Below are 72,089 nucleotides of genomic sequence, written 5' to 3'. Positions count from 1 at the left end.
ACTTATATGATATTATCGTCTCACGATCACTCGAGATAAATTTCATGAAGTGATTCCAGTGAGCGTGGGTTGAGTCCAATGCTCAGAACTTATGAGCACTCATGAGTGTTGTAGCCATGTCCAACAACTTAGACCTCTGCAACCAATCATGACAGTCTTGATTCATACCTACTTCCGACATATGACCGACTGTGGAGGTTCGAATAATATGATATACCAAACATAATTATTCTAGAAGTCAAAACATGCAAAAGAAATATAGTAAACGATCGACAAGAGATAGCAACACTTTACTCATAAATAAAACACCTTTTATTCATCATCTAATGTCAATTACACTTTACAAATTTCAAGGTTATCTAACTACTAAATCTAATATCATCCTTCAGCCCTATGCTCCGAGCATGCTGGAGATGCTTAACCCGAGTCAGTCCCTTCGTGAGGGGATCTACTGGATTCTCATCCGATGATACCCTCTTTGCCACGAGGAGTCCTTCTTCTATTCGATGTCTGATGAAATGGTATTTTCTGTCGATGTGTCTGGATCTCCCCTGATCCCTTGGTTCCTTGGCTAAGGCAACTGCACTTTCACTATCACAGAAAATTTCCATTGGCTCTTTAATAGCTGGTACAACTCCAAGGTCTCCAATGAAGTTCTTCAGCCATATCGCCTCCTTTGCTGCCTCGCTAGCTGCTATATACTCTGATTCGCAAGTTGAATCAGCCACTGTCTCTTGCTTGGAACTCTTCCAAGAAATTGCTCCTCCATTTAAGGTAAAGACCCAGCCTGACTGAGAGCGGAATTTATCCCTATCAGTCTGAAAGCTAGCATCACTATACCCTACAACTCTCAAGTCTTCACTCCCACCTAGGGTAAGGACCCAGTCCTTAGTCCTCCGTAGGTACTTGAGGATATTCTTTACCGCAGTCCAGTGTGCCTTGCCAGGGTTCCCCTGATACCTGCTAACCATGCTCAAAGAAAAGGCTACATCAGGTCGAGTACACGTCATAGCATACATGATCGATCCTACAGCCGAAGCATAAGGTATTCAACTCATTTCTGCTATCTCAGCCTCAGTACTAGGGCTTTGTGTCTTACTCAATCTGGCGTTACTCTGGATGGGTAACTCTCCTTTCTTGGAGTCCTGCATGCCGAATCTCTTCAACACCTTATCCAAGTAGGTACTCTGACTAAGTCCAATTAGTCTTTTACTCCGGTCACTCAAGATCCTTATCCCTAGAATATAGGCAGCTTCTCCTAGGTCCTTCATAGAGAAACACTTCCCAAGCCAGGACTTAACTTCCTGCAGAGTTGGGATGTCATTTCCTATGAGTAGTATGTCATCCACATACAATACCAAAAAGCTAACTATACTCCCACTAGCCTTGACATATACACAAGATTCATCTTCACTCCTAGAAAAGCCAAATTCTTTGACTTTCTCATCAAAGCAAAGATTCCATCTGCGAGGTGCTTGCTTTAACCCATAAATGGATTTCTCAAGCTTACACACTTTATTAGGGTACTCTGTATTGACAAAACCCTCTGGCTGACTCATGTAAACATCCTCAGCCAACTTTCCATTAAGGAAATCGGTTTTGACATCCATTTGCCATATTTCATAGTCATGAAATGCAGCTATGGCTAACAGAACCCTAATAGACTTAATCTTGGCCACTGGAGAAAAGGTCTCATCATAATCAACTCCCGGAGTTTGTGAGAAACCCTTTGCAACCAGTCGTGCCTTATAAGTGTGTACATTACCATCCATGTCGGTCTTCTTCTTGAAGATCCATTTGCACCCTATAGTCTTACGACCTGGTACATTCTCAACCAAGTTCCAAACTTGATTGTCATACATGGACTGTATCGCGCTGTCCATTGCCTCTTTCCACTTGGCTGACTTAGGGCCTGCCATGGCTTCCACGTAACTGTTAGGTTCATCCAGACCTATCAGTGTCTCATCACTGATAAGTGTATCACCTTCCGCAGTAATATGGAATCCATAGTAATGCTCAGGTGCATTCCTAACCCTTGTGGAACGCCTCAGAGGTACAGACTTGTCAATTGGCTCAACAGAGGTTTCCTCTTCAAGTTGAGTGCTAGGGTTTGAAGTTCCTTCACCACTTGACTCTTGAATTTCTTCAAGGTCAACTTGCCTCCCACTGTCTCCTTGCCTTATGAACTCTCTCTCTCGAAAGAAAGCCCTCCTAGCTACAAAGACCACATTCTCACTAGGTCTGTAGAAGAGGTAACCAAAGGATTTCTGTGGGTAGCCGATGAAAATACACCTCTCACTTCGAGGTTCGAGCTTATCATGAGTCTCGCATCTCACGAAAGCCTTGCAACCCCAAATCTTAATGTGGTCTAGTTTGGGTACTTTACCAGTCCACATGTCATGAGGAGTTTTGGCAACTTTCTTTGTGGGAACTAGATTAAGGATATGGGCGGCAGTCTCTAAGGCATACCGCCAAAATGAGATTGGTAGCAAAGGTCGACTCATCATGGAACGAACCATATCCAACAAGGCTCGATTACGCCTCTCAGCTACACCATTCAACTGCGGTGTCCTAGGAGGTGTCAATTGTGAGACAATCCCACATTCCCTAAGATAGTCGAGGAACTCTGAACTAAGATACTCACCACCTCGATCGGATCGAAGCATCTTAATGTTCCTGCCCAATTGATTCTCGACTTCCTGTTTAAACTCTTTAAACCTCTCAAAAGTCTCTGACTTATGCTTGATTAAGTATACATATCCATATCTACTGTAATCATCAGTAAAAGTCAAATAATAACGATTAGCATCCCTTGTGGCATGTTTGAAGGGCCCATACACATCTGTATGTATAAGATCCAACAAACCTTCACCCCTCTCACAAGAACCTGTGAAGGGTGACTTTGTCATTTTTCCAAGTAAGCATGATTCGCAACTATCATCTGACTTTAGGTCAAATGACTCCAATACTCCATCCTTTTGGAGTTGGCCTATGCGTTTCTTGCTTATATGTCCAATACGACAATGCCATAATGATGCTTTATCCAAGTTATTATCATTAACAGAATCAATACACAATACATTATTTCCTAAGTTATCAACCACAGATACAGTTTCATACACACCATCACAAGGTAATGCTTTAAAATAAAGAACATTATTAAAGAAAGCATTAATCGAACCAACTTCATTATCAAATGAAAAGGTGAAACCTTGTTTATACAATGCATGAAAGGAAATAATATTTCTTGCCATTTATGGCGAATAACAACACTTATTCAAATCTAAACTAAACCCACTACTTAGCAATAAAGTATAAACTCCAATCTTGGTGACAGGTAAAGCTTTCATATTCCCCATGATTAAGTTTATTCTTCCATGCTCCACATTCTCACTTCTTCTTAGTCCCTGCAAATCAGAACAGATATGAATACCACAACCGGTATCAAGGACCCAAGAGTTAGAATGTGGTGAGTTATTAGATAAGATAGTGTAAATACCTGCATGGTTGGGTTTAACTTTCCCATCCTTCACATCTTGCTGGTATTTTGGGCAGTTCCGCTTCCAATGTGACTTTTCATGGCAATAGAAGCATTCAGCCTCTTTTGGGTCAGAAGAAGGAGTGACGGAACCTTTCTTGGTTCCACTTGAAGAAGAGCCATCAAGGGTCCTAGCCTTGGTACCCTTCGAAGAGCTCTTCCTCTTCTTCCCTCTACCTTTCCCAATTGCCAAAACCGGGGCGGAGTTTGGAGTAGGAGTGTTAACAACCGACTTACCCTTAAGACCTGTTTCTGCGGTCTTGAGGAGTCCATGAAGTTTGCTGAGTGTGACCTCTTCCTTATTCATGTGATATGTCATGCGGAATTGATCATAGCACGATGGTAAGGAGTGCAAAATGATATCTATTGCAAGCTCCTCAGGGAAGTTCACATTAAGCTTCAGCAACCGATCCACATACCTTTGCATTTTCTGCATGTGGCTCGTGACGGATTCCCCGTCCTTCATCATGGTTGTTATGATAGAGCATATGATTTCATACCTCTCTTGTCGTGCACTTTGATGGTATCTTTCCATCAGATCTTGGTGCATTTCAAAAGGGTAGAAGTCCTCATAGGACTTTTGGAGTTCCGCTGTCATGGTGGCCAACATGATGCATGCCACTTTTGTAGCATCCCTTTCATGTGCCCGGAAGTCAGCGATCTCCTGGGGAGTTGCAGTGGTCTCATCAATCTCCTTAAGCTCCTTGTCAAGGACATATTCTTTGTCCTCGTAGCGGGTAATCATCCTGATGTTTCTGATCCATTCATTGAAGTTGGATCCATCAAAAGTGACTTTCCCACACAAGTTCATAAGGGTAAAGGAGCCATTAGGATTAGAGCCAGAAGCAGCATTGTTTGAAGACATCTGAAAGAAGAGAACAAGATTAGTTTAGATATTAAGAGAGTCCTTAATAAAACACCCAAATGTAATATTAAGGCTAGAATCCAATCACAATATATTATAACTTAGAAGAGGTATGCCGTAATCCAAGCTATAACATATTTGAAAGGTAGGTGAATGACGATTCACTAATTTCCACCATGAAAAACGAAATATAAATATTAGGTTTTTAATTGGTTCTTAGAAATTCCTAGATTCTTTTGAGATTCAATGAACTTTTCAAAGGCATGTTTTAATCTCGAGTGTGCCCTCCATGTTTTGTGACTGGGATACCGAGGATCACAAAACGAGGTGTGAAGTAACCATGCAAATCACTTGGTACCCTCAAGGTTTATCACTCAATCGATGTGCCGGTAAACCACACACGCTCCACCGATGCTATGGTAAACCTTAAGTCACCCTTTACCTACCTTGTTAAGTCCAAGTTAGTGTGCCGGTTAACCACACACGCTCCACCAACGACATAAACAAAGTGTAAAGTGTAATTTCATGGATTAGCACCTTATTCACATTTTCCTAAAGTAACTAAGATTGGGAATTTAATAAAAGCATTTAGTTACTTTATAATATTCATCATACTTTTAATGAGAATTTATAAGTCCTTGTCTTACCCGTTCGGCTAACGACCCTCCACCGATCAAGGAAGCGGTGGGTGAGAGTGGACACCCATTAAGTTGCCATTTTATAGGCAACAACCTTATACCCCCCTTATAGACCGACTTCGTGAATGAGGCGTACTAGCGGTAAGACGACTTGACGTTATACATATATATATTAGTAACTTATAATATTATAAAGTATAATGGTTGAATTTTAACTTTTAAAATTCTAAGGGTTGAAACTAAAGTTTTAATCAAGACTTTACATGTTCCAAAACTTGAGGGCAAGTTTTTGTAAACTTCCAAAAACTTTTCATTTCTTATAACTTATGAAATAATTGAGTAATAAAAATGAAGACTCTTCATTTTTATAACTCTTGTGTTCTTTTAATGGCTTTAATAAAAGTGAGACTTTTGGTTTTCCATAACTTGAGGACAAGTTATGGACCCCATTAAAACACATTATGATCATGAATTAAACTACCATGAAGGTTACAAACAATTCCTATGATCATCTAATCTTCATAAGTTCAAGAACATGAATATGAACACTTTCAAGAATAAAAAATTACACTTAAAAAAAAACTTGTAATTTTAATAATTGCCATTGTAAATGGATTAGCATAAACATTACACCATCTAAAACAAGCTTTAAAACATCAAAACAGTTTAGGGTAATGTTTCTAGTCCATTTCCAGCAACAAATGTGCAAACTTTCATACGAGCAGAAAACAGAAAAACGATTTTTTTTCAAGCTGTTTGCACACAAAAAAAAAAAAACAAAAAACAACAAACAAACCTAGGCTCTGATACCACTGATGGGTTTTGAGCATTCTAACACTTCCTAAGTGTACATGCAACCCTAATAACCTTGGATCTATGTTTGTCTAATTATCATGCAAAGTTGAATTCCAAGGTTATATTCCTATCTAGCATACACGGGGAACAAATTTTAACTTGCATGAAAGATAGAATAACTTACCTTGTTGTTGCTTATGATCCTTGAAACCTTGTGAGCCTAGCACCCCAAGTGTGATGCCTCAAATGCTTCACACAACACCAAATGCTTTTGGAATGACTTTAGAGAGAATACACACTTCTAAAATTGGCCTAGCCCTCTTGTTTCTTATGTGTCACCGATTTTGGTGGAGAACATGTTGCTTATATAGTGTGTCACATCTAGGGTTACACCATGTAAACCCTAATGTGGCATGACTCTTCATTTCCATGACCCATGGGTTTGTAACTCCCATGGAGCCTCCATGGAGCATTCAATGGGTTTAACCCAACTTGATTATCCATGGAGCCTTTTAGCCCACTATACAAGTTATGGATGATTTACATGATCAACCCATATATTTAATTAGTCATCTTTTGATCACTTAATTAATCCTAGATTAATTATTGATCAATACTATTAATATATTAGAACTTATAATATATTAATAAACCACAAGTGTTATTTCTCTCATTTAGTCTATCCAAATTCATGATGCCATGCAACCCAAATGGACCATGCCGGGTCGGGTCAAGTACATACCAGAAATAGTTATGGACTTAGACACCTTATCCAACATCTTCGTGCTTATCGCTCCAAGCATAGGTAGCTCCTTTGTGGGTCAAAGATGTTAAAGGAGTAGCGATCGAAGAAAAGCTTTGGATAAACCTTCGGTAATATCCAGCTAATCCCAAAAAGCTTCGGATCTCCGTGGGACTTTTCGGTTGTTCCCACTTCGTCACAGCTTCAATCTTTGCTGGATCAACCATTATCCCTTCTTGGTTGACCACGTGACCCAAGAATTGGACTTCTTGAATCCAAAAATCACATTTGGAGAACTTTGCATACAATTTCTCCTTCTTCAAGACTTCCAACACTTCTCGCAAGTGTCTGCCATGCTCCTCTTGGTTTTTCGAGTAAATCAGAATGTCATCTATGAACACTATCACAGATTTATCAAGGAACGGATTACAAACCCTGTTCATTAAATCCATGAATGCTGCTGGAGCATTGGTTAGTCCAAACGACATAACCAAAAACTCGTAGTGTCCATATCGTGTTCTGAATGAAGTCTTCTCTATATCCTGCTCTTTCACCTTCAGCTGATGATATCCTGACCTTAGGTCGATCTTTGAAAAATAACTTGAACCTTGTAGTTGATCGAACAGGTCATCAATCCTCGGCAACGGATATCTATTCTTTATTGTTGCATTGTTCAGCTCTCTGTAATCAATGCACATTCTCATACTCTCGTCTTTCTTCTTCACGAATAACATCGGAGCTCCCAGGGTGATGAACTAGGTATAATGAAACCTTTGTCCAATAACTCCTAAAGTTGCATCATCAGCTCCTTCATCTCCGTTGGTGCTAATCGGTAAGGTGCCTTTGCTATTGGTGTCGTCCCTGGTAACAAGTCTATTATGAACTCCTCTTGTCTATCAGGCGGTAATCCGGGAAGATCTTCGGGAAATACTTCCGGATAATCACACACGACAGGAATGCTCTACATCTCCTTTTTCTCCTTCTTAGCATCGATCACGAATGCCAAATATGATGTACATCCTTTGACCAAACACTTTCTGGCTTTCATTAGAGAAATGATCCCAGAATTCACTCTGCGTTTGTCCCCATACACCATAAATGACTCTTTCCCAGGCGGGTTTACTTTTACAATCTTCTTCTTGCACAGTATTTCGGCATCATTGGCGCTAAGCCAATCCATTCCCAACACGATCTCGAAACCGTTAAGTTCGATAGGCAATAATTCCTCGTGGAACTTATTCCGGTTCAGGTCGATTAAGATGTTTTTCATACGATGGCTAACAAGTACAAACTTGCCACTAGCAACTTCGACTAATAAAGCATTATCTAGTCTATCAACAGGCAAAGCTAGTTTTCTACCAAATTCATGCGATATAAAGGAGTAGTTGGCTCCAGAATCAAATAAAATTTGGGCAGGCAAATTGTTTACGAGAAAGGTACCTGAAGCGACATCAGCTTCTTCTTTAGCAGCTTCCAGTGTCATCTGGAAAGCTCTCGCCTTCGGCTTTGGTGGAATGTTGGGCTTTGCTGCCTCCTTCTTTCTCGGACAGTCTTTCAAAATGTGCCCCTCTTCATTACACCCAAAGCACACTCTCTTGTTGGACGGACACTCATTGGCATAATGCCCTGTCTTTCCACACTTGTTGCAGGTCACATCCTCGCTACATTTCCCAGAGTGCTTTTTCTTGCACTTCTCACACCATTTCGATTCGCCCCTTTTTCCTCCTCCAAACTTTTTCGAATGAGACTTCGAAAATTTGTTTTTCTTGTTGGAACCTGAAGTTCCTTCAAACTTTCTCTTTTCACCAACTTCAACATTGCTGGCGGTTCTTCCCTTGATCATGTCCTCAACAGACTTGGCAGCCCAGATAGCTGCCTCAAGAGTAGGTGCCTGACGCAATGGCACCGCGTACTCCCATGGGAGTCCCTTCGCGTACCGGTCCACTTTTGTCAGCTCATATGGGACGATGCGCAAAGCAAACTCCATCTTGTCTGTAAAGGTATTAGTGTATTTATCAACTGACATATTGCCTTTTGTCAATATCAGAAACTTGTTATCCAATTCTAGCAGATTTTGGGCCGAACAGAACTTGCGCTTAAATTTCACCAAGAACTCTGCCCAAGTCAGTTGCAGTGGCCCATTAGGGCTTATGGTCTTCCCCAGAGTGTTCCACCAACGAACTGCGCCACTTCTGAACTGACGTACTGCGAAAGTGGTCTGCAACTTGCCTCTGCAGCAACACGTCATGAAGGCTAGCTCCATTTCCGAGATCCAATCCATGACTCCAATCAGATCTTCCTTTCCAGTGAAGGTCGATGGTTTAACGTATTCTACGAATTTCGTTTGTATCACTAAGGCTAAATATCGCTCTATCTTAAATTCATATTTTACGTTATTTAGCGTCGTGCCGGTTCTGTCGCGAAACTTCGACAGGTCATAACTTCTTCGTTATAACTCGGATTTCAGCATTCTTTATATATTCGGAAACCTCATCACGACCACTACCACATCCTTCATAGATATCGGGTTTATCTAATATTTCATTTTGACACTTAGTCTTAACCTTAATTAAATTAAGACACACAATTAAGGACAAAACACACAATACTCAAATAATACACTTCTATTGTTTCATAATGGGTTACAAAGGTTAACCTAGACTATCACATCATCATTAATGTCTGGCCCAGAAACACGGGCGTTACAGGGAGTATTTTATAAATATTCGATATAAAAGTTTGCGTCAAGACAATAGAGCCTTTATGACAGAAATATTTGCATGTCATCAACTGTTGTCGTAAAACCTCCAAGAACATAAGTAATGTTCTATATGTCATAAAACAGAAAATGCGTGTCATAACCGGCAGTTATAAATTTATACAAATTATAACTTGACACTTTTTATCTTGACTAAAATGACTTATTTTTCAATAAACGAAAAGGAACGAACACGAGCACCCAGTTAACGAGCACAATCAACGATATGGAACGAGAACGATATTTCTATTCAATGACTACGAATTTCATTATTTATCTAACAAATAATGGATCTCTAACGATTGCTCAAAAGGTTGTTAATATTCTATTCAGACAAATCTCAAAAGTGCCTAAATATAAAAATATTAGTGTACGTCTAAAGTCCTGTAAGGAGTTATAGCCAGAGTCTCCTGGAGGGAGAGAGCGGGAATTTTTGTATAGATCTATACGGGGTTGACACCCCACACCTTCGTTGTTCACTACAGCTAGACAGGCCAGTCTAGGGTGACAAATGTCTTTTCCAAAACTAGGGCGCCTGAGAAACGCCAAAACGGGGCACTCCGTCAGATTAGTATGGTTATAACGACTCACTAGAATATGGTATGTCATCTAGAAATTTATGTAAGGAAAAACCTCATAAATAAATTTTGGCACGTTGTGTTGACCGTCCTATACATGATAAGTGATGGTCCGCATTTTTTGCGTTGACTGTCCTTTTTCATCGAGTAGAATGTCCACAATTGCCATGTTGATTCTTTCTCCTAACAAGTATAGAGTCGTAATACTGCTATTTTTACAAATTAAAAAGCGTAGGACTCTATGGAAAACGTTTGTAAACGATTTTGAAAACGATAAACTAACCCACACATATACATAGTTGGAACTAGAACTTACGAATAGTTTATAGCAGAAAATGTAGGATTTTCTGGAGAAAACGATTTTCTACGATTTCGATAACGATAAACTAGAACGCATACTCAATTTTACTCGATAAGAGGAACAAGATTTTCAACCATATTCTCTTTTTGAAAATAAGGGATTTTTCTGGAAACGGTTGACTATTACTATTCAAAAGAATTATTCTCGTACACAGCTCACTTTTTCAAATTACACTACTTTTCGAAATCACTCCTTATAAGGATGAACAAAAGTAATGACATGCACACGCATATATCCATGATTTTCAAGGCAAGACTTCAAACGATTTCATAGAAAATATCGGATTTTCTGAAAGTACAATGAGAACGATTCTAAACAAGTGTAAATGATTTTATACAAAAATGCTTATGAACTCACCAACTTTTTAGTTGACGCTTTTCAAAACGACTTGTATTCTCAGGGATCTAGTAAGCAGGTAACAAGGGACGCGGATGCAAGAATATTAGCTGTAGTTTGGATTTTTTTGCTTATGTCTCTTTTGTGTAATTCGAAGGACAAATACAATATGTAAATAATGTAAGTTTGTTATCTCAATGTATGATGTTTGGATTGCTCTGTTTCATTGATATTCAATTGTTATGATACTGCACAATGAAGTCACCCGCCTCCGGATGTTTCCGCCGTCTGGTCCGGGGGTGTGACATTAGACACCTTAGAAGCGATATCTAGAGCATTTTTATGGACTATATGGAATTATAGGAATGACGTGATCTTCAACACCAATACTAAGGTCAAGTGTCCGTTAGCTTTAGCCTATGATGTCAAGGCTTTGGCCTTTTTATGGATTAGGAGTAGAGCGAAATGGGGTAGGAATTTGACTTGGAACTTTTGGGTTGAAAACCCATTGTATTGTACCATGTAATTCCAACTTTTAGTTGTTTTAATTGAAGTCTAGCTGTTAAAAAAAATCAATGTTTTAGAATTTGTTTTTCATGTGTGGTTACACTGACAATCATCAATGCATGAAACAAGTATGTGCTTTTTTGGAGTTTCCACACATGTATTGAGTTAGTATAAGTTATACATCTATATGTTCTATGAGTTTGGTGAAGTTATATGAGAAAGACATTTCTTATTCACAAATGTTTTAACTGCATAACTTAGTTCAAATGTTAATCATAGGTTAATTATGAGTTTGTGTTGCATAATAGTTCTACTATCGATCATTAAAGCATAAAAGTAATTTTTGCATTAGCAATACTAAATATTAACAACGTAATCATTTTGTTTTCTTCAGAGTTTATACACAACAAATAAATGTATCATTTCATGCATGCACTTTTTACTTATAACTATGATATTCACCACTACCATATTTTAGTATATACTTTTTAGTGTATAAGTTTGTAGTACTTATGCCATCATTATTGTTTAACTATGATATTTGTTGATCTAGTTTGGAAGAAAAATATGATATTTTGATGTTTAAAAATGAAAAATAAATAAAAATAGTTAGTAAATATGGTTATACTTACAAGTTTAAGTATAATTCTGAAACATTGGAAAAGCTTCGATGTATGGCCATACGAATGAGAAGAATCAAATTAGGCGGAAAGATAAAAGTTTCTCACATCTGAAAAGATGGGAGAGTACTTTAGTATCATGCATTGTGATCATCTTAATGATTAAGAAACCATATCATAATTGGTCCTCTAAGGACATCTTAGTACATTCCTATGGCTAAGAAGAGGAATCAAGAATTGCTAAAATGGTTAAATCAAGAAGATGAGTCATACTTCGTTCCAAAAACAAGTCTTAGAGTCATACTCCAAGATTGTAATTTGAATGACATTACTAACACTTTTCAAATGTAAGAGTAGAATGTGACCTACTCTTGTACATTTGAAATTGGTAAGTTGTGATGTTTTGGATAAAACAAAGACCAACTAAGGCCAATTGTGTGAAGTGTTTGTCTTGATAAAGAATCCACACTATCTCTTGAATATTTGGCAAGATAGGCTTATATGTCAAGAGGACAGTGGGAGTCTTAAGGATCCTGAAAGGATTTCAAGATCTAATTAAGAATTAAAACATGTAGTTTGACACTAGCACACGACATGAGGTTTTATAAACTGTCATGTTGACATATCCTATTTCTGTGCCCATTCCAGTTAAAGTTGGCTTTGCATATGAGTTCTGAGAGTTCTCAAATGGTTGCATAACAACTTGGAAGCAATGACAAACCCTTGTGCTACCAGGTGGCAAGAAGTTAAGACTGCACAAGTCCAGTCCATATGAGTTTGGATTTGTCACTAACCTTGTCTTGAGATTATGGTTTTGACAAATTCACATGGATAGGAACACATACACCATAAAATCTAAGTGTCATAAGGTTTCTCTCCGATTCATGAAAATGATGGTGAGGAAACGCTTTCACTAAGTAGATTTTAAGTAGATAGCAATTGTGATATTTGCATTCTCAAAGTCGTTAGTGGAGCGTGTGTCGTTAACCGACACACTAACATGGACTTGTGAGAAATGGCAAAGGTCTAAACAATTGAGACTATGATTACGGCATCCCTTTTCATAGTTCTGAAATTGTTTAGACACACATGTGTGCTATCTAAGGAAAGGTGTATGATTTTGATAAAGTTTTATCAAAGCATCTCGTATCAGAAATTTGAACTTTGGTAAGAAAGTCAATACAATATTGATTTCTAGAAGTCCAGCTGATTTCTGAGTACATGTCAAAGCTAGTGGGAGCATAAGTGTTATGCTAATAATCATCATGTTAGTGGGAGCATGATAATTATGATTAGTATTGCAAGATAGCAATGTTAATTATAGAAAAACAAAAGTTTCAATTCCGGAAGTTGCAGGGGTTGTAAAGTTGTTTTGCTATAATTAAGGGAGAGGAAATTATACCTCATTTTAATTCTAAAAGGCTTAGGATGAGATTTTAATCATCTTTAGTCAAGAATATATATATATGAATTTTATGTTGGTTTGGTTCAACTTAAGAAAATTCCATATATTGTGTTCTCAAAATTCAATTATGATTACGGCATCCCTCTTCATAGTCAAATTTTGAGAACATGGCAAATAAAAAAATATTGTACTAGAGCAGATATACCGTCCACTAAGAACGACCCTATAATAAAACACATAAACATGAGCGATAATTAGTATAAATAAATAGATAAGGAGGGAATACATACCAGTCACAACATCGGGAGCCGCACGTTCCTCCTCAGCCGTAAGCTGAAAAGCCCTGCTCCTCGCTGTGGGCGCCTCTGCCCGACCCTGACGGCCATCTGTAATCCTCAATGTGGAAGGAGCGGGTGCCGCCACCTGTCCTACTGTTGCCAGACTCAGACACTGGGCCTTCTTGTGGCCCCTCTGATTGCACTGGAAGCAAATTAGATCTGAAACTGTTGTGGTGGTGGTGGTGGCTATATAATCCCTACTCATATGACCAGTTCGGCCGCACTTGTAGCAGCCCGAACTCCCCGCCTTGCACGCCCCCTCGTGCATCTTGCCGCACTTGCCACACCGGCTGCGACCCTGCTAGCTCCTCGATCTGTGATCTGACACCTTGGGCTTCTTGGCCGCACTCACTGCCTGCACCCCCTCGGGTTTGCTCTTCCTCTCCATCTCTAAGTCTAGCTCCCTTTACCGAGCTCTCGCAATCATATCCTCCAGCGTCTTGCAGTTGGAACGGCTCACGAACTGATGTATATCACTCCTCAGCATCTCATGATACCGGGCCTTCTTCATATCCTCGTTTGCCACGTACTGCGGAACAAGAAGGGCCCTCTCCCTAAACTTGGCGGTGATCTCTGCCACAGTCTCAGTCGTCTGCTCCAGATCCTGGAACTCCCTCGCTAGCTGTTGCACCTCAATCACAAGTGAAAACTCGGCCCTGAGCCTGGCCAAGAAATCACTCCATTTCATAGCATCTAGCACTGTATCATCCCCAATGGCTCTCCCAACCTCCTCCCACCAGTCACGTGCCATGTCCTTCAGAAGACAGGACGCAAGTCTAACCTTGTCCCCCTCGGGACATCTGCTGGTGCGGAATGCGTTGGCGACATCCGCCAACCATCTGGTGCTAGCAATGGGGTCCCGATCCCCATGATAGTCGGGAGCTCTACAAGCGTTGAACTCCCGAAATGTCAGTGTGCGCAACCCCATCATGGTCGCCATCTCCGTACGGAACGCGCTCAACTTCTCATCCAGAAGCTCCAAAATACTCTCCTTGACTGAACCAAAGATCAAAGGAGTCTACTCTAAAATGTTGCGTGTGATCTCAGACGTAATAAACTCCCTCGTCTGCTCATCCATCTGCTCGGTCCCATAGCCCGAGCCTGATCCCTCACCAGTGCCTGATGTGCCAATCGGCCTGGTGCGTAGCGTCACCATACTAAAAATACACCATAACAAACATCAGTATAATCATCATATCTCGAGGGATCAAACATACTACAAGTTTCCTGGATTCATCTCAGCCTTCCTTGATTCAAGTACGGATCCTCTGCTTTCAGTAGTACAGGCCCATATTACCTTCCACATCTATCCGTACTTTCCTCCAGAACTGCTTCGACTCCACCAAGTCCCTTCGACTACTACTGTTGATCTCATGCTAACTTCATCCTAGGCTTTCCCTAGGGTAATCACCAACCCACTCTCCACTATCAGCTGCATAAGAAGTCCCTGCTACCTCCCCTTAACTCGCTCGTGAATACTATTACATATCACTGAGACTAGATAATTCTTCGAATGAGAGATCCTACCCTACAACGGTTGGACTCAAACAAGAGCTGGACAATAGAGTTAGACCTAACCTTCTTAAAGTATTTAATCCTCGCATTATGTAACTTAACATATTCATTTACTAGTTAGTAAGAGATAACTAGAACTCCTAAAAGCACAAAGCACGCGGCATTCGAGCATCGAGTACACATAATCAAGCATATCACATTCAGGCCATTACTGACTAATCTGTAGTAGCATGCAGTTCATAAAGCTGAGGTACATATAACAGGCACATAAGGCATCCTTCCTAGATCCTTAGTCCTAAACTAGCATGCAATTCTCATAAAGCTGATACAAATATAATAGGCACATAAGGCATCCTTCCTAGATCCTTAGTACTAATCTAGAATGTAGATCTCATAATCATATCATAACATAAACTTCTATGGGCAATTTGGGAGTACTTACTTGGGCTCGGCTGATTGCATGCACTGCACCCTTTTTCTCTTTTCAATGTTCTTTTATCTTTTAAAAATTCTTTTGGTAAAATGATTTTCTTTTGAAAATTTTCATACCATCTCATTATTTTGAGTTCAGACACGCCCGAGAGTGTGCCCGAATCTCTTTAATGTATAGTACATTACGTTGAATCATAAAACTTTAGAGAAGAATATAAGGGCAAGAATGGATTGGTGCGTGTGATGACCTACGGTACATAGACTAACCATCAGCACAAAGTGTCAAACTTTTATCAGTGTGTGGTCTTACTAAAACATCCCAGAAATAAAGACCGAAAATTTTATTTTTGAAACCATTAGTAAAACCATAAATCATCCATCATCATAAAGAACAAAATTAAGAGTCATGTATCTCAAACATCATGTCAAAAACTGTATCAAATCATATGAGAAAATATCAGAGTCTAAACAATCCCAGGCTGAAACTATGTTGTGTCCCATGCGATCATCCCGAGCTCTTCCCCTTGCTAGTGGAAGTACCTGAAACCAAAACTGAAAACTGTAAGCACGAAGCTTAGTGAGTATCCCCAAACTACCACATATCATACACATAACATATAACACAACCTTGGGACACCGCCCAGCTACATTGGGACGAACCCGGCATCGGCTTACCCGGCATCCGACCACATCGGGCGTCGGACCTCGTCCGACATCGGGCTTGCCCCGGCATACATACAACATATCATAACAAATAACATAATCATATAACATGAGCATATAAACATTCATCGGGCTTGCCCCGACATCGGACCGGAGTCCGGAACACCTAACACATAACATATAGACTGGCATACATCGGGCTTGCCCCGGCATCGGACCGGAGTCCGGAACACCTAAAACATAACATATAGACTTGCATACATCGGGATTTCCTCGGCATCGGAATGAAGCCCGGAACACATAACATGCAAGAATCATAAAGACATCAAGCATACATAAACATTTCTCGGGACCGCCCCGGCATCCGATCGTAATTCGAAAGCATGTAACCTACATCGGGTCATGCCCGGCATCGGGCCGTAGCCCGGAACTACTAACATCTAAACAGGCCGGAATTGTGGCCTTAGACCCGTTCCTACTGGAGAAAACTCACCTCTTAAGGCTGACTGCTGAAAGTCGAGTGAAGAATCTCTGACTACTGCTTCGGCGACTCCCCGGCTATCAACTACATAATACACTAAATCAAAATCTGATATTCCTTCTCAGGGTAAAATGACCATTTTACCCTTGGTCAAAGACAACATCCAGGTCAAAGTCAAAGTCAAGGTCAACTCTCAGTTAACCTCAACTCGTCGAGTTATCTCACAACTTTGCGAGTTCATGTACCACTCCGACTCGTGGTCAACCGAGTCAGCTCGTCGAGTCCCTTCCCAGACTCGTCGAGTTCTTCCTGTCATCTAATCGGGACACAACAACTTTAACTCGTCGAGTCCCTCCTTGGACTTGTCGAGCTCTTCAGCTCCCGAGTCCTAATCTTGTCCAACTCACTGAGTTATCTCCTAGACTCATTGGTTTCACTCACAAACAGAAGAGGGTTAGGGGTTTGCGACCCCACTCGCCGAGTCCAAGAACAACTCGTCGAGTCCTCCATATAACAAATCCATTCAATCTATTCTAATCCATTTCAATGCTTCCAACTTGTAGATCTGGACCCCTTAGACTAGCATTACACTTAAAGTTGCTAACTTTACGTGCATGCATGGTGTTATGAAGCTAAAACACCCATTACAAGCTAGAATGAAGGTCTAAGTCATGGAATAGGGCCATGGCTGAATAAAGGTGGCAACTTTGAGCTTCTAAAGCTCAAGAGTGCCCATATCTAAAGTCCTTTCATCTCCAAGAGTTCAAATCTCGAAATGACCTTGGAAATGGCCCAAAAATGACAACATACAAGCTCAAAAGAAGATCTAAGTGAATAGAAGCCAATGCATAAGCTTTATACCTCTATCAAGACATAAATGAGTTCTTAGCTCTGGATCTTCAACCTTCCTTCTGCAACTCCAAGCCTTTGCTTCCTTCTTCTAGCTTTAAATCACAAAAGTGGAAAGGAAATAGCTCAAGATCACTCAAGGTTGATTAGGTTTTCGAGATTAGGGTTTGGAGGTGATGGAGGCTGGGATGGAGGTCATATATGATGCTTAAATAGGGTGCAAGCCCTAAAGATTAGGGTTTCATCCAGACTGTCCTACTCGTCGAGTCAGGACTTCGACTCGTCGAGTAGCTCACTTAAACATTTGCGCATAATCTGCCTTCTACTCGACGAGTTAGGGCCACCAACTCGTCGAGTAGCCCTTCCAAAATGAATAAATAATAAAGTTAAGTGCATACCATGAATCAGTCGTTACACTTACACAATGAATCATTAAGTTTTATTAAGGAGATAGAGGAGAGAATAGATTGTTTCACTCACGTTGAGGTGAAATCAGCGTGAATCATTAACAGTTTAACCCATCAACAAGAGATGGTTTAAACTTTTGTATCATAGAGTAAGTTGCAATCTAGAATCAAAGATTCATCGTCAATTCATAAAGGTACCATGTCATACCTCAAACTAGGAGGTCAGGGACATGAACAACCCTTTATCATTAAAGGACCAGACAAGTAACTCTAACGTTGATGATTATGCAATCAGGGTAAGCTATTGGGTTTTGCTAATTGTTTTAGCAGAACATGAGACTTGATGCATACGACAAACATGCTTCCAGGGACAGGGTCAGGTGAGAAATAATTGAATAAAAAAGAACACCCCAGCCTTAGAAAGTTTAGACAATGCAAGACAGTCAGCGTGAGGGGGTGACTCAATGTTCTCAGCAGATGGTCTCGCTGATGATATACTTAAAGAGATTTAGTCACATACAACATCATACTTCTAGGGACGGTGATATGTTAAAATTTTCATATTAGGCTTAAAGTTGCCACTGTTGAATTCCTTTTCATAAAAAATGGTACAGAATAAACAATATAAGAATACAAACAAAAAAGTTTGTCAAACAAGAAAATAGTTTAAATAGCGAAATATGTGCAACTTTTTCAGAAATGAGATAAAGACTCGTTCCATCAAATCTTTGGAATTGAATGGTTATAAATGCACTTCCATTGTCCAAGATATCTACCCCTAGAATTTTCAACTATAAAAGAGAACAATAAAGATCAACCATATCACACAAAAATAACACAATTCATAGCAACCAAATAGAGAGAATGCCTTTAATCGTTGAGATTCTACAGATTGATTCCAAGCTTCATGTTCACCAAGAACAAAAGAAAAACATGAACCAATATTTGTAACCAATGAGTTAGAAGAATCAAATCTTTGTAACTTCGAGTTATGAGACTCAGCAAGACAATACTCGAAGGTTCCATTCATTTTGATCCATGAAGGAAGTGAAGGTGGGATCACTGTGTTGTTGAAGATGCCTTTAGATCTTTGAGGTGATAGAGTTGAAGTGACAACGTCTCTGGAAATTAGGCGTGCCAGGTCACGAAACTCCACTTCATCTCATTTCAACGGAAATAGGCTTTTTAATACAGAAGATATATGTGCCCAGAAGAACACCTGGTGGCACAGTTATCCCCCATCTGGTCTCATCAACATGAAGCAGCATGTCAATCAGCGTCAGTGACAGGGCAGTTGTTGCTGAAGAAAAGATGTAGAGTCAGCGTCAACCATCTCATACAAGGAAGGTGATGTGTTCAAGAAGTTACACGATGATCTTAATCATTTAAGATCAATGTTGAAATGGAGACGGAAGGTCCTGATACATACAGAGGAAAGAGAAGAACAAACATTGGCAATGTTAGTAGCAAAATGTGTATTCACAATGTATACTTCTTTGGTAAGACAAAAGAAAATTTTAATGCAATAAATATATATATATATATATATATATATATATATATATATATATATATATATATATATATATATAAATAGCTTATGTTCAGAACTCTTTAAAAGTAGCAAAGCATAAAACAAAAATAAAGTATCAGCGTCAAAACCATAAAATCAAACCATATAAATATCGTTCTCCTTGAGGGCAGAAAACACGATTTTGTTTTCAGAATCAAACACTTTTCGCTCATGACGGTTGAAAAGAATTTTGTAACCAGTGTCACAAAGTTGACAGATGGAGATAAATTTTCCTTTCAGACCCTCGATATAAAACACATCATCTAGCTTGATCATTCTGCATTCAAGCGTTCCAACTCTTGAAACAGTTCTTCCAATACTATCACGAAATATCACCATTGGACCATCCTTCTCTGCAAAATTTGTTAGGAGGGACTTGTAATCAGTCAAGTGTCTAGAACTTCCACTGTCTAGGTACCAAGTTTGACCTATTTTTGGACTAGATCTTTTACCAGTATGAGAACCATCTACGTCACAAATGTCATCAAGGGAATCATTGACATGTGCCATGAGACCCTTAACATTCATCCCCTCATCTTTAGATGTCTCCTCTTTATCCACCCATTCTTCATGATCCTCTTGTTTTAAAATGAAAGCTTTTGGCAGAGAGATCTTTTCGTTCTTCATATGAGCCACGAGCTTCTTGTACAAAACTTCATAGTTCTCACTACTTTGGGCTTCTTTCTTCTCTTTGCAGTCCCTGAAAAAATGACCAGGGCCTCCACAGTTAAAGCAGTTACCAGAGTTTCTCTTCTCTAGAGTGGATCTTCTTGCTGAACTACTTCCCTTGAATTGAGCTCTTCTAACTCCGTTAGCTCTGCTTTCTTCATAACGCTTGATGATAAGTGAAGAGCTGGCAACAAGCTCATCGGTGAGATCTTCATCACTTTCTTCACCCTGATCTGAATTATCTGAGCCGCTGATGGTCTTCCTTGCTTCCTTTCGAGACACCAGGGCAACTGCCTTTTCCTTGCTTGATGCCTTCATGAGTTTTTAAGAAGAGCGTTGGTCTCTTCATAATTTCACAGATAACCAAACAAGAAATTCAGATCCATGGTATCGATTTTTTCACCATTCTTAACAACATCAGTGTGATGTTCCAAGCTTTTCCTAAGAGAATCAAGAAACTTCATAACCAACTGAGATGAGTGCTTGACGATTCCCATCCAGTGCATATCATTAACCAAGTAGCTAAACCTATTGAAGGTTTGGGTAAGAGACTCACCTTGTTGAAAAAATAAATGCTCGTATCTCCGATTAAGGTTGTTGATGGTCATAGCATGGACTTCCACGGTGCCTTCATTAGCCACTGTCAGAGTATCCATCATCTCTTGTGCTGACTCACAATTTTATACGAGATGATACACGTGGTAGGAAAGAGAGTTTCCAATAGCATCTCTGGCTTTTACATCAAGACTGAGTAGTCTCTTGTCATCGTCATCATAGCTCATTTTTGGCTTTTGCTTCAGGAAGGCAATGGGAGCATTGTTAACCATGGGTTGGTACATAGGAACATGGGGATCTTTTTCAACAGTATTTCTCATCTCATAGTCAATGGTTTCAAGAACAACCATTTCCTTCGTTTTCCACATAGCGAAATTGTGTTCATCGATGTGAGGAATTTTATTGAGACCAAAGGGTTTGGAATTGCTTGAAGTCGACATGATTACTTGAGTGTATCAATACCTCGCTCTGATACCAATTGAAGGTTTGTATCGATCAGATACACTTCAACTATTAAGAACATACGTAAAACTAATCTAAGCAAAACAATAAATAGAAAGCAAATAATGCATAAGTTCTCCAAATTGTTCTTTCATAATGAAAGGGTTTTGTCTTCACCAAGAAGACGAGTTTGTCACAAAGACGATTGACACAAAGCCATGATCACACACCTTACATTATGGTTTACCCTAATGTTGTATATATACTAATATATACATGTATATCCCATGATTCAACGGATTGCGTCTAATGTATACTAAAACTGATCTTATCACAAAGATATCATATATGTGATCTATTCTATTCTTATCTATATCATTACCTAATATACAAAAGATTACATAGAATAACTACGATATGCGTTGACGTTGATAAGCTTGATACACTGGCGTTGTAGATATAGTAGACGTTAACACTGATCTATCAACGTGTCTTATGTATGACACATCAGATCATAAGGTGTGACCTAACAAAAATATATATAAATATGCATATATCAAAATACCCCACACTTAACCTTTGCTTGCACCCAATCAAACTTATTTTTTATTTACCAATGTCGCACAAGACAATCCATTTTATACCCAACCATTATCCCAAGACCTCAAAGCATGTATTTGTGTCTATAGTTCCTAAAAACTTCCCTATCCTAAATACTCACAATCCTATGAACATTCACCCCTTAGTTTATACGACACTCATTTTTGCACCCTTCCAAATCCATCCTCATAAATCTTTCTTAACCTCAAGGTATTTTTGATTTATCTCCTAAGCATACATATGGAAAAATAACCTAGAAAGAAAAAATACAGTAAATAAAAGTAACTTGGCAAATTGCCTTATTCTTCATTCTTCTATTTCTTGATCTTCATGGCTTTGTAGACTCTTATTCTCTTAAACTTTGCAAAAAAAAAATTCATATCTCACTTTTTTCACTCAAAAACTAAAAATCCTAAAAATACATATGCTTAAGCAAAGGAACATAACTTCAACCCTTACTGGTTAAAGGTATTAGTCTAAGGTGCAATGACTACTTAAGCTTTCCTGGATACATTTCTGGTACACGCTCCAAAACTTTTTATATCATACAAACTACCACATTACCTTTCATATCTCATGACTTTTAACTAAGACATGGAAGCCACAAATACATTATAACATATGTTGGCTCAGGTAAGCATTGGGGCTTGCATCAGATCATCCCACACAACACTGGCACTTAACTTATTTTTAAATTTTGCTAGATTTTCTGAATTAAACTATTATTTCAAGTTTATGTGAATGCATCTTGTCTAAACTAGCAATTTTTCATGATAATGCAATTTTCTAATGTAAGCAACCCCCTATCCCACACTTAATTCATGCAATGTCCTCGTTGCATGCTATGCAAAATAAACATCAAAAATAAATGAGGGAGAAAATGGAAAATACTCCCCTGAGATAGAAGTGGCGAAGTTGGAATTGTGTCTCGTGTGGCCGACATCTTGCCAAAATACTGGAATAAAGTACTCTCGGACCACTAGGAAACTAGACTTCGATATCCCAAAAGAATGGACTTGAATAGATGTGAATTAAACAACTTGAAGGTGGATATGAGCATTCACCACATCGTGGTTATATAATCCCACGACATGGTCTTCCATTGACCAAAAAGTATCGCATTTCTTCACTTCACCATGCCGCGGTTATTGATGACCATGCCGTGGTGACGGTAATTCAGCAACATTATTGCATTCTGTCCAATTGTGATTTTCTCAATAGAAAGCGGTACCAATGTAGTATTCCCTTCTATTTCTTCTGGAAAACTCTTCTTTTTAGCCATAATGACCATAAGTTCAAATTCTTCACTCAAAATATTTTTCTTTCGTTGTAACCTCCACCACCTCACTTAATTTTTTCGCATCTCGGAATACGCGTCTCTCATCAAAACTCTAACTTTGCGAGATCTAAAGACACAAAACAGTAATAAAAAAGGAAACAAACAAACCAAATTACTCAAATCCTAAAAATTACCACAATCCTACATGATATTTGCATATCTATACATATAATTGTACATCATATCTTAATATTTTTAATTACTTTTATGCCCTTTATAGAACAAAAGGTACTTAATTTGTTATGTATTGTGTTGTAGGGGTCAAAGATATTCTTGGAGCAGAAACGAAGCTGAAGCTAGGAATTTGAATGAAGACTTTTAAATGAAGAAAAATACACTCAACACATCATGGTGACTTCCCCACGATGTGGTGTTTTGAGCTTTCCCGATTGACTTTGAAGACTTGCCGAATATAGGATAACAATGAAGACCACGACAGGGTGGTCTTACCACGTCGTGGTGATCTGTATTTCGGGAATCTATAAGTATATGCCATTATTCTCTGAATTAGGGAAATTTTCTGGAAGCAATTGTCGACTTTTGAAGGCCAAGTATCAGAATTGAAGCTTGGGAGTGAAGGAGTCGATTCTAGCTAAGGCATTGGGAGTATTAAGGCAATACAATTCTAAATTACGTCTTTCTACTTAATTAATCATGTCTCTTAATTTGAAATTCATTTTTAACTGTTTGATTGCTGAAATCATGAGCTAAAACCCCATGACTTTCTTTTAGTGTAGGGTTACTTGACTATTTATGGTTTGATCTATGGTATAGATTTAGTTTTATTGGTTATTTGTTGATTTAGCTTATTAAAGAACCTTCCGTGTTTATGATAATCGCTTTCTCTATTTATTGTTGAATTTAATTAAGTTTGTATGACCATCTATCTTAATTGAATTTGAATCTTATGATTTTGTGAATTGCAAAATTGTAGGACTAGGGTTTTGAACAAAACCTAGGGTTAAATAGAAAAGTGGGTAAATAAACATAGGAGCTAATATATGACGACTAATCATATATTGAATTGAGCTAATAAGCAAAATTAATCAATTCGTTATAAGTCTAAATTAACTCGAATTGGACACTAATAAACTTGTTAGTTTATCCGACTGATCACCGTATGAATAAGCTTGTTTGCTAAAAGATTAAGTTAGTGAACACTAACTTGGTCATCTTATTCTTAGGAATCGGTAACCAATGAAACAAAAATCCATTACACTTCCATAAATTAACCATAATAGCAAGTAAATCCGAAACTAAACGAATGTCTCTCGATTATCTTGGTTTAATTAGTCTTTTATGCTTCCTGCTTTAGTTTAATATTTGCTTTAATAATTGATAGTTAGTTAGTTAGTTTGGTAAATTAAGTTTCTAGTCTTGCAAAACTAGAGAAAAAACATTTTTCTAAATATATTAGTAAATTAGTTAGTAGTAGGTAAAAATGAGCTAATAATACCGTTACCTGTGTGTAACGCTCGCAGATTCGGGCTAGTCAATTTAGAGACAATAAGCGTAAAAATATACTTTCTGATAGAAGATTATTTAGAGTAAATAATCTTAACCAAGTTATAGTATATGTCACAACGAGTCTATGCATATAAAGAACGTTGAAATCCGACTTCTAACGAAGAAGTTATGACCCGTCTGACTTCGTATGAGGAAGTTATGATTTTTCTAAGATTTGGCATAGCAGGTATGCAGCCCGGAAATCGAATTTAAGATCGATAAATTGTTATCCGACACAACCTAAATGAGAATTGAATATCTCGTTAATAGGAACTCAACGATATAAAGACAGGCGAAAACGGACGTCAGATGACGAAGTTATAAATTTTTAACGGACTTTATATGTCTAAGCCTGTTAAAATATAACTTTAACAATAAAGTCAAAATTATCCGACATAGTCTAAATGAAAGGTGTAGGTCACGTCGCTACCTACGCGTGGATATAAAGAACGTCGAAAACAGAGCTCGTATGTGAAAGTTACGGAATTTAGAAGTTTATTAAATTATGGGAGGATGTGAGGCTGACATGTGGCCGAATCAGGACCCTCGCCTTCTCTCCACGGCTTCAGATAGGATTCCGACACCTGGCCCTCGTACGCACAGTGTATCGATTACGCCCAACGTACTCCGAAGCTACGCCCAGCGTAGTCCGAAGCCTCAACCTATAAAAAGGTGCGAGGATCACCTCATTTCTTCACACCTTTCCCATTCTTTCTCTCTCAAATATCCTTCTTAACCCCTCCCATTCCCTAGTACTTCCCAAGTGATAGAGGCGAGTCTCAGAGCACCAGAAGGCTCCGAGAAGAAGAGCTTTTGGCTCAGAAGTTCTGCCCGCGCAGAGCCCGGTTCTTCACTAAACCCACTTGTAAGTGAGTTATGCTTACCCTACTTTCAGTATAACTTATGTTTAAGTTCATTATTGTTATTAGGAGCCTATAAGCAATATATGTGTTAAGAATAATAAAATATAAATTATACATACTGCTATTATAATACCTTTTAACTGCTCGCGGTATGGGGAATCCGGTTTGAAAGGTTGCATAGGGTTGTTGGATTTCAGAATAACTTTAATGCCAAAATGGTTATGCCCTCCAGTGTTTCATGTCTGGCCCTTGTCTGTACATAGTAGTTGAAAAGTATTGTTTACACATATATAATACAAGAAAAACAATATTGCTCGTACACATTGAGTTAATAATAAATCTAGTCGCAATAAATATTAGACTAAAATCTAGTGATAATGATACTAGGTTTCGTCAAAGAAAAATAAAATTGTTAGAAGCGAAGCGCTGCCCGAGTTTGGAGTCGCCACTTTAACAAGTGAGTGCATAGTTACTTTCATCTTACACATAGATATAAAGTATTTAATATATATTACGTGCTATATGTGCCAATTATCTGTGTTCTTGATATCTATGTTAGATGAACGATTTATACACGTTTTACTTGATTTAAACTGTATATGTATTTTTGTACCTTTAAATATATTGGGTAAAGATGGGTAGATGAAAGATGAGATGAATGATGAGAGCTGAAAGATGATATGGATGATGAGAGGTGAAAGATGATGAGAAGCCTTGAACTTAACGATCATCCAGTCATCTAGCAGAGTATAGATGACGACCACATACTATTATAGACAGTCCAGTGGAACGCTAGCAGGCTCGCAACCCGTAGGTGTTTTTGAACTACGTGTTCACCATATGTACTCTAAAAACCCTGGCAGCTATAGATTTGCTGCCTTATGAGTGGACGTTGGCAGCTATGGATTTAGTGCCCTATAGATGATCATTGGCAACTATGGACTTAGTGCCTTGCAAATGAACGTTGGCAGCTATGGATTTAGTGCTTAATAGATAACATCGGCAGTTATGGACTTAGTGCCTGTTAGATAAACCCTGGCAGTGATGGACTTCGTGCCTATTCCTTAGGACAATCCTTAGGAATGAATGAATGAAGAATAGATGATTCTTACGGTATAGATGATCATTGGCAACTATGGACTTAGTGCCTTACAAATGAACGTTGGCAGCTATGGATTTAGTGCTTAATAGATAATATCGGCAGTTATGGACTTAATGCCTCTTAGATAAACCCTGGCAGTGATGGACTTCGTCCCTATTCTTTAGGACAATCCTTAGGAATGAATGAATGAAGAATAAATGATTCTTAGGGTAGATCCTTAAGAATAAAGAAGATAATGGGGATGGGAAGTTGGATTAATTGTTTGATGATTAAACATAATAACTATATTATTTTGGGTTGAAAACCCTATGTACTCACCAGGTTTCCCAACCTGACCCACATAGTTTATTTGTATCACAGGTGTCGATACGAAGATACATTACACTGAGAGATCAAAGGAGATGTAAAGCATTAGTGTAAATGAATGTAAGGTCTGTTTATGCTTATGTTTCTGTATTGACGATGACATCCCAATGTTTTAATATAAATAAAATACATTTCTTCGGAAATGGTTCGATAATATCTTTATCATATTTTCTAGGAACAAATTCCGCAATACTATTCTTTAAAATGGATACTCTGATTTTTAAATAAGCATAAATAAAATTTTTAAATTGACCGTAAATTTGGGGATGTCACACTGTGTTCAATACCTGTCTATTGGTCTATACTATCTTCAACAAGGTACACTGCCTTAGGAAATAATTAGTCACGTTAGTAGGACTAACTAGTGCATATTAATTTTCGTATCACTACATAACGAAAAATTAAACACACCAAACAAAAACAAAAGCAAACGAAAATAAAATTGTCTTAAAACCATGCAAATAAACTAAAAGAAAAAAACAATAGATCACTCTTCATCATCTCCATCACCTCCTCCACTTCCACCGGCACCACATCGACTCTCGGCCCACAATTCATCCCAAGTCGAGATATACGTGTATGAAGTGGGGTATCCCTCCGAGCATGCAATTTGCATATGTTGTATCATCAAATCAATGTGCATGTTGGAGTAGTTAACACCCCTTCCTTCCCAAGTGATCATGGTACCTACACATCACCATATTGTAAGGATCCATTGGCAAGTAATCTTCGGCGGGAATAATAGTGGGATCTTCTTGTATGTCATCAGGCCGCAGCCTTACATGACGCCCTCACTCGGTTTGAACCATCGGATCTGATGGGTTATGAGCAAAACATACAATCATATGTGTGCATGCAACCCTAATTGAAGATCTACGTTTTCTCTAATTGAACATACGATAAGGAAGAACAAAGTATAAAACCTAGATCTATGGATAATAATCGAAAATCACATAAGAAGGGTTATGATACATACCTTTTAGATTGTTATTGTAAACAATCTTCAATCCTTGGTTGAAAGACCTTTGGTAGCAAGCGCCACAAGTGTCGCGCCTCAAATAGTTCACAAACAAAGTCAAGAAACCTAGGAATACTATAGAGAGAGAGAGAGAGAGTAATAAAAGAGAAATTTCGGCCCTTAGGCTCTTAGAGGAGTCATAACCGAAATTTAACCCTAAGGAGGGTTTATATAGATATTAAGAAGGTATTGGATAAGGCAACTATATCCAAGATAACCCTAATCACTTAACTTCCTCCCTAAGGCATCCAAGGCACCCTTAGAGCCCAAGAAAACCCTAGAGATGCTCTAGATTTCGTTCCCCCTACTATAGGGAGGTTCTAGAATTGCCCAATGCTCAACTATTGAACATTGCCACCTTTAGTCCCTACAGTTTTAATAAATTCCTTTAATCCCAAAATTAATTCCAAATTAATTTCTGATTAAATATTAATTAAACAATATGATTTCTAATTAACATATTATTTCCATAATACATTAATAAATCATTTATTTTGATTTCTATCTAATTTATTAACCAAGTAATAAATTAATAAATCACTCTTCTCTCTCTAAAAGCTATCCTATTCAACTGCCAGGTTTGAAGGCTACCCAAAACGACTGTGCTACTATCAATTCAAGTATATACCAATTATACTTATGGGCTTAGACACGTATTCCAACAGTCTCCCACTTGGATAAGTCAAATAACTATCACTGGCAGTATAACTACCAAATTGATCAGCAAATAGTAGCTACCAAAAGCCACTGTCGAACTCTGACCTAGTCAGTAACGTGTCCTTAGATAAGTGATCAAATATTCCTCCGTTCTACAACATATCGTATGGACATCGGGCATAGATTATAATCAATCTCTTTGTCCAAGATTTGTTTCCTGATTTCCGATTTATGGCGATTGAAATCAGACTACCAATTAAACACATCAATTCAGTCTAGGCTTGGCCAAGTGCTTTAGATGTCATCATCAAATCATCGAGGGGCCCACAGATATCTCTTTTCCCGTCAGGGAAAAAGGAACGGATAAACTTCAACTTATATGCTTTCACTATTCACTCATCAAATCACACACAACAATACATTTTATAACATCAAGTTACTGATGCGTTTACGTATTATCAGTGCATAACTGACTCATAAACAAAAATTCATATATCTCCGTTTCAAGAATATAAGATATTGTCATCTCAAAATTACTTGTGATAAAATCCATGAAGTAACTCTCTGAGCGTGGGTTAATCCAATACTTAAATCCTCATTTCAAAAGTACTCATGAATACTGCAGCAAACCATTGCTATGTCTAACCCCTTAGACAATCTACAGTCAGATTCATGACAGACTTAATTCACTACTTACTTCCAAAAGTATGATCGACTGTGGATGTTTGAATAATCTAATTATTCGAGAAGTAAAACATGTGAAGTGAAACACAATAATAACCTAATTAATTATGGTCTCAAAACTATTTAATATAAATAAAACACTTATTATTTAATTACCATATTAATTCGACTTTATTAATTGTATAATGTTTTGATTAATCAACTAAAAGTGAATTAAACATCAGTCATGTCATGTTATAAACATGCATACTATGTCTCTCTATGGTCCTTCCTTTGTAAACAGATCAATTAGACATAATTCCAATGATGCTTATTTCACAATTCCAAATCCTTATTACAAGTCTAAGAATTCCAAATTCTTGTCACCACTAAATGTGTTAGAATCTAACCTTGCATGCAATATCCTTTTGTGATGACGTGGCATTAAAGTCACCGAGACCTAGCCAACGATGTCACAATATGCTCCATTGAAACTTTGTTACTAAAACAATTTCATGGTGATGAAGTATCAAATTCAAGGTAACTCCTTGAACACCTTCTTGCATTAAAGTTCCTAACTCACATGTAAATTCCAACAACCAACTCCCACTATGGAAACATTTCCATATTCCCATATGACTATCAATTCTGAACAAGAATCAATTCTGAATAAAAATCACCTCCACTTGTAATTATGTTAGTATGGTCCGTCCAAATATCACTATACTTCCAACTGTCCACAAGCAACAAATCTTCAATGAACCTCAGACTGTCCTTGACAGTTGTTTAACAAATTTAGTCATACCAAGTTCTAGTCCTTTTTCCCTCTCAATGCCCTAGGCATTTCACAAATCAAAACAAGTGAATATCATAGCATATGTAATGAATCCTATATCTAAAGTATATGGGAATTGATACATAATGTCTTACATCAAGACCTGATATATGCTTAGTCTCTTGCTATAATATTTCCATATATCAAATTTGCTATGTTGAATCATTTCAACACGATATTCATATATGTCCATGACTAAGTTCTTTCAAACCTTTCAATCTAAACTTTTAGATTTGAAATGAAGTATGAGCACTTTCTCCCTTAAATCCTTCTATAGCGAAACAATTTCCAAACTTTGCAACTTTCAAATTTGTAAACTTTGTTTCCTACAAATAGTATTTCCAACTTGCAACACGTAGCATAACAATTATGCTCTCACTAGTATAACAATTATGCTCCCACTAGCTATGACATGTATCCAGAAATCAACTAGACTTCTAGAAATCAATACTATTGACTTTCTTACTAAATTTCAGATTTTTGATAGGTAATGCTTCGATAAGTCTTCAACTAGACTTCTCAAGCTCATACACCTTCATTAAATAGCATATGTGTGTGTTTAAACCATTTCAGAACTTATAGCAATAAGTCTTGAACGTTCAATTTAGAGATAATTGTAATCATCCTAAGGGGGAGATAATTGTAACGCCTGTAGATCCGGGCTAGTCAATTTAGAGATAATAGGGGTCGAAAATGACTTTTTGGCAAAAGATTATTTAGAATAAATAATCTTAACCAAGTTGTAGAATACGTCTCAAGGGTTCCGTACATATAAAGAACGTTGAAATCCGAGTTATAACGAAGAAGTTATGGTCCGTCAAAGTTTTATGGCAAAACCGGCACGACACCGGGAGACGTAAATAGTGAATTTACGATGGAGGACTTTTTAGCCTTAGAAATCTAAACAAAAGTTGTAGTATACGTTAAACCGAGAACATACAAAAAACGAACGCCCAAATCTGACTTCGTATGAGGAAGTTATGAATTTTCTAAAATTTGGCTTAACAATGCACATCCCGAAACTCGAATTTTAGATCGAGCGGTTTTTGGCCTACGCGACCTAAATGAGAATTGAAGATCTCATTAATAGGAACTCAACGGTAAAAAGACAGATGAAAACAGAGTCCGTATGTAAAAGTTATGAATTTTACGCGGACATTTAACAGTATAATCTCCTCGTACTGTTAAATTTTAGATCGGTCGAGAATTAGCCGACGGAGTCAAAATGAAAGTTGTAGATATTATTTTTACCTACGCGTGGATATAAATAACGTCAAAAACAGAGGTCGTATGTGAAAGTTACGGATTTTAGAAGTCGTAAGTGTGCTGTGCGAAAATGGGTGATGTGGCACAATTTTGGCCATTGCTTTCTCCCCAAGTCTTGCCACTAGATGGTGACATGTGGCACCAAGTTCAGCCATTTTTCACCCTATAAATAGAACCTCTCCCACCCTCATTTTCTTCACACATTTCCCATTCTTTCTTCTCTTTACTCTCTCTCTCTCTCTCTAGAACCTCTCTCTAGCCCCGAAACCCCCCGAAAAGCCTAGGGAACCTCCCTAGCACGAGGCGGAAGCCCCGGAGTGCTCGACGGCTCCGAGAAGAAGAGCTTTTCGGCTCGGGAACACTGCTCAAAGCAAAGCCCGGTTTTCTATAAAACCCGCTGTAAGTGAGCTGGGCCTACACTATTTTTAATATAGCTTTTATTTAATTATAGTAACGTTATTAGGAACTTATAATAAGTACTTGGGCTATTATTATGGGTTATATAAGTATTGTTTAACGCTTATATAATAGTAATAATAGCTATAGTATTAATTAGTCTCGGCGAATAATAGACTAAACTCTAGTGGTAATAATACTAGGTTTCGTCGAAGGAAATTATTTTTTTAAGAAGCGAAGCGCTGTCTGAGTTCGGAATCACCACCTTTTCAAGTGAGTGCATGGTCCCTTTCATCTTACACATAGATATGAAGTATTAAATATAAATTACGTGTTATGTGTGCATATTGTCTGAATACTTGCTGTCTATGCTGGGTGAAATATTTTTATACACGTTTTATATGATTTAAACTGTATATGTATTTTATATCTACAAAACGTGTTGGGTAAAACATGGGTAGATGTAATAGTTGCTGTGTGACCAAATAAAATAATGAGAGGCCTCGATATATATGTTATTGATGATCCAGTCATCTAGCGGAGTATAGATGACGACCACGGACTATTCTAGACAGTCCAGTGGAACGCTAGCAGGCTCGCAACCTGTAGGTGTTTATTTGAACTGTGTGCTCACCAGCAGTACTCCATCCCCCACATGGTTGCCTTATTTGACATGAATTGCTGAGGAACCTCCGAAGCATGTGTTGTCACCCCGATGAAAGTCCTTAGGCTAGGTCCCTTGTGTTAGATGTTTTAGGGACGTAAAGTGAGGATAACAGGAACGGGTAATCGGGTTTGTTTGGTTTGATAAAGTTAATAAACTTATTTATTGTGGGTTGAAAACCCTATGTACTCACCAGGTTTCCCAACCTGACCCACTCAGTTTATTTATATCACAGGTGTTGATATGAAGTCACATTACACTGAGAGATTAAGGAGATATAAATCACTAGTGATAATGAATGTAAGTTCTGTTTATGCTTATGTTTCTGTATTGACGATGACATCCCAAATGTTTTAAAATGAATAAAAAATACTTTTCTTCGGAAATGCTTTGATAACGTATTTATCATGTTTTACTGGGAACAAATTCCGCAACATTTTTATTAAAAGAGGTACTCTGATTTTTGTAAAGCATAAACAAAATCGGTCTTTTTTGGCCGTGAAAATGTGGATGTCACAGTTGGTATCAGAGCATTAGTTTAAGCGAACTAGGAATATGGACTTATTTCTAGACTTAAACTTAGAATGCTAAGCAAGGATTGTGAGGAGTGTGTCTAATAAAATTTAGGTAAAGCACCTGAATAGACACAAGCACTAGCTAATTTAGGCAAAATGCCTAACATGCTTTTATGTGCTAAATGATTTATGATATGCATTGTATGATCGGATCTATGGTCTGTTGCCGACCGGATCTAGATACTTTATGTGTTCAGATTTCTAAACGTTTAATTACGGTATTAGAACCGGCATATAACTTTTCGGAGAAATAGGGAGAATTACACGTCGATCGTAAATAAAAATCTTTCCTATCTTAATTCTCGTCATTGTACACCGAACGTCTGATTTGGTATATAGATCGAAATGGCAAGAACCCGTAGTGGAGCCGGGAATGCAAATGGGAACAGGAATCAACCACCAGTGATTGAACAAATACCTGTTGTAGCAGATGCTCCTGAGCCAATTACAATGGTCGGAGTACAAGCCATGATACGGGCTATGTTGGCTGAACAACGGGAAGAGATGAGGCAAATGTTGCATGAAAATAGGGACGAACCTACAATGCCAGTTGAACAGCCCGAATTGAACGATGGGCAGTCAGAAGGAGGGAACTACAGTGGGACCGTTGGTCAAGCCAACCCACCAATAGTTCGACAAAACAACCAGTGTGACGGAGTCGAGAGGAATGGATGCAAGTACAAGGATTTTCTGACTTGCAATCCATCGACTTTCACTGGAAAGGAAGATCCGATCGGAGTCATGGATTGGATCTCGGAGATGGAGTTAGCTTTCATGACGTGTGGTTGCAGAGGCAAGTTACAGACGACCTTTGCAGTACGTCAATTCCGAGGAGGTGTTGTGCGCTGGTGGAATACCTTGGGGAAGACTCTGAGCCCCAATGAGCCCCTACAACTGACATGGGCAGAGTTTTTGGTGCAGTTCAAACGCAAGTACTGCTCAGCCCAAAACCTGCTCGGGCTAGAGAACCAGTTCCTGACCTTGAAGAAAGGAAGCATGTCAATTGATGAATACACCAACAACTTCACAGAGAAGATGGAGTTCGCCTTGCGTCTTGTTCCGGATGAGCTTACGAAAATCGACAAGTACGCAAAGGGACTTCCATGGGAGTACGCGGTGCCAGTGCGTCAGGCACCTACTCTGGAGGCAGCTATCTGGGCTGCCAAGTATGTGGAGGATATGATTAAGGGAAGAGCTGCCAACAAGATTGAGGTTGGCGAAAAGAAGAAGTTTGAGGGGTCTACGAGGCCCAATAAGAAGATCAAATCTGGTTCAAAAGAGTTTAGCGGAGGAGGAAACAAAGTGAAATGGTGCGAGAAGTGCAAGAAGAAGCACTTCGGGAAATGTAGCGAGGAAGTGACTTGCTACAAGTGTGGGAAGACCGTACATTACGCCAACGAGTGCACCGCCAGCAAAAGGGTGTGTTATGAATGTCGTGAAGAAGGGCACGTTGCTAAGGATTACCCGAAGAAGAAAGAGGCGGAAAGACCAAACATTCCACCGAAACCGAATGCAAGAGCGTTCCATATGATCCTTGACGAAGAAGATGGAAATGAAAGGGATCAGGAATGAGGATCTATGAAGTAGTCGTGTAAATAGTACCACGTGGTGTAGCCTATTAGAGGCATGGTATAGGTTGAACTTGAACACTTATGTAATCGTTTCAAGGAATAATATAAAACCTTCGTTTTGTTATCTAATGTGTCAAGTTGTTATGTGATTTTCTTGTATGGTGACTTGGGTGAACTGCAAGACAATACTTGGGACGAGTATGAGTAGGTGTGAAAGGTAGTAGAGGCCTATACTACCGGAAGCACAGGACTCACGCTTGGATTAGGGAAAGTCACATGGTTACCAAGAAGCTAGTAATTGATACCGTTTTATTCAAATATGTCGTTACCATCGTTTCGGTAATGACTAAGAGGATGATTGTTATTCCGACCCTAGTGGTCATATCGAATTGAGTCCGACTACGATAAGTATGTTACGTGGTTCAAAGAACCAAGTTTGATGTAGCATCTGACTTAAGTCGGAAGATTGAAATAAAAGATAATAAAAGTGATCGGTAGAGGTATCGAGATAGTTGCTTGTAGCTAGAAATGCTAGCTTTTAAGATGTGATTAGAACATGAAGAAATGTATAGTATGTTCTGGAAGACTTTAAGAGACCTGAGTCTAAGCGTAGGAACGTACGATGATAAGTCATTAGAATATGACACATCGGTCCATTTTAGTAATAAAATAACTTATCTTAGGTTTGTTAAGAAGAAGAAGCAGTCTCCAGTAAGGATCGAGATTGTGACTTGAAGGTCATAATTTGGAGTCTAACGTGAGATAGGGAGCAAGTGCAAGATCGAGCACCGCCTGCAATCAGGAAGTCTTAGAGTTAGATATTCGTTAGAAGAAACATCAAGGTTACGGTTATTACTTAGGATGAAGAGATAACGTATGGAGTCATCATGTGCGCCCTGTTTCGTTGATGATTCCGGGACGTAATCATCCTAATGGGGAGATAATTGTAACGCCCGTAGATCCGGGCTAGTCAATTTAGAGATAATAGGGGTCGAAAAAAAAAATTTGACAAAAGATTATTTAGAATAAATAATCTTAACCAAGTTGTAGAATACGTCTCAAGGGTTCCGTACATATAAAGAACGTTGAAATCCGAGTTATAACGAAGAAGTTATGGTCCGTCGAAGTTTTATGGCAAAACCGGCACGACACCGGGAGACGTAAATAGTGAATTTACGATGGAGGACTTTTTAGCCTTAGAAATCTAAACAAAAGTTGTAGTATACGTTAAACCGAGAACATACAAAAAACGAACGCCCAAATCTGACTTCGTATGAGGAAGTTATGAATTTTCTAAGATTTGGCTTAACAGTGCACAGACCGCAACTCGAATTATAGATCGAGCGGTTTTTGGCCTACGCGACCTAAATGAGAATTGAAGATCTCATTAATAGGAACTCAACGGTAAAAAGACAGACGAAAACAGAGTCTGTATGTAGAAGTTATGAATTTTACGCGGACATTTAACAGTATAATCTCCTCGTACTGTTAAATTTAAGATCGGTCGAGAATTAGCCGACGGAGTCAAAATGAAAGTTGTAGATCTTATTTTTACCTACGCGTGGATATAAAGAACGTCAAAAACAGAGGTCGTATGTGAAAGTTACGGATTTTAGAAGTCGGAAGTGTGCTGTGCGAAAATGGGTGATGTGGCACAATCTTGGCCATTGCTTTCTCCCCAAGTCTTGTCACTAGATGGTGACATGTGGCACCAAGTTCAGCCATTTTTCACCCTAGAAATAGAACCTCTCCCACCCTCATTTTCTTCACACATTTTCCATTCTTTTTCTCTTTACTCTCTCTCTCTCTCTCTAGAACCTCTCTCTAGCCCCGAAACCCCCCGAAAAGCCTAGGGAACCTCCCTAGCACGAGGCGGAAGCCCCAGAGTGCTCGACGGCTCCGAGAAGAAGAGCTTTTCGGCTCAGGAACACTGCTCAAAGCAAAGCCCGGTTTTCTATAAAACCCGATGTAAGTGAGCTGGGCCTACGCTATTTTTAATATAGCTTTTATTTAATTATAATAACGTTATTAGGAACTTATAATAAGTACTTGGGCTATTATTATGGGTTATATAAGTATTGTTTAACGCTTATATAATAGTAATAATAGCTATAGTATTAATTAGTCTCGGCGAATAATAGACTAAACTCTAGTGGTAATAATACTAGGTTTCGTCGAAGGAAATTATTTTTTTAAGAAGCGAAGCGCTGTCTGAGTTCGGAATCACCACCTTTTCAAGTGAGTGCATGGTCCCTTTCATCTTACACATAGATATGAAGTATTAAATATAAATTACGTGTTATGTGTGCATATTGTCTGAATACTTGCTGTCTATGCTGGGTGAAATATTTTTATACACGTTTTATATGATTTAAACTGTATATGTATTTTATATCTACAAAACGTGTTGGGTAAAACATGGGTAGATGTAATAGTTGTTGTGTGACCAAATAAAATAATGAGAGGCCTCGATATATATGTTATTGATGATCCAGTCATCTAGCGGAGTATAGATGACGACCACGGACTATTCTTGACAGTCCAGTGGAACGCTAGCAGGCTCGCAACCTGTAGGTGTTTATTTGAACTGTGGGATCACCAGCAGTACTCCATCCCCCACATGGTTGCATTATTTGACATGAATTGCTGAGGAACCCCCGAAGCATGTGTTGTCACCCCCATGAAAGTCCTTAGACTAGGTCCCTTGTGTTAGATGTTTTAGGAACGTAAAGTGAGGATAATAGGAACGGGTAATCGGGTTTGTTTGGTTTGATAAAGTTAATAAACTTATTTATTGTGGGTTGAAAACCCTATGTACTCACCAGGTTTCCCAACCTGACCCACTCAGTTTATTTATATCACAGGTGTTGATATGAAGTCACATTACACTGAGAGATTAAGGAGATATAAATCACTAGTGATAATGAATGTAATTTATGTTTATGCTTATGTTTCTGTATTGACGATGACATCCCAAATGTTTTAAAATGAATAAAAAATACTTTTCTTCGGAAATGCTTTGATAACGTATTTATCATGTTTTGCTGGGAACAAATTCCGCAACATTTTTATTAAAAGAGGTACTCTGATTTTTGTAAAGCATAAACAAAATCGGTCTTTTTTGGCCGTGAAAATGGGGATGTCACAAAAACACTTCATAGACTTGGTCTTAGTTTATCCTTTGTTTTAACAAACACATCACAACTACCAATTCCAAATATGCTAGAGTAAGAAAACATTTATAGTCCACATTTCATGAGGTGTTATAAACCTACTTAATTTGAAATAAGCTTCAAGATACGATTTGTAGTTACTAGAGTATGACTCTAAAACTTGATTGGAAACGAAGTATGACTCATCTCTTGATTAAACGATATTTTATTGCTCTTCTTAGTCAAACAATTTCACTAAGACGTTTTTCGAGGATCAATTGTGAGATGGTTCCACAATCATTAAGATGATCATAAACACGATACCAAAGTACTCTCCTTTCCTTTCAGATTGGAGAAACCTTTATCTTTCTGCCTAATAGATTCTTCATATTCGTTCTGCCACTCTTTGAAACTTTTCAAAGAATCTAAATTATACTTAATCTTATAAGCATAACCATATTTACTAAACCATTAGTAAATCATGATGAATAGACTTATCGTCCTGTGTGGTAGATCTAAATAGTCCACATCAATTTGTACTAGATCCTTTAGTCCTTGACTCACATAAACATGTGTCAACAAATTAGTCAATGATCTTCCAATGATCAAGATTCTCATACATCACACAATACAAATTGTATGACTCCAAGTTTCTATCCAATTGAAACTTGGGTGATGGGAATTCCTTTTCATGTGGTTGATTATGACTTTTCCACAAACGACATAATTAAGAATCAAATCCATTTTTAACATTGCTAATAATAAAAATATAACCATCAATTCTCATAAATGCCATTGCAAGGAAATACAAAGTAAATAAATCAAAAATTCACTTTATTGATAATATGCGGAAAAATTTGTCCTTACAATGCAAAAATATGAAAACTATGTTTTGTAGATATTTCCTAAGCAATCTATTAATCTATCATAACTCCTATGCAGCAGCTTCCAAAATCTGATCATCGAACCATGTGACCGAAATCCATCTCTCACGATCACATTCAGCTTACTCTTCTTAAGCTTACTTCTTTCTCTTAGATTCTGCAAAACATCAAAATGTGACTATCACATCATGTATTAAGAATATATGAATAGGAACTTAATAAAGTAGAGTTAGATAGTGGATGTACCTGAAATAGAGTCATACGACTTGACTTTACCATCTCTGAGATCTTTCAGGTATTCTGGGCAGCTTCGTATCCAATGCCTCATCAATTGGCAATAAAAACATATGGACCTTTTAGGATTAGCACATGGGACTATCTCTGGATTAGCCTTTCTCTTTACCATATGGTCAAACGGTTTGACCTTGGCCGATCCTTTTCCATTAGGAAGAGAAACCTTTTCTGAACTACCAATGTTGCCATTTTCAATCTCCATGGAAACTTGGGAGACAGATCCTTCAAACATATTCGCTTGACTTGTGCTCTTAAGCATTTTTGCTTCAGCAGCAATCAACATATATGTTAGATCGATTAGGGTCACATCGTGGCCCCTCTCATAGAAGTCTTTAATCAACTGACTATATGAGTCAGGAAGTGAAAGTAGAACCAAGTCAATAGCCAACTTCCTTCGGAAAACGACACCCAACATTTCCAATCTGTCAATGTGAGATTTCATTTTCAGACCATGTGAGCACACAGACTTTCCATCTTGATGTTTACTAGCCAATAGGGCTTGAGTGACTTCATATTTTTCAGCTTTAAGAAAACATGGCTCAGGGAGAATTATTGGAGGAGGTGGAAGAAGAATTGGAGACGCATGATTTCCAGTTCCACCAATGCTTGAAGAATGGAACATTCTTTCACCTTGATCAACATGTGGAAGATCATATTTAGATAAGAGAAAAATATTTCCAAAAGAACGAGGAGAACCAATGTTGTCTTGACTCGACATCTATAAAGGGAGGAAAGAGAATTCAAGTTAGTTGATTTTAATCCTTAATTATTAACCCAAAAATTTAAATTAAGGCTAGGATCCATATTTTCGATTCGAATTCTGAAGAAGGATGTCGTAATCAAGTTCGAATCTATTTTAGGTAGGTAAGGCATTTACCAATTTCAATCTTATGAAACTCCTAGATCTTTTGATATTCCTTGAACTATTCAATGGCATGTTTAATCTCGATTATGCTCTCACTTTGAGATTGGGATGTCGAGGATCACAAACGAGATGTGAATAACCATGCAAATTAGCTTGGTACTCTCGATGTCATTTATCATCTGAAATTAACGTGCCGGTTAACTACATGCGCTCCATTAATTCAATGATAATTTACAAGACACCCATTGCCAACAATATTAGTCTCATATTGGTGTGTCGGTTAACCACACACGCACCACTAACGACTAATAAGGTGCAATGTATAATTTCATGGGTTAGCATCAAATTCACATTTTTCCTAAAGTAACTAAGAGTGAGATTTTAGAAAATAGTTTAGTTACTTTATATCATTATACTTTTAATGAAGTTATGTCCTATCAAACTCGTTCGGCTAACGACCCTCCACCATACAAGAGAGCGGTGGGTAAGAATGGATACCAAATGGCGGTCATTTTATAGGTCGCTTCCTTAAACTCTCCTTATAGTATGGCTTCGTGAATGAGGCGTACTAGCGGTTCGACTGACTTTTCTTATACATATAATATATTAAACTCTTAATTATATATATAGTATAAGGTGAATTTTAACCATTTTTTAAAATTCCAAGGGTTTAATCTTTAAATAAATTAAATTTTTACTTTAATTAAATTTAAACCATATATGGATCTATTAATTATCCTTTAATTAATCACTTAATTAAATTATCAACAAAATCCATAAGAATGTAATTTAGGGTTTACATTATAAATTTCAAAAATTAAACCTTTTAATTTAAATATCAAACAATCCTAAAATTAACATTAATTATTAGGTCCAATTAATAATCAAATTAATTATTTAGTAACCAATAATGGATATAATAATTATACTTTAATTAAATTATTAATCATATCCATAAGGATAATTCTAATCAAATAAAATCAACATTATCCAATTCATAATTATCTCCTAACATTTAGGTCCTATTTAATTATCTAATATTACCAAAAATCGGATTATGGCAAATTTAATAAAAGATAATTACCAAATATTAACCAAATAAATCAAGTTAGGCAAGAAAATCGGAAATCAGGATTTGATACGCAAACACGCCGAGTTGGAGGACCAACACGCCATGCTGCAGTCCAACATGTTGACTTCAAAGAACAACTCGACGAATTCGAAGAACAGAATGACGATTCTGTTTTCTCCTCCTTGTTCAAGTTCATATTAGTATCAATTCAATAGAAAACTAAACCTAGGCGCTCTGATACCACTGATGGGTTTTGAGCAAAACATACAATCCTATGTGTGCATGCAACCCTAATTGATGATCTACGTTTTTCTCTAATCGAACATACGATAATGAAAAACAAAGTATAAACCCTAGATCTATGGATAATAATCAAAAATCACATAAGAAGGGCTATGATACATACCTTTCAGATTGTTATTGTAAACAATCTTCAATCCTTGCTTGAAAGACCTTTTGTAGCAAGCGTCACAAGTGTCGCACCTCTAATAGTTCACAAACAAACTCAAGCAACCAAGGAATACTAGAGAGAGAGAGAGAGAGATAATAGAAGAGAAATTTCGTCCCTTAGGCTCTTAGAATAGTCATAACCGAAATTTAACCCTAAGGAGGGTTTATAGGTGTTAAGAAGGTATTGGATAAGGTAGGTATATCGAAGATAACCCTAATCCCTTAACTTCCTCCCTAAGGCATCTAAGGGACCCTTAGAGCCCAAGGAAACCCTAGAGATGCTCTAGATTTCACTCCCCCTACTATAGGGAGGTTCTAGAATTGCCCAATGATCAACTATTGAACATTATCACCTTTAGTCCCTGCAGTTTTAATTAATTCCTTTAATCCCAAAATTAATTCTAAATTAATTTATGATTAAATATTAATTAAACAATATGATTTCTAATTAATATATTATTTCCATAATACATTAATAAATCATTTACTTTGATTTCTAATTAATTTACTAACCAAGTAATAAATTAATAAATCACTCTTCTATCTCTAAAAGTTATCCTATTCATTTGTCAGGTTTGAATGCAGCCCAAAAGGACTGTGCTACTATCAATTCAAGTATATACCAATGATAGTTATGGGCTTAGACACCTAATCCAATAGGATCATCATCGGTAATGGAGAAATTACCACTAATTGTCTTGCAACATACGCGCCCGTTTAAACAGAAGGCAGTTAAAAGCACGGTTCGGTTCCAAAGACAAAAAATTAGCCTCCCTTCTCTCAAATATACCGAATGACCGGGCTAATTTTGTTATCAACATACCCCCAACAGATTGGTTCATGTTTTCTATCCTTTCTCGGTCTTTCTGCCAAGAACTCTGCCACACAATGAGGAATATTGCAAAAGACCCCCGATGTAATGATGCTCCATAGAAATAAAACATCAACACTTGGGACTTTTCCCCCTCCTTTTTTTTATTGATAGTAAAGAGCGTTGAATAAAGCAATGAATAGTTGACCGAACGTCACCTTCTTGGGTTGTCCCTGAAATATAAACTCCATTCGCGGTAGTACTCCACCATTTGGCATCATTGACACCATCAAGAAGGGTTTTATGGAAATGATCAAGGAAAACCTCGAACCCCCCGTTCATAACTTCAGATTGGTTGTACAAATCGAACCTCCAAGAAAGTTCTGCCACACTGCATTCCTTTCTATCGCCACCCAAATAGAAGGTAAAATTTCTTGAATCATAAATCTCGCTTCGCTTCCTAAACCGAAATGTGGCCAAAAATTCTATACACAACTCCTTATACACCAGTTCTCGTAATCTGAAAAAACGCCTCCAAGTTGTGCATGTAATCCTCACTTCGTCCTCAACAAAAACTCTGGTCAAATACTGGTCAAGTGCTTCAACCAATACGACCTCTTGCAACCAAACCCATTCTACTTCAGTGGATACATAAAAGTCCCGTGCTTGCAACTTGGTCAGTCTGTTTCTCAATTCAGCCATTACTAGGGGAGCAACCACCTTAGGAAACTTATACCAAGGGAATTACGGGCGCTCCCTATGGTTTTGTTGTTGTGCTCGTCGTCCTCTCCTTATTTTTTTGCAAAAACTAGACAACAAAAAAAATCCAAAAACAAAACACAAATCAAAATCGAAAAGAATTAAGCTTGATGTAAGACAACCACGCCGCGGTTATAGACCACCACGGCGTGTTCGACGAACAGGGTCGGAGATAGGGTTTTGAATCGTGTGGGTTACAGCCAAATAAAGACAAATTAAGTTCAAGGGTTTGTTTGGGTTATTAAGATACACCATTAGAAGTGATTTTTTTCTAGAAATCGAACCAAAACAACCCAAAATCAAACACACTCGGAACCCTAACTCTAGAAAAATCCTAAAAACTTGTCTAGTTACCCAATTAATGCAGAAAAAACACATAACCACACTAAACAAACGATTTTTGGGCAAAAAATCTTACCTTGCTGATGGAAAACTTTGAAAATCGAATGAATCTTGAGGAAGGAATTCATGGTGGGGGAGAGCACGGCATGTGGGATGTAGGTGAAATTGATTTTTGAAAATTATGATTTTTAGGGTTTAAAGCTTATTTCTTGAGTAAAAACACTCACCACCTTGTGGTAAAGTAGACCACACCGTGGTGAAATTAAAATTTGCGATTGTCGAGTATTTCCAGCTGACCACGACGTGGGAAAAGCTCATCCACGCCGTATTGCTCGGCTTTTCCGTTTTTTCGAAAATTTTTATCTGTATTTCTTTTTCATAAAATAACACCACACCCTACACTTATTACATGTTTGCACTCACATCATCAATTAGTAATAGAAAGACAAGAGTGAAAATCCTTTTTGTTTTTAAAATACCAACTAAATAAAACAAAATAAAACGAAAAACAAATAAAAGAAAGGGAAACAAAAATGCAAAATCAAAATCATAGGTTACCTCCTGCAAGCGCTTCTTTTTGAGGAGTCATGAGTCGGACTCCTTCTCTCCTTATGTTGTGGTAACTACCCCCAAGTTCACATTCTCTCCTTCTTTCTCCTTACTTGGAATCCCTTCGTCATAAAGTTTTACCTGGTGCAAATTAACCATGAAAGTGGTACCATCTTCTTTGATTAGCTCGATAGCTTCATGCGGAAATACTTGCTTCACTACAAATGGACCGTACCAATGTGTTTTTAATTTTCCGGGAAAAAGCTTCATTCTTGAATTGAAAAGGAGGACCTTTTGACCCACTTCAAACTCATTTTTTTCCTTTCAACCTAGCATCATGCCATCTCTTCATTTTGTCTTTGTAAATTAATGAGTTTATGTATGACTCGTATCTCAATTCATCTAAGGCATTCATTTGCATTAGGCGATTGGTGCGTAATTCGGTCAATTCAAAGTTACATGTTTTCAAAGCCCAATACGCCTTGTGTTCGATTTCAACAGGTAAATGACAATTCTTACCAAAAACTAACGTATTAGGTGTAGTACCAATTGGTGTTTTGAATTCGTTTCGAAATGCCCACAATGCATCATCAAGTTTCTCCGACCACTCCTATTTGTTGCTCCCGACCAATCGTTCTAGAATCCTTTTTAATGCCCGATTTGTGACTTCGGTTTGCCCACTTGTTTGAGGATGGTATGGTGTTGCAAATCTATGATGTATACCATATTTTTTTAATACTTACCAAGTTGTTCATTTGCAAAGTGGGTTCCTCGATCACTTATTAGTGCCTTTGGTACACCAAAACGAGAAAACAATCTTTTTAAGAACTTAACTACCACTCGAGCATCATTTGTAGGTAAAGCTTGCGCTTCCACCCATTTTGAAACATAATTGACTGCCACTAGAATGTATTTATTTCCTCGAGAAACCAAAAATGGTCCCATAAAATCGATAACCCAAATATCGAATACTTCACAAACTTAGATGCTATTTTGGGGCATCTCTTTTTGGGAAGAAATATTGCTCGGTCGTTGGTACGAATCACATTCTTTGACATAGTTGGTGGCGTCCTTGAAAATTGTGGGCCAATAGAATCCCGCATTGAATATCTTTTTCGCCGTATATTACGCTCCGTGATGTCCTCCAGTGGGTCTGCTATGACAATGCTTTAAAATCTCTAAACCTTCCGTCCCAAATACGCATCTTCTAATAATTCCATCTGTGCGGCTTCTAAAAATATAAAGTTCATCCCAAAAAAAATATTTGACTTCTGAAAACAATTTCTTCTTTTGTTGATGGATTAAACCTTTTGGGAGGTACGCACTCGCTAAGTAGTTGGCAATGCCTGCATGTCATGGCTCTTCCCATGCGATCACCATTAAATAATCTTTGGGGAAGTCATCTCCAATTTTATTTTCTTCAAACTCTTCTATTTTCAGGTTTTCCAATCTCGAGAGGTGATATGCCACCACATTTTTCATACCCTTCTTGTCCATAATCTCAATGTTGAATTCTTGCAAGAGGAGTACCCATAGGATCGAACTTGGCTTAGCATCCTGTTTAGTAAATGGATACTTAAGAGCAGAATGGTCAGTAAAAACAATAGTTTTGGACAAGACTAGATAAGGGCAGAATTTGTCAAAGGCATAAACAAGGGCCAAAAGTTCTTTTCGGTTGTGGTGTAGTTTTCTTGGGTCAGGTTTAGTGTTTTGATAGCATAGTATATTGGTTGAAAGTGCTTATTAAACCTTTGTCCAAGGACTGCACCTACAACAAAATCACTAGCATCGCACATAAGTTCAAATGGGAGGTTCCAATTCGGGGCAATCATGATTCGGGCATTTTTCAAATTTTCTTTTAACGTTTCAAAAGCTTTAATACATTCCTTAGAAAAATCGTATGTGGCATCTTTTAAAAGAAGTTGAGTTAATGGCCTAGTTATTTTTGAAAAATCTTTGATGAACCGGCGGTAAAATCCCGCATGGCCTAGAAAACTCCTAACCCCTTTAACATTTGTTAGAGGTGGTAATTTAGCTATGGTTTCGACCTTTTCATGATCCACCTCTATCCCCGATTTGAAAACTTTATGGCCCAATACAATCCCTTCTTTCACCATGAAATGGCACTTCTCCCAATTTAAGACCAGGTTGGTATTTTCACACCTAACAAGCATCAAATCAAGGTTAGATAAACAATCATCAACAGAAGACCCGAAAACAGTAAAATCGTCCATGAAAACTTTCATGAACTTCTCAATCATATCGTGGAAAATGGACATCATGCATCTTTGGAACATGGCCGATGCGTCGCATAAGCTGAATGACATCCTTCGATAAGCAAAGGTCCCACTAGGACAAGTGAACGTGGTTTTCTCTTGGTCTTGAGAATTAATAGGAATATGAAAATATCCTGAAAAACCATCTAGAAAATAGTAATAAGGATGATCGGATAATCGTTCAAGCATTTGATCAATAAAGGGCAAAGGAAAGTGGTGCTTGCAAGTGGCATCATTTAACTTGCGATAATCGATGGACACTCGCCAACCGTTAATCGTTCTTGTGGGAATAAGCTCGTTCATTTCGTTCTTGACCACGGTCATGCCTCCTTTCTTTGGTAACACATGCACCGTACTCACCCATGCGCTATCCGAGATCGAGTAAATGATCCCGACATCCATAAGCTTGACGACCTCCTTCTTGACCACTTCTTGCATGTTCGGGTTCAATCTTCTTTGACGTTGTACTACCGCTTTAGCTCCTTCTTCCAAATTAATCTTATGCGAGCAATAAAAGGGACTAATACCCTTGATCAACGTGATCTTCCAAGCGAAGACGTTTTTGTGTTTCATTAGCACTTTAACTAGGCTTTCTTTTTTCCTTTGTTGTGAGATCAACTGCTATGATTACTGGCTTTTGCTCATTCTCTTCCAAGAAGGAGTACTCTATATGTTAAGGTAGAACTTTTAAATTGATTTTTTTTCTTATGATGATTGACCGCGACATGGTCATCTACTCGCCACGTTGTGGGGAGTTTATTTTTTTTTATTGATCGTGAGTTTTCAGATCGCCACGTCTTGGTATCTTGACCACGGCGTGGTATGTATTTAAAACTCTTCATCAAATCGTTGTACTCGTTTTTCTATAGCAGCTCTTCCAGTTCTTTCAAATCGTGATCAGCACCAAAATCTTTTCTTTTAGAACCATCTATCCTTCTAATTCATTCTCTTTCCATCCCGCTAGTTCTTTCTCCAAAATTCCATCGAAAACATCCACCGAAAAAGTCGTGTCATCATTTATCTTTTAAGGTTGCATTGCTCTATCAACTCTGAAAGTGATGACATCTTCTCTAACTCGAAGAGTGAGTTTGGACTCTCTTATGTCTACCAAAGCTCAGGCGGTGCTCAAAAAGGGCCTTCCAAGAATAATCAGAACTTGGTCGTCCTCCTCCATATCTCGAGCAATGAGATTTGCAGTGAAAACAAACTTGTCATATTTAACTAGTAAATCTTTACAAATTCCTCTTGGAAAGGTCACTGTTTTGTTTGCTAGGTGAATGGCCATGCAACTCGGTCTTGGCTCCGGAAGATCAAGCTTCTTGAAAAACGAATATGGCATTAATTTAACACTTGCCCCCGAGTCGACTAGAGCGTGGCTTGTGGCTAAATTTCCGAATTGACATGGAAGTGTTAAACTCTGTGGATCACCCATCTTCTTTGCAACATATTCAACATGGTGGATGAGCAAGTTTTGTTCAATACAACTGTAGATGCCTCCCCTATCTTCTTACGATTTGTGATAAGATCTTTTAGAAATTTTGCGTAATTTGGCATTTGTGCTAAAGCTTCAATGAATGGGATATTAATCTGAAGGGATTTAATGTGTTCTAGGAACTTTTGGTAATCTTCGGCCTACTTATCTTGCTTTGCTCGGTTTGGGAATGGCATCGGTGGTTGATATGGTTTAACAGGTTCGTTCTTTTTGTTTTCAGCATACGACCACATCATGGTCTTCTCACCATCTCGTGGTGAGCGATCAGCGGTTTTTTCTTGACTCATTTCTTTTTCATCCTACGCAACCTCCAATTTAGTGTTAGTGATGGAGTCAAATGGGTTACAATTATTCCACTTCTTTTTGTTATGGTCTGAACGTGGGCTCCTCTTGGGTTTTATTTGGTGTGGCTTGGGAGTGCGCCTAGTAATCTTTCGTTGAATTGCTTCGCGAGGTGCTCGATATTCTTGATTCCAGCTTGCTGATTTCTGATTGCTGGATCGGCATTTTCATGCCTCTTTTCTGATGCGGCTGCAAAGCGAGTAAGCATCACCTCAAAATTGGGTTTCTTCTCGGAAACCGGTTCCTCTTTTTTATAGAAGCCTCTTCCTTTTTGTTCATATTTTTCTTCTTTAGCTTTCTTGTATTCATTATAAGGTAACCACTTCTTTTTGGGCTTTCTGCAATCTTTGCCATAACGATCACCACTCGAGTAACAAGCTTGGGCCTTTTGGTTGCCATTTTCATCAAGGTCACAATCCTTAGTCAAATGTGGCCCGCTACAGTTGTCACACCCCGCCCGTATTGCATGGATGGTTTGATTCATCTTTGTAATTCGACGATCCATGCTATCCAACTTTGCCAAAACTACCGCCATGTCATCCAAAGCTGCATTCACGATTCCCCTTGTTACATCTTATCGAGGGTTATGGTATTCTCTTGAATGTTTGGAGAATTCTTAAATTAGTTCCTTGATTACGGTCGGTGCTTTCTTTGTGAGTGGCCCTTGAGAATCAAGGAGTTTCCTAGTTGTTAAGTTTACCCCATTGTAGAAGATTGATACTTCTTGTTGAACATTTAGATCATTTTGGGGGAAGTTTCTCACCAATCCTTATAGTGCTCACTGATTCCCCCGCATTTTGCTCAAAGTTTGCGATAGCCTTCTTCAATTTTGCCACCTTTGATAGTGGGAAAATTTTTTGTCTGAACTCTCCACGCATTTTAGCCCAGATTGTTATTGCTCCTGGTGGAAGTGCTTTTATCCAGACTTTTCCCACACCCTTAAAAGTAACAGCGAGCATTCTGAGCAATATCGTCTCGCGTGGTACGTTGGAAATATTGAAGTAGTCGGCGATATCATTTACCTCTTCAATATGCTTGTAAGCGTCCTCATGATCCTTCCCATAGAATAGTATGTCTTTCAACTGAGCAAGTATGTGTCCTTTTAACTCGAAGTTGGCGGTAGCGGGAATTATGGGGTGCACAAGACCCGGTCCGGTGTCATCACGCATCCTTTTCTTATATTCCTCCATCGTCATGTCTGAAATTTCTGTCATGTTGCTTTTTGGCTCGTCTTCGGGTTCGCTTTCGCTTTCTGATTCTATTATGAGCTTGTAACCAACTCCTTTTTTGTTAGGAGTCTTCTCAAAGATTTTGAGCTTGCCTTCGTCTTCCGGCATGGTGCTTGATTCTCCAACGAGTTTGTCCTTCTTTTTATGAAACGTTGACTCCAGTTCTTCAAGTGGTGGTGTTAATGGAAACATTGATCCGCGAGTCATATACTAGCTATAATAAACAGAAAATAAAACGTAAAAAGAACAAAAACCGAAAATTGTTTAAGCAAATACTACGTCGTGGTCAAGAAGGACCAAGTCATGGTGAGCTATAAGAAACAGTAAAACAGAATACACATTTTTTTTAAAAATATACAACTTTGAATGGAATAATTCCAAACATAGGGTCGATAACAAATAGCAGAAAATAAATTAACTAATTATTGAAACCGTTTCCCGACAACGGTGCCAAAAACTTGATACGTAATTTATATACTAGTTTTAACCAACTAATTTAACTAACTATTACGCTTAAGGCAGTGTACCTAATTCGAAGATAGAATAGCACAAATAGTCGAGTATTGAACACAGGGGAACAAAATTATAAGCTAAATTTATCTACTAAATTTATCCAAATAACGATTAATAAAAAAATGGGGTTTTTTCTTCTAGTTTTGCAAGACTAGAAACTTAAACATTCAATTAACACTTTAAAAAGAAAACAATTAGCAACACAAGACATGACACGAAAATTCAACGGTTAAGGTTAGGGTTGGGAATTTCAACTCGAATACGACTAAAAAATGACCCGTTTATTTATATGCAAGTTTTTTGAGTTCTTTAAATAAAGTAGAAAAATCCAAAACCAAAACCATAAGTAAAAGAAAACCTTTTAATTGAGTCGTTTTGTAACGTGGAAATGACTTATTCGTCTAGATCATGACTTCATTTTCAGTTTTTTTCGTTCTCTCTCAAACTATATAGTCCCTTTGACCACTCTCTCGTCATCATGATCTCGTCTCCCCCCCCCCCCACCCCCACCCCCACTCAGCTGCTACACTTTCCATTTTGTCATATGAACTTGCTCTGACTTTTTCTGTTCCGCCTCCTAGCTATTACTTTCTTTTTCCCTTTCTACCTACCTAACTCCTACTCTTTAAACATGTTTAGTGTTTTAACCTCACATGACATAATATATACTTCAAGGTGTACCCCTAACACGAAACCCGACATGAACTTGACACAAAAATAAACGGGTTGACACGACACGACACGTTTTAGGGTCAAGCACTTTCAACCCGTTTACTATTTCGACACGACACAACACAATTTCCATGTCTACTCATTGCACGTGAAATGCATTGAACCAAATATTTTCGAAATATACTAGCTATTGTGAATGTATTAAGGAAAGAAACAAATATGGGTAAATATAGTCTTGTAAAAGTGGATATTGGATAAAATATGATATACATGTTGCTATTAGATAATTATCGACAAAAGGACTATTGGCCATAGTAGTAAAATGTATTGCTAAGTGGATTCCAGGCATATTTCATGGATTTCATAGATCAGTAAACCCATAAACACCAATCTATGTTACTGAGATCCAAGTTTTCCATCACATTGGACAACATGGAAGGATTACAGGTTCCCATGCTCGTAATCTGCCTGAGAGTGTTGCAAATGAGAACAAAAAATTGACTTCACATATCAACCCAACATCGGTTGATCTCAAAATGGCTCTTTGAATTCCTTTTAGTCTGATATCCTTCGCTTCGACAAACTGTTTTTTCCACTCATCATCAGTTGTATCCTGAGGGGGTCTGAATCCTAATTCATTGACAGTAATTGTTTGTAACGGGAGGCCCAACATGTTGTGTATAACCTACATGTTGATATGTATCTCACCACAGTCGAGTGTCAGTACCATTCTTTCCAGATCAAAATTATTGATGGCATAGTATCCAATTGCAGTAGGCGAATCGTCCACTTTGATATTTAACAGCTTATCAAACCAATCAAAGAAACGTAGTTTTTTTGTTCTTCACTGAGATTATGCAATGTTTTGTATAGGACTTTTCGGAACAAAACTGGCATTGAAATCTATAATTTTTTAGCATGGGAAATTGTCCCTTAGAACAAAACTGAAATGTAAATTTGAAGCGGGGGTTAATAAGACAAAGAAATCAAATCTGACGGGCATTGAAAACTAAAATTTTTGAGAAAATATATATTACAACTAGCTAAGATACTTATTTTTTAAAACATAAACAAATGAATATTAGTTGAAATGGTTGATGGGCATAGTGTCCCTACGTTATAGGATGAGCAGCACAATGCAGTTTTTGACCAAAATCGAATCACAAAACGCAAATGCGGTTTTTCCGAATACGAAACCGAACGATGCAGTTAATATAGGGTGCATGTTTTTAGTTTTTTTATGCATTCAGTTTCATGCGATTGTGGTTCGGTTTTTAATCGCATCAAAACTACATGATGTGATGCGGTTTTTTTCTATGGTTTATAACCACAATTAAACAATTCAAATTTCACATAACATGGTTGGTCATTTGGCACTTTTTTTGCAATTTTAAAATTTTAAAATCTTAAAGACTATTTGTTGTATTAATAATAAAAAAAACCAATATGATAATAACTTAAAATACTACCAAACCAATAACTTAAGTAATTAGTTGTATAGTAGGGTTGTAAACGAGTGGAATGTTCTGCAAATTTTTCGTAAACTGTTCGATGAGAAGTTTGTTTATGTTCGTTTATTTAATAAATGAATGAACATGAACACAAATTTTTGTTTGTTTAGTTAAATGAACGAACATGAATAATGACCTAGTTCATTCAATTATGTTCGTGGACGTTCATTCATGTTGTTCCTTTACGTTCGTTTATTTTTGTTCATTTAAGTTCATTTTATGTTCATATATGTTCAGTTGTATTTGATTACATTACTATATTATATGTTTGTTTATCTTCATTCGTTTATGTTCGTGTAGCATGTCTACAAACACAAACAAACGAATATGAACAATGTAATTTGTTAAACGAACGAACATAAATAAGAAAACTTGTTTGTTTATATGTTCGTGTTCGTGCGGTTAACTTAAACGACCAAACATAAACAATGATTAGTTGGGTTCCTTTACACCCTACTTGGCAATTTGCATCTTAAAATTGTCATATTTCAACAACTTACTTTGAAAGTTAAACCAATGGATCTTACCATATCTTTTGACTTCTTTTCTTCTTCGCGACTTATATATATCAAGTATTTTGAAAGAAAAAACAAACTCACTAATTAGCAGACCTTTTCTAACAACTTAATATTATTTTGTAAAAGCAAATATGAAAATATGGCAATGTAAATATACGTCACTCCAATAAAATGACATTTTACTGAATAATTCATTTTAAAATATGACAATAGTTCATGATAACATATTTTTAAATTTGACATATTAAAAGATAAAAAATAATGTGATTCTTTAATGATACATTATAAAGCAATATTACGTTATGTCTACAATTTAATTTTACAGGATTCAAAATGAATTTCAAAATTTTCAATCGGCTCTTATCAACAGTTATAGTCGGCAAGTATTTTTAAGGTAAGATGACGTGAAGATAGAAATAAAAATAAAAGTAAAATCGATATTTTAAAGAAAAATAATTTCAACACCTAAAAAATTCCATTTTAAATTATATAATTCCAAAATATTGGGGGTAGGTTGCCGATTGATTCTCTTTATTCGGCTGCTGGGTGGCCCTAAAACCCACCGCCTCATGGGTTGTAGCTTCATGTTTCCACATATCTAACGAATTCCAGCCGCCACCTGGAACCGTGTCGGTAAAAAGCGAAGCGTTCGCTGCCTTACTTTTCAAACCCAAACGGCCAAACCTGTATACTTTACTTATTCAAGATATACACAAATTAATTTAATATTGATAATATCAATCCAACTTAATTAAAAATATAGAATTTTATATATTTTTTTCTTAGGCATAACAATATTATATTTATCTTTTATAAACTTTTAAATTATCATATTTGTCCAAATTCATGTTTTTAACATTTTTAAATACTTTATAATCATTTTAAATCTTTATTTTTAGCAATTAATATTACACCCCGCTCCACCCCGTTAATCTTTTATAAACTTTTAAATTATCATGTTTGTCTATAAGAGACTCATCAGTCATTGATAAGATTAATGCGTGTGGTGTCACATTTGTCATGGTCCATGTAGACGTCACGTCATATTTATCACACTTTAGCTAAAACTTATCATTTGCATAGTCAGGGTTACCACATTTGTCACGCTACTTTTTATTTTAATTAATATAGAAAATAAATATTTCAAACATATTATTTTTTAAAAAACTTTAATTTCATTAAACATAAAATAAAAATACAACACACCAAAAAAACATAGAAATTCAAATTACAAACTTAGAAATGTAAAATAATAATAATAATAATAATAATAATAAAATAAACATGAAAATTAAAAAAGTCAAAGCTAGATGTTATATATATATATATATATATATATATATATATATATATATATATATATATATATATTGCAAGCTTCTCTTTGGCTTTTATCGCCATTTCATGTTCGAGTCCCGAAAGCTCGTTTATGGGTCTCGTTAAGATGGACATGACACGAGTTTTTTTTTCTCTTGTGCAAGTTCCAAGTATCGCTCCAATGACGACTTCAAATTGTCCATTTTCGTTGTTAGTTGATCGATGTCGCCAAAACTAGTTGCCGCCGCATTCCCCCTTTCGTTTGACTCGATCTCTTCCCATGGGACAGTGGCTCTTGGAACCTCAATAGGCTCATCTTCATTAAGGTCAATCCCGACATGCGCATCGGACGATTGACTATGTGTCGTTTCAGATGTTTTGGTTCTTTTTGAAGAATCACCCATAAAATTTTCGGAAGAGCCGACATCTTGCCATTTTTTTGACAATTTTACAATGTTCCAAACATGTAGAAATTTGAATGGCCCCCCTTTTTTATTCCGGTACATATCAAAAGCTTTTTCCAAAATGGTTTCGTCGTTTACACCACTTTGTCATTGCCATCTCACACTGGAAAACACACTGTTAAACTCCGTCACCACTTTGTTGACATTTCGCCACTTCGAATAAACTTGATTTTTTTCCGGTAATCACCAAGACTCATCATGTTGAGAAAACACTACGTGATTTTCCGAAAGAAAGTTGCACAATCTTGGTTGTTTCTGATCACCGGATCTGTGGAAACATCCACCCAAGCACGAGCTAACGCCTTTTCTTCGGTCAGTGTCCATTGCTTTGGAACCGCCCTTCCACTTTTTTGGTTGTAGGCGATTCTCTTCCGGCTCCGATTCCGTTTCGGGGACGACTGCGGTCCCAGAAATCAAAGTCATAAAATGTGAGGAGGTGCACGATCAAGACTTCGCCTTCCCACGATCATCTGAAGTACCTGAAACAAAATCAACAAATGTAAGCCCGAAGCTTAGTGAGTTCCCCAAAAACACCAACGTCACACAAACCAGAACAATATCATAACAAACAGCACGCATACTGAGCCATCAGCCTGACTGGACCGCCTCACAGGGCCTACAGCCTATCTGGACCGCTCCTGAGCCTTCGTCACGTCTGGACCGACTCGCAGGGCCTACAGCCTATGCGGACCGCCTCGAAGGGCCTTCAGTCTATCTGGACCGCCCTGTGTCTATTGGCCATCAACACAAAGCAGGACCGCCTCAACCCAACCACACACACATATGTCGACATATAACAATTAATCAAATAACCAGTCAATCAGACAAACAGACAGATCATACAGATCACTAAGCATAGCATCATCCTATCTACCAAGATACCGATCTAACAGATCATAATAGCATAACAACATCCTATCTACCAGGATACCGATCTAACATATCATAATAACATAACAACATCTTATCTACCAGGATACCGATCTAACATATCATAACTGCATACAAGCATACTATAACCAGGATAACAATCCAAAAAGGGCCGACCTTGGTGCCTTAGACCTGTTGATATAGTGAGAAGAACTCACCTCGAACGGCAGATAAATCCCACAATTGTTGCAGCTGCTATTAACCGGCCTCCACGAACTGAACCAAACAACCAAACCATTCTTTAATAATTAACCATGGCAAAACCACCCAACACTAATCCCATAAATGGTCCAACTAACCAAGCCCACAATTGGCCCAAGCCCATTGGGCCCAAACAAGGCCTAGCTACATTGGGCCCACTAAGGACCAATTCATCATCCAAGGCCCATTAGGGCAAGCCCAGCAAGGCAAGCCCAATCAGAAGTCCAATACTCTAAAATCCTTAGTCCATTATGAGTCCAAACCAAAGGATAAGTTCGCTACCAAGCTAGCCAACAATCAACGAGTCCAAAACTTGCACAGGAGCTGCTCACGTCGTGAGCGCCTTATGCTCACGTCGTGAGTGTTGGGTTATGAGCATTCTAACACTCCTAAGTGTACATGCAACCCCAAATACCTTGGATCTATGTTTTCTCTATTATACATACAATTATGAACATCCAAGGTATTATCCTAATCTAGCATACAAAATAATAAATATAACAAGATAGAATACATACCTCTTTGATGTAGAATGTCTTCATGAAGCTTGAGTGCCTAGTGCCCCAAGTGTGACACCTCAAATGGTTCACACAACACCAAATACACTTGGAATAACTTGAGAGAAACTTGAACACTCCTTGAAATCGTCTAGCCCTCACACTCACACATTAGTGCACGATTTCTTGAGCCATGTGATTCTTTTATATGGTGGCTATTAGGGTTACACCATGTAACTCATAACTTTACCCATTCCTTATGCTCCATGGATTTTAACCTCCATGGAGTATCCATGGGTCACCCCATGGACTTAGTCCAACATAAGGAATCTTGGATCACAAGCCCACATATATAAGAATGAATGATTTACACAATCAACCCATATATTTAATTAGTCTCCTTTTGATCACTTAATTAATTCCAAATTAATTCTTGATCAATACTAATTAAATAACCTTATTAATATATTAGAACTTATAATATATTAACCAACCTTAACTGTTATTTCTCTCATTATAGTCTATCCAAATGCATGATGCCATGCAACCCAAATGGACCATGCCGGGTCGGGTCAAGTCTTACCAATTATAGTTATGGACTTAGACATTAATCCAACAGTCTCCCACTTGGATAAGTCTAAAACTATTATTGCAAGTACGACTTCATAACCCGACTAGCTCTTAAAGCCGTTGTCGAACTCTGAACAAATCAATGACGCGTCCATTAGATAAGGGATCATATATTTCTCCATTCTAGATATCATATGGACTGAGACATGGATTATAATCATTCTCTCTGTCCATTTGTTGTTTCCCGATTTCTGATTTATGACGACCGACTAATTGAACAAATCAAATCAGTCTAGGCTTGGCCAAGCACTTACGGTGTCATCACTAAATCATCGAGGGGCCCACAGATATCGCTTTTATCCCGAAGGTAAAAGGAATGGATAAACTTCGACTCATATGGCTTGTTCTACTACTTGTTGAATCATACACAAAGGCACGTTTTATAACATCGAGTTACCAATGCGTTTTCGTGCAATCAATGTATAACCAACTCATAGTAACAACTCATATCTCTAGGTTTTAAGAATATAAGATATTATCGTCTCATGATCACTCGTGATAAAATCCATGAAGTGATTCAAATGAGCGTGGGTTGAATCCAATACTCAGAACTTATGAGCACTCATGAGTGTTGTAGCACCACTTTTTCTACCAACTTGGACCTCTACAAACCAACCCATGACAGTCTTGATTCATATCTACTTCCAACATATGACCGACTGTGGATGGTTTGAATAACTTAATCATTCAGGAAGAGCGACTTAGTTATTCTGGAAGTCAAAACATGCAAAGTGAAACACAAGAATAAATGAATCAAATATGGTATCAAACCCTATGAATATAAATAAACACTTTTATTTATCACCATACTGATTACTCATTCTTCATTGTTTCGGTTTTATCAACTTTATACTTGAATTTAAAACAATAGTTGTCCCATGCTCCAAGCATGTACACTATGTTTTCTAAACACTAGTCATGCCATACACCAAGTATGCATACTATGTTTGTCTATGATCTTTACTTTGTAAAATAGATCAATTGAACATCACTCCAATGATCCTCTTTTCACAGTCCCAAATCCTTACTGCAAATGCAAGAATTCCAAATTCATGCCATTTACTGAAATCTGTTAGATTCTAAACTTATATGCATTGATCCTCTTAATGATTATGCACGAAGTCAGAAAGACTTGACAACAATCATTACAGAGCATTCCAAAGGAGATCAGCTCCTTGGAAACATCCTTCTTTCATTAAGTTTCCTAATCTTACACAGATTGAATAATTTCTAACTTTGAAACATTTCCATATTCCATTTTGACTATCACTTCTGAACAAGAGTTGCCTCCTTACAGATTATGTCAATATGGTCCTTCCAGAATTAACATTATACTTCCAACTGTCCTTGAGCAACCAATCTTTGGCAAACCTTAGATTGTCCTCGACAATTGCTTAATCATTTTAGTCATATCCAATTCTAGACCTTTTCCCTTCATAATGCCCCAGGCGTTTGGAAAATTTTAGAAAGGATGAATATAGCACATGTAATCGATCCTATATCCGAAGCATATGGGACACGATTCATGATGTCACACATCTTTTGCTATAATATTTCCATTTCAATTTGCCAAGTTCTCAAAATTCAGATTATGAAAAGGGATGCCGTAATCATAATCGAATTTTAGAACGCAAATAATGGACCCATATATAGAATTTCCTTATGTTGAGCCATTCCAACATGAAATTCATATATATATCCTTGATTAAAAACGATTAAAATCTCAATCTAAGCTTTTAGAATTGAAATGAAGTATAATTTCCTCTCCCTTAATTATAGCAAAACAACTTTTTCAACCCCTACAACCTCACGAATTGAAACTTTTGTTTTCTATAATTAACATTGCTAACTTGCAACCTTTGTCATAATTATCATGCTCCCACTAACATGATGATTATTAGCATAACACTTATGATCCCACTAGCTTTGACATGTACTCAGAAATCAGCTGACTTTCTTACCAAAGTTTAGATTTCTGATACTAGATTGTTTTGATAAAACTTTATCAAAATCATACACCTCTCTTAGATAGCTCACATGTGTGTCTAAACAATTTTAGAACTATGAAAAGGGATGCCGTAATCATAGTCTCAATTGTTTAGACCTTTGCCACTTCTCACAAGTCCATGTTAGTGTGCCGGTAAACCACACACGCTCCACTAACGACTTTGAGAATGCAAATATCACAATTGCTATCTAGCTAAAATCTACTTAGTGAAAGTGTTTCCTCACCATCATTTTCATGAATCAGAGAGAAACCTTATGACACTTAGATTTAATAGTGTATGTGTTCTTATCCATGTGAATTTGTCAAAACCATAATCACAAGACAAGGTTAGTGACAAATCCAAACTCATATTGATTAAACTTGTGCAATCTTAAATTCTTGCCATTTGGCAGCTCAGGTGCCTGCCATTGCTTCCAAGTAGTTGTGCAACCAATTGAGAACTCTCAGAACTCCTATGCAAAGCCAACTTGAATAGGCACAAAAATTTCAACACGATAGGTTATAAACCTCAAGTCGTGTGCTAGTGAAGGACTTTAGGTTTTATTCTTGATTAAGTCTTGAAACTTTCAAGAGCTTTAAGACTCCTACTGTCCTCTTGACATATAAGACTCCCTTGTCAAATATTCAAGAGATAGTGCGGATTCTTTATCAAGACTAACACTTTACACAATTGGCCTAAGTTGGTCTCTGTTTTATCCAAAACATCACAACTTACCAATTTCAAATGTACAAGAGTAGATAACCTTTTACTCTTACATTTGACTAGTGTTAACAAACCCTCTTTAAGATATGTCACTCAAGTTACAATCTTGGAGTATGACTCTAAGAATTGTTTTGGAACGAAATATGACTCATCTTTTTGATTTAACCATTTCAACAATTCATGACTCCTCTTCTTAGTCATAAGAGATGACTTTGGAGGACCAATTGTGATATGGTATCTTAATCATTAAGATGATCATAAACATGATACTAAAGTACTCTCCCATCTTTTCAGATTTGAGAAACTTTTATCTTTCTGCCATACTTTGATTCTTCTTATTCGTTCTGTCTCACATTGAAACTTCTCCAATGCTACAGACTTATACTTAAACTTATAAGTATAACCATATTTACTGAACTTAAGTAAATCATGACGAATAGTCTTCTTGATCTTTTGTGGTGGACTTGACCAGTGTACAAGAATGTGTACTCGATACCTTAGTCCTTTCCTTATTCACATAAGGAATTAGTCTTAATTTTCCAAGCTGAAAGTTCTCATTCATCATACTATACAACTTGCATGATTCCAAGTTTCGGTCCAATTGAACCTTGGGTGATGAGAATCTTTCCTTATTTGGTAATATTAGACACTACCACAACCGAAAGAATCAAATCCATTTTTCCAATATTGCTATCAATGGAATCTTATAAGCAACAACTTTTCACAAATGCCATTGTAAGGATACTTAAAATAAATAAAATCAAAACCTTTTTCTTTTATTTTAAAACTTTGCGGAAAAACTTATCCTTACAATCCATATGAAAACCTTGTTGTTATCTATTCCTAAGCAATATAAATATCATAACTCTTAAGTAATAGCCCAAAATTCTGATCACCGAACCATGCGATTGAAATCCATCTTCGCGATCAGAATCAGCATGTACTTAATAGAGTTAGACAATGGACTTTACCTGAAGTAGAGCCAAACTTATTGACTTTAACATCCTTAGGTAAATTTGGAAGCTTCGTAACCAATGCCCCTTCCTTTGGCAATAGTTACCTATGGACCCTTAATAATGGGACTATCTCAGACTTCGCCTCTCTCTTTACCATTGGGTCAACCGAGTTGACTATGGCCGATCCCTTTCCATTGGGAAGAGAGAGCTTTACTGGATATCCAATGTCATCATTGTCAATGTCCATAGCGTTTTAGGAAGTTGATCTTAGCAAATAGATAAGATCATTAAGGGTCTTGTCTTAGTCTGTTTCATAGGATTCCCAAAAGAACTCACTATGTGACTTAGAAAGTAGTTGAGCCACCAACTTTCTCAAGACTTTGACACCCAACTCTCCCGGCTTGTCAATATGTGACTACATCTCCAAGATGTGATCACACCTAGACCTTGCCTTGCCAATAGGGCTTGAGTGACCTTAAACTTTTAGGAACTTGTGGGTTAGGGAGAATAATTGAAGGAGGTGAAAGAAGTATGATATCCATGGGACATCATCTTCATTTAGGAAAGCTTGTTTCAAGAGATTTGGGAAGATCATAAATGTCTAGACCAGACATCTTTTTGGGAGATATTCAAGATAGTTGATTTAAAGTCCTTAATATGACACCCAATATGAAATATTAAGGCTAGGACCCAACAAACTATTTTATAACTTAGAAGAGGGATGCCGTAATCCAAGCTATAAAAGTCCTTAATATGACACCCAAGAAATCGTGCACTAATGTGTGAGAGTGAGGGCTAGACGATTTCAAGGAGTGTTCAAGTTTCTCTCAAGTTATTCCAAGTGTATTTGGTGTTGTGTGAACCATTTGAGGTGTCACACTTGGGGCACTAGGCACTCAAGCTTAATTAAGACATTCTACATCAAAGAGGTATGTATTCTATCTTGTTATATTTATTATTTTGTATGCTAGATTAGGATAATACCTTGGATGTTCATAATTGTATGTATAATAGAGAAAACATAGATCCAAGGTATTTAGGGTTGCATGTACACTTAGGAGTGTTAGAATGCTCATAACCCAACAGTGGTATCAGAGCCTAGGCTTGTTTTCTTGTTATACTTGCAAAAGTAGCTGAAAAATCGAGTTGGATGCATATATTCGATTGTTTTGGCTGGAATTGGACTAGGAACATTACCCTAAGATGTTTTTGGACTTATAAACTTGTTTTTGATGTGGTAATGTTCATGCTAATCCAATTTCTAAGATAATTGTCATAATTTCAAGATTTGTATTAGTTTGTATGTTCATGCTAATTTCTTGAAGATTGATGATTTGAATTATCTTGTTCTTATGAGGTTCTTAGATTAATAGAAAAGTTGTGTGAAATAGTTGTTTTCAATCCATTTTAATCTAAGAGTTGATTCCAAAGTGTGTTTTTGTAACTTGTCCTCAAGTTATATGAAAAGTCACATTTAAGAATCATAAAACTCATAAAAGTTGGCAAAGGTTACAAAATGAAGAGTCTAGTTCTAATTAAATGGTTTTATGACTCCATAACTTGTCCTCAAGTTATGGAGGTTCAAGAGTCTCTTCATTAAATTAAAAAAAAAAGTGTAACCTTAATTAGTTCCATAAGTTACAATAAAAAAAAGTTATTTTTTTTTATTAATTAGTTTAAAGTCTTCCATAACTTGTCCTCAAGTTATGGAACTTGAAAAGTTTTTTTTTTTTTTTTTTTTTTTTTTTTTTTTTTTTTTTAATTAAAACTACTTTAAACTCATAAGTTATGGAATTAATTAGTTTTGAATAGTTTCAAAACTTGCCCTCAAGTTTTGGAATTTGAAAAGTTTTCACTTATGAATACTTTAATTCCAAGTTAGCCCTTAGAATTTTAAAAGTTAAAATTCAACCCTTATACTTTATAATATTATAAGTTAATAATATTTATATATATGTATAAGAGTAAAGTCAGTCTTACCGTTAGTAGGCCTCATTCACGAAGCCGGTCTATAAGGGGGTATAAGGTTACTGCCTATAAAATGGCAGTTTAATGGGTGTCCACTCTCACCCACCGCTTCCTTGACTGGTGGAGGGTCGTTAGCCGAACGGGTAGGACAAAGACTATAATTCTCCTTTCATTAAAAGTATTAATGATAAATACTAAGTAACTAAACTCTTATTAATACCCAATCTTAGTTACTTAGGAAAATGTGAATTTGGTGCTAACCCATGAAATTACACTTTGCACTTTGCTTAAGTCGTTAGTGGAGCGTGTGTGGTTAACCGGCACACTAACCTGGACTTAACAAGGTAGGCAAAGGGTAACTTAATATTTATCATAGTATCGGTGGAGCGTGTGTGGTTAACCGGTACACTGATTAAGGGGTAAATATTAAGGGTACCAAGTATATTTGCATGGTTATTCACACCTTGTTTTGTGATCTTCGGCATCCCAGTCACAAAACCTGAAGGGCACACTCGAGATTGAAACATGCCTTTGAACAGTTCAATGAATCTCAAAGATCTAGGACTTTCAAATCCAATTAAAACCTAATAAATTATTTCGTTTTTCATGGTGGAAATTGGTGAATCGTCATTCACCTACCTTCAAATATTTTATAGCTTGGATTACGGCATCCCTCTTCTAAGTTATAAAATAGTTTGTTGGGTCCTAGCCTTAATATTTCATATTGGGTGTCATATTAAGGTCTTTAAATCAACTATCTTGAATATCTCCCAAAAAGATGTCTGGTCTAGACATTTATGATCTTCCCAAATCTCTTGAAACAAGCTTTCCTAAATGAAGATGATGTCCCATGGATATCATACTTCTTTCACCTCCTCCAATTATTCTCCCTAACCCACAAGTTCCTAAAAGTTTAAGGTCACTCAAGCCCTATTGGCAAGGCAAGGTCTAGGTGTGATCACATCTTGGAGATGTAGTCACATATTGACAAGCCGGGAGAGTTGGGTGTCAAAGTCTTGAGAAAGTTGGTGGCTCAACTACTTTCTAAGTCACATAGTGAGTTCTTTTGGGAATCCTATGAAACAGACTAAGACAAGACCCTTAATGATCTTATCTATTTGCTAAGATCAACTTCCTAAAACGCTATGGACATTGACAATGATGACATTGGATATCCAGTAAAGCTCTCTCTTCCCAATGGAAAGGGATCGGCCATAGTCAACTCGGTTGACCCAATGGTAAAGAGAGAGGCGAAGTCTGAGATAGTCCCATTATTAAGGGTCCATAGGTAACTATTGCCAAAGGAAGGGGCATTGGTTACGAAGCTGCCAAATTTACCTAAGGATGTTAAAGTCAATAAGTTTGGCTCTACTTCAGGTAAAGTCCATTGTCTAACTCTATTAAGTACATGCTGATTCTGATCGCGAAGATGGATTTCAATCGCATGGTTCGGTGATCAGAATTTTGGGCTATTACTTAAGAGTTATGATATTTATATTGCTTAGGAATAGATAACAACAAGGTTTTCATATGGATTGTAAGGATAAGTTTTTCCGCAAAGTTTTAAAATAAAAGAAAAAGGTTTTGATTTTATTTATTTTAAGTATCCTTACAATGGCATTTGTGAAAAGTTGTTGCTTATAAGATTCCATTGATAGCAATATTGGAAAATGGATTTGATTCTTTCGGTTGTGGTAGTGTCTAATATTACCAAATAAGGAAAGATTCTCATCACCCAAGGTTCAATTGGACCGAAACTTGGAATCATGCAAGTTGTATAGTATGATGAATGAGAACTTTCAGCTTGGAAAATTAAGACTAATTCCTTATGTGAATAAGGAAAGGACTAAGGTATCGAGTACACATTCTTGTACACTGGTCAAGTCCACCACAAAAGATCAAGAAGACTATTCGTCATGATTTACTTAAGTTCAGTAAATATGGTTATACTTATAAGTTTAAGTATAAGTCTGTAGCATTGGAGAAGTTTCAATGTGAGACAGAACGAATAAGAAGAATCAAAGTATGGCAGAAAGATAAAAGTTTCTCAAATCTGAAAAGATGGGAGAGTACTTTAGTATCATGTTTATGATCATCTTAATGATTAAGATACCATATCACAATTGGTCCTCCAAAGTCATCTCTTATGACTAAGAAGAGGAGTCATGAATTGTTGAAATGGTTAAATCAAAAAGATGAGTCATATTTCGTTCCAAAACAATTCTTAGAGTCATACTCCAAGATTGTAACTTGAGTGACATATCTTAAAGAGGGTTTGTTAACACTAGTCAAATGTAAGAGTAAAAGGTTATCTACTCTTGTACATTTGAAATTGGTAAGTTGTGATGTTTTGGATAAAACAGAGACCAACTTAGGCCAATTGTGTAAAGTGTTAGTCTTGATAAAGAATCCGCACTATCTCTTGAATATTTGACAAGGGAGTCTTATATGTCAAGAGGACAGTAGGAGTCTTAAAGCTCTTGAAAGTTTCAAGACTTAATCAAGAATAAAACCTAAAGTCCTTCACTAGCACACGACTTGAGGTTTATAACCTATCGTGTTGAAATTTTTGTGCCTATTCAAGTTGGCTTTGCATAGGAGTTCTGAGAGTTCTCAATTGGTTGCACAACTACTTGGAAGCAATGGCAGGCACCTGAGCTGCCAAATGGCAAGAATTTAAGATTGCACAAGTTTAATCAATATGAGTTTGGATTTGTCACTAACCTTGTCTTGTGATTATGGTTTTGACAAATTCACATGGATAAGAACACATACACTATTAAATCTAAGTGTCATAAGGTTTCTCTCCGATTCATGAAAATGATGGTGAGGAAACACTTTCACTAAGTAGATTTTAGCTAGATAGCAATTGTGATATTTGCATTCTCAAAGTCGTTAGTGGAGCGTGTGTGGTTTACCGGCACACTAACATGGACTTGTGAGAAGTGGCAAAGGTCTAAACAATTGAGACTATGATTACGGCATCCCTTTTCATAGTTCTAAAATTGTTTAGACACACATGTGAGCTATCTAAGAGAGGTGTATGATTTTGATAAAGTTTTATCAAAACAATCTAGTATCAGAAATCTGAACTTTGGTAAGAAAGTCAGCTGATTTCTGAGTACATGTCAAAGCTAGTGGGAGCATAAGTGTTATGCTAATAATCATCATGTTAGTGGGAGCATGATAATTATGACAAAGGTTTCAAGTTAGCAATGTTAATTATAGAAAACAAAAGTTTCAATTCGTGAGGTTGCAGGGGTTGAAAAAGTTGTTTTGCTATAATTAAGGGAGAGGAAATTATACTTCATTTCAATTCTAAAAGCTTAGATTGAAATTTTAATCGTATTTAATCAAGGATATATATATGAATTTCATGTTGGAATGGCTCAACATAAGGAAATTCTATATATGGGTCCATTATTTGCGTTCTAAAATTCGATTATGATTACGGCATCCCTTTTCATAATCTGAATTTTGAGAACTTGGCAAATTGAAATGGAAATATTATAGCAAAAGACTGGTTTAGTCTTTATGTGAGACATCATGAATCGTGTCCCATATGCTTCAGATATAGGATCGATTGCATGTGCTATAATATTTGTCCTTTCTAAAATTTTCCAAATGCCTGGGGCATTATGATGGGAAAAGGTCTAGAATTGGATATGACTAAAATGATTAAGCAATTGTCGAGGACAATCTAAGGTTTACCAAAGATTGGTTGCTCAAGGACAGTTGGAAGTATAATGTTAATTCTGGAAGGACCATATTGACATAATCTGTAAGGAGGCAACTCTTGTTCAGAAGTGATAGTCAAAATGGAATATGGAAATGTTTCAAAGTTAGAAATTATTCAATCTGTGTAAGATTAGGAAACTTAATGAAAGAAGGATGTTTCCAAGGAGCTGATCTCCTTTGGAATGCTCTATAATGATTGTTGTCAAGTCTTTCTGACTTCGTGCATAATCATTAAGAGGATCAATGCATATAAGTTTAGAATCTAACAGATTTCAGTAAATGGCATGAATTTGGAATTCTTGCATTTGCAGTAAGGATTTGGGACTGTGAAAAGAGGATCATTGGAGTGATGTTCAATTGATCTATTTTACAAAGTAAAGATCATAGACAAACATAGTATGCATACTTGGTGTATGGCATGACTAGTGTTTAGAAAACATAGTGTACATGCTTGGAGCATGGGACAACTATTGTTTTAAATTCAAGTATAAAGTTGATAAAACCGAAACAATGAATAATGAGTAATCAGTATGGTGATAAATAAAAGTGTTTATTTATATTCATAGGGTTTGATACCATATTTGATTCATTTATTCTTGTGTTTCACTTTGCATGTTTTGACTTCCAGAATAACTAAGTCGCTCTTCCTGAATGATTAAGTTATTCAAATCATCCACAGTCGGTCATATGTTGGAAGTATATATGAATCAAGACTGTCATGGGTTGGTTTGTAGAGGTCCAAGTTGGTGGACAAAGTGGTGCTACAACACTCATGAGTGCTCATAAGTTCTGAGTATTGGATTTAACCCGCGGTCATTTGAATCACTTCATGGGTTTTATCACGAGTGATCATGAGACGATAATATCTTATATTCTTCAAACCTAGAGATATGAGTTGTTACTATGAGTTGGTTGTACATTGAGTGCACGAAAACGCATTCGGTAACTCGATGTTATAAAACGTGCCATTGTGTATGATTCAACAAGTAGTAGAACAAGCCATATGAGTCGAAGTTTATCCAATCCTTTTACCTTCGGGATAAAAGCGATATCTGTGGGCCCCTCGATGATTTAAAGATGATACATGTGAGTGCTTGGCCAAGCCAGGACTGATTTGATTTGTTCAATCAGTCAGTCATCATGAATCGGAAATCGGGAAACAACAAATGGACAGAGAGAATGATTGATAATCCATGTCTCAGTCCATATGATATCTAGAATGGAGGAATATATGATCCCTTATCTAATGGACAAGTCATTGACAAAGGTCAGAGTTCATCGACAAGGTCAGAGTTCGACAGAAGCTTTTGGGAGCTACGATTGCTGATCGGTTCCTGAAGTCATACGCAATAATAGTTTTAGACTTATCCAAGTGGGAGACTGTTGGATTAATGTCTAAGTCCATAACTATAATTGGTAAGACTTGACCCGACCCGGCATGGTCCATTTGGGTTGCATGGCATCATGCATTTAGATAGACTATAATGAGAGAAATAACACTTAAGGTTGGTTAATATATTATAAGTTCTAATATATTAATAAGGTTATTTAATTAGTATTGATCAAGAATTAATTTGGAATTAATTAAGTGATCAAAAGGAGACTAATTAAATATATGGGTTGATTGTGTAAATCATTCATTCTTATATATGTGGGCTTGTGATCCAAGATTCCTTATGTTGGACTAAGTCCATGGGGTGACCCATGGATACTCCATGGAGGTTAAAATCCATGGAGCATAAGGAATGGGTAAAGTTATGAGTTACATGGAGTAACCCTAATAGCCACCATATAAAAGAATCCCATGGCTCAAGAAATCGTGCACTAATGTGTGAGAGTGAGGGCTAGACGATTTCAAGGAGTGTTCAAGTTTCTCTCAAGTTATTCCAAGTGTATTTGGTGTTGTGTGAACCATTTGAGGTGTCACACTTGGGGCACTAGGCACTCAAGCTTAATTAAGACATTCTACATCAAAGAGGTATGTATTCTATCTTGTTATATTTATTATTTTGTATGCTAGATTAGGATAATACCTTGGATGTTCATAATTGTATGTATAATAGAGAAAACATAGATCCAATGTATTTAGGGTTGCATGTACACTTAGGAGTGTTAGAATGCTCATAACCCAACAACCTAGACCTTGCCTTGCCAATAGGGCTTGAGTGACCTTAAACTTTTTAGGAACTTGTGGGTTAGGGAAAATAATTGGAGGAGGTGAAAGAAGTATGATATCCATGGGACATCATCTTCATTTAGGAAAGCTTGTTTCAAGAGATTTGGGAAGATCATAAATGTCTAGACCAGACATCTTTTTGGGAGATATTCAAGATAGTTGATTTAAAGTTCTTAATATGACACCTAATATGAAATATTAAGGCTAGGACCCAACAAACTATTTTATAACTTAGAAGAGGGATGCCGTAATCCAAGCTATAAAATATTTGAAGGTAGGTGAATGACGATTCACCAATTTCCACCATGAAAAACGAAATAATTTATTAGGTTTTAGTTGGATTTGAAAGTCCTAGATCTTTGAGATTCATTGATATGTTCAAAGGCATGTTTCAATCTCGAGTGTGCCCTTCAGGTTTTGTGACTGGGATGCCGAGGATCACAAAACAAGGTGTGAATAACCATGCAAATATACTTGGTACCCTTAATATTTACCCCTTAATCAGTGTGCCGGTTAACCACACACGCTCCACCGATACTATGATAAATATTAAGTTACCCTTTGCCTACCTTGTTAAGTCCAGGTTAGTGTGCCGGTTAACCACACACGCTCCACTAACGACTTAAGCGAAGTGCAAAGTGTAATTTCATGGGTTAGCACCAAATTCACATTTTCCTAAGTAACTAAGATTGGGTATTAATAAGAGTTTAGTTACTTAGTATTTATCATTAATACTTTTAATGAAAGGAGAATTATAGTCCTTGTCCTACCCGTTCGGCTAACGACCCTCCACCAGTCAAGGAAGCGGTGGGTGAGAGTGGACACCCATTAAACTGTCATTTTATAGGCAGTAACCTTATACCCCCTTATAGACCGGCTTCGTGAATGAGGCCTACTAACGGTAAGACTGACTTTACTCTTATACATATATATAAATATTATTAACTTATAATATTATAAAGTATAAGGGTTGAATTTTAACTTTTAAAATTCTAAGGGCTAACTTGGAATTAAAGTATTCATAAGTGAAAAATTTTCAAATTCCAAAACTTGAGGGCAAGTTTTGAAACTATTCAAAACTAATTAATTCCATAACTTATGAGTTTAAAGTAGTTTTAATTAAAAAAAAAAAAACTCTTCAAGTTCCATAACTTGAGGACAAGTTATGGAAGACTTTAAACTAATTAATAAAAAAAATAACTTTTTTTTTATTGTAACTTATGGAACTAATTAAGGTTACACTTTTTTTTTTAATTTAATGAAGAGACTCTTGAACCTCCATAACTTGAGGACAAGTTATGGAGTCATAAAACCATTTAATTAGAACTAGACTCTTCATTTTGTAACCTTTGCCAACTTTTATGAGTTTTATGATTCTTAAATGTGACTTTTCATATAACTTGAGGACAAGTTACAAAAACACACTTTGGAATCAACTCTTAGATTAAAATGGATTGAAAACAACTATTTCACACAACTTTTCTATTAATCTAAGAACCTCATAAGAACAAGATAATTCAAATCATCAATCTTCAAGAAATTAGCATGAACATACAAACTAATACAAATCTTGAAATTATGACAATTATCTTAGAAATTGGATTAGCATGAACATTACCACATCAAAAACAAGTTTATAAGTCCAAAAATATCTTAGGGTAATGTTCCTAGTCCAATTCCAGCCAAAACAATCGAATATATGCATCCAACTCGATTTTTCAGCTACTTTTGCAAGTATAACAAGAAAACAAGCCTAGGCTCTGATACCACTGTTGGGTTATGAGCATTCTAACACTCCTAAGTGTACATGCAACCCTAAATACCTTGGATCTATGTTTTCTCTATTATACATACAATTATGAACATCCAAGGTATTATCCTAATCTAGCATACAAAATAATAAATATAACAAGATAGAATACATACCTCTTTGATGTAGAATGTCTTCATGAAGCTTGAGTGTCTAGTGCCCCAAGTGTGACACCTCAAATGGTTCACACAACACCAAATACACTTGGAATAACTTGAGAGAAACTTGAACACTCCTTGAAATCGTCTAGCCCTCACACTCACACATTAGTGCACGATTTCTTGAGCCATGGGATTCTTTTATATGGTGGCTATTAGGGTTACACCATGTAACTCATAAATTTACCCATTCCTTATGCTCCATGGATTTTAACCTCCATGGAGTATCCATGGGTCACCCCATGGACTTAGTCCAACATAAGGAATCTTGGATCACAAGCCCACATATATAAGAATGAATGATTTACACAATCAACCCATATATTTAATTAGTCTCATTTTGATCACTTAATTAATTCCAAATTAATTCTTGATCAATACTAATTAAATAACCTTATTAATATATTAGAACTTATAATATATTAACCAACCTTAAGTGTTATTTCTCTCATTATAGTCTATCCAAATGCATGATGCCATGCAACCCAAATGGACCATGCCGGGTCGGGTCAAGTCTTACCAATTATAGTTATGGACTTAGACATTAATCCAACAGTGAGGTCGTGATTTCAACCCAGAAACTTCCTCGAATACGCTCTCACATCGTGAGGCTTCATTCCTCACGTCGTGACTCCAGATCGGACCAAAAATGAGCATTAAGATCCTAATCCATTAAGACTTAACATGGGACAGTCTAGAGGGTCTTCCTTGACCTCAAGGACCATAAAAATCGAAGCTTTTCAGTCACATATATCCAATACATGACTTAATCACCAACTTGGGTCAAAATGAAGGAAAAAGGGCCAAGACTCAAACTTGGAGTCCAAAACTTGCACCAAAATCCAGATCCAAGGGTTCTAACACAGTAAATGACTTAATGGTCCATAAAGTTGCTAACTTTATGGACCTCATGCATGATACTTCAAGATCCCATGCAAAGAAGGTAACCATAACCTAGATCTAGCATGTTTAGAAGAAAAAGGTGGGATATTTGAGACTTACATAGGCTTATGAACTAAGAAGTGCCACTAGAAGGAGCTTATATCGTCCAAAGGAACATCCACAAGAGCTTCTTCTTCTTCTTCTTCAAGGAAATCAACCACTATAGCACACCAATACCACCAACAATGGCTCAAGGGCTCAAGAAGGCCAAATCTAGGGTTTTTCAGTGACTTGGGAGTGAAAGAGGCTGAGGAGAAACAACCCTAATCATCCCATACCTTTAAATACCCAAAAATTAGGGTTTTGGTGCATCAGACACTCCTCACGTCGTGAGCACTTCATGCTCACGTCGTGAGCCTTAAATGAGCTTGGTCAACAAGTCAACGATCACTCACCCGAACTACTCCAACTTCAAACGGCCATAACTTCTTCGTTTCAACTCCGTTTTTGACGTTCTTTATATCCACGGGAAGGTGGAGAGAAGCTCTACACATATATCAACTTATCCTCACCTCAAAACCTTCCGAATGAAAATACAAATTCATAAAGAGCTCGAACTGCCACTTTACCGATATACCCCTTGGCTCCAAGGCACAACCCGAACTCCCGAATCACCTCAGTTATATTATTTGTACCTAAATGGGTCTAGATCTTTCTTTTCCAAAGGCTCTAAGCCTTATGATAACCTATCTTCAGGCCATAGTCATGAATTAGGAAAGCGATTCAGAACAGGGCGTTACAACTCTCCCCCACTTAAATTCTATTTCGTCCTCAAAATCATCCTTTGCCATCCCTAGCAAGCCCGAGATCCTGAGGGACACACCCAAAACCTTGAAAATACCATGACGTTTCCAAGGCGTCCAAACCCAGCGAAAAATTCCCAATCCGATGAAAACAAATCCATAATCCCATGAAGCCAATCAACCCTACTGCACCTGAAAATCTACAATCCGGAAACTTGAATTTGGTCTGACTCCCCGACAGACCGCCCATACTAGCCATCGCTAATTTCGTTCCCTTTATCCCCTAAACGGACTACACAACCCTAGAAACCTGAAATTCCTACCAGAAAATAGAACCGCATATCATATTCTGTTGCCGACAACTCTTTACTGGACAAAGAGATTCGATAATCCTTCTAGAGAAAGCTAATGCTGATGACAAAATTTCTCACGATATGATGAACAATGGGAGACAAACTGGGAGATAAACCTTTTTTTGCCGACCGACAATGCTTCCTCTAAATCCCGAACCACTATGCACATCACTGCTAGCTCATAAACACAAGCATCCATGACTGGCCAATCAGCCTCGGGCTGGAATACCAGCATATCGAATCCAATCAACCATTAGGTTAAAATTCTCGGGGTTTG

This window comes from Lactuca virosa, chromosome 4 (genome assembly GCF_052849685.1).
Source record: "Lactuca virosa cultivar CGN04683 chromosome 4, Lactuca_virosa_CGN04683_v6, whole genome shotgun sequence".
Lineage (NCBI taxonomy): Eukaryota > Viridiplantae > Streptophyta > Magnoliopsida > Asterales > Asteraceae > Lactuca > Lactuca virosa.
This window is presented reverse-complemented; position numbering follows the sequence as displayed.